The sequence below is a fragment of the Mytilus californianus genome, unplaced genomic scaffold (assembly GCF_021869535.1).
Source record: "Mytilus californianus isolate M0D057914Y unplaced genomic scaffold, xbMytCali1.0.p SCAF_8, whole genome shotgun sequence".
NCBI lineage: Eukaryota > Metazoa > Mollusca > Bivalvia > Mytilida > Mytilidae > Mytilus > Mytilus californianus.
The window spans coordinates 101,774,239-101,837,586 of NW_026262734.1; the positions used below are offsets into that span (position 1 = coordinate 101,774,239).

At 32.8% G+C, this 63,348-nt stretch overlaps 3 protein-coding genes across 4 annotated transcripts; 1 reads left to right on the forward strand and 2 right to left on the reverse strand.

Moving 5' to 3' along the window:
- The first annotated feature begins 24,026 nt into the window (after positions 1 to 24,026).
- Positions 24,027 to 25,893, forward strand: LOC127712936 (uncharacterized). The gene is made up of 2 exons (XM_052219525.1): positions 24,027 to 25,510; positions 25,885 to 25,893. The coding sequence occupies exons 1-2, from the start codon at positions 24,362 to 24,364 to the stop codon at positions 25,891 to 25,893; spliced, it is 1,158 nt and encodes a 385-aa protein (XP_052075485.1). The 5' UTR covers positions 24,027 to 24,361.
- Positions 25,894 to 26,385: 492 nt separating this feature from the next.
- Positions 26,386 to 34,270, reverse strand: LOC127711619 (uncharacterized). Of its 2 annotated transcripts, none has more exons than XM_052217721.1 (3): positions 33,941 to 34,270; positions 28,873 to 29,021; positions 26,386 to 27,880 (listed from the first exon to the last, which is right to left on the reverse strand). In XM_052217721.1, exons 2-3 carry the CDS (start codon positions 28,967 to 28,969, stop codon positions 26,886 to 26,888), a joined length of 1,092 nt encoding a protein of 363 aa, XP_052073681.1. In that variant the 5' UTR covers positions 28,970 to 29,021; positions 33,941 to 34,270; the 3' UTR covers positions 26,386 to 26,885. The 2 variants fall into 2 exon arrangements, 1 of the variants encoding a protein (XP_052073681.1); XR_007986811.1 differs by lacking the exon at positions 33,941 to 34,270 and adding an exon at positions 31,858 to 31,907 and having other exon boundaries at positions 27,568 to 27,880.
- A 16,740-nt stretch (positions 34,271 to 51,010) lies between these two features.
- Positions 51,011 to 54,999, reverse strand: LOC127711613 (E3 ubiquitin-protein ligase TRIM71-like). The gene is made up of 2 exons (XM_052217710.1): positions 54,856 to 54,999; positions 51,011 to 52,807 (listed from the first exon to the last, which is right to left on the reverse strand). The coding sequence occupies exon 2, from the start codon at positions 52,795 to 52,797 to the stop codon at positions 51,148 to 51,150; it is 1,650 nt and encodes a 549-aa protein (XP_052073670.1). The 5' UTR covers positions 52,798 to 52,807; positions 54,856 to 54,999; the 3' UTR covers positions 51,011 to 51,147.
- Between the last annotated feature and the right edge of the window lie 8,349 nt (positions 55,000 to 63,348).

The following is a 63,348-nucleotide window of genomic DNA, read 5'->3' on the forward strand; positions in this document are numbered from 1 at the left end:
TGTAACACTCTGAAACCACTTCTTATACTTGTCACATTCTAAAACCATATAGTTTACTCTTTTTGTATATGTGAATATTTTCTATCCGCAACATCCTATTAAAATTTATCATTTTTAAAATTTACAATGCAAATGGGTTAATTTTAGGTCACAAACATTCTTAGACCCGCCATATTCTTCATGTCCCTGTCCCAAGTCAGAAACCTGTTGTTAGTGGTTGTCGCTGGTTCATGTCTGTCATTTTTGTTTTTCGTAAATTGTTTTGCTATAAATTAGGCCGTTAGATTAAATTGTTTCATATTTTTCATATTGGGGCATTTTATAGCCGAATATACGGTATGTGTTTTTTTCACTGTTGAACCCTGCAGACATTTCAACGTTGAAACAACGTTGATCTGTAACATTGAAAAGACGTTGAATTAACTATTGGTTTTGAAAGGTGAAACAACGTTAAATTTTCAACATTGTATCGACGTTGATTTTTGATTGAATATAGGTTGAAACTTAACATTGAAACAACGTCCCCCTAACATTGCAACAACATTGTTTCATGTTGAAATAAGCAATTCATTGCTTGTTGTTGGTTCATCTGTCATATTTGTTTGTCGTTACAAATTTAGGCCGTTGGTTTTTCTCGTTTGAATTGTTTACAACAAATTGTGTGCGGGTCTTCTATCGCGGACTATACGATGTGGTACGTGTTTACTTATTGTTGAAGGCCGTTTAGTGACATCCGCGTCAATTGGGCTCTGATGGATATTTGTCTCATTGGCAATCATACATGTACCACATCTCCTTATATCTATAATAGTTAGTAACCACAAAAGATATTGAAGCCACATGACTCTACAGAGGACATCAATAAGATTTGATCTTTAAAAAAACCAGCACAACAGATGTCAAGTTATGACAAAAGCTCATATAGCCAAAAGGTGATCTGGTAAATGAATACAAATAATCTCTGAATTCATTTTTAATATTTTCGTGAAAATGAATTGTAGTCTCCAAACTTCTCCAACCATTTCTGGTGCATAATCCTTCTGTAATTCAGCTTCTGTTATTTTTGTGTAGGCATCCATTACTCTTCCTGAAAAAAACAACCACAAATAACATTTAGTAGACATAAGTAAACAATTACGTAGAACGTCAAAGGCAGGGAATAAAATAATGTTATATAAGGCCAGGTTTTTTTTGATTAATTAAATGTACATAAACGCGGATCCGTTTTTACCATTTTTCGCTCCTGTACATGTAGCAATCCCACCTATCTCGAGCACCAGGATCTATTGTACAAATTGCCCAACAATGTTAGATGATGTTTAGACGAGTTGTATATACAGAATGTACACAGCCATGTATCACCATCACTGCTGGTGATCCGATGAATAAATCTGTTGTAGAGTTGTCACTGGTTCAGACGTACTTATATATACATGTACTATATAGATATACCTGTAGTATAGGTTCAAGATGCGGTTACAAAAAGTAATAGTTTATGTATCAATCAAAAGTGACTAAAGCCTTCAAAATTCTAGTTTATTCCATTTATCATTATTAATTTAAAATTTCATGAATTGTATTTTTCTTTTGCAGTATTGTCCACTATGCCAAAACTGAAGAAAAGAAGAAATGTACCTTCACAAAGAAAGCCCAAAAAACGTCTCAAGCAGTCTTGTGCTAACAGTAGTTTCAATCTTGACCATTCATACAACAAGCATGACAAATTGCCTTTACCTTGCCTTCAAGAAGAAATGGATACAATACACATCCAGTCAGTTATTGAAGATGAAAGTGACCATCCATACAACACGCACGGCAACTTGCCATTACATGTAGCTTGCCTTCAAGAAGAAATGGATACAATACACATCCAGCCCGATGTTGAAGATAAAAATGATCATTCATACAACCAGCATGATGTCTCAACAACATCACCTTGCCTTCGAAAAGAAATAGAAACAATTCACATACACTCGGGCATTGCAGATATAAAACGCGAAGAGATAGTTAAATCTGACCCAATCTCTTCTTCAATGCCTTTTGAAAATTTAAAAAATTGTCTTCAGAATAACATAAGTAAATCATACATGCTAAATAAGAACAGTGACAACATTCAAATTGTCCAGGTGTATTCATCTACAAACAATGTATCAGTTAAAATGAATGTAACTATTAATCAAAACTTTATTGCAAAAGTTTTTGTCCATCGTATAGAACTTTCTTCTGATCATCATTTATGGTTCGATTTACCAACAGTTTATGATTCTGTGATAAGAATTCAGTCTTTATTATCAAAACTTGATAGCTACTCTGTATGTGTAGGGAACTATGACAATGACTTGATGGGATGGGTACCAGATGGCAGTGCAGTTCAACATGATAAACCTGCTTCCACAAACTGTCAAGGTTTTAGAGAGAGGGATTTCAGTGCAGTCAGAGGATCTATATCATATTCATCAACAGTCCGCAGCATTAAATGTGCACTTCTTGTTCAAGGTAACCGATGTTTCCTGTGCAGTCAACTGAGGCGTGTATTAATATCTGGGAAGTATAGGCAAGACCAAAGACAGCGTAAAATTCAGGACAGCTCAAGTAAACCTGACTACTTGCACAGTAAGATGCAACACAGCAATATGTCTAGGCAACAGCTGATAGATAAAATTAACCAACAAAAATACAAAATTAACATTCTACAGAGTGAGATTGTACAAACTAGACACCAGTTTCCACTGGAGATCACCAGCGAAGGAGTGACATAAAACTTAGAGTGAGATTGTACAAACTAGACACCAGTTTCCGCTGGAGATCACCAGCGAAGGAGTGACATAAAACTTAGAGTAAGATAGTACAAACTAGACACCAGTTTCCGCTGAAAATCACCAGCGAATGAGTGACATAAAACTTAGAGTGAGATTGTACAAACTAGACACCAGTTTCCACTGGAGATCACCAGCGAAGGAGTGACATAAAACTTAGAGTGAGATTGTACAAACTAGACACCAGTTTCCGCTGGAGATCACCAGCGAAGGAGTGACATAAAACTTAGAGTAAGATAGTACAAACTAGACACCAGTTTCCGCTGGAAATCACCAGCGAATGAGTGACATAAAACTTAGAGTGAGATTGTACAAACTAGACACCAGTTTCCACTGGAGATCACCAGCGAAGGAGTGACATAAAACTTAGAGTGAGATTGTACAAACTAGACACCAGTTTCCGCTGGAGATCACCAGCGAAGGAGTGACATAAAACTTAGAGTAAGATAGTACAAACTAGACACCAGTTTCCGCTGGAAATCACCAGCGAAGGAGTGACATAAAACTTTAGCTTATGACTAGAACTTGGATATTAGTTATCATTGCAACTTGCAATGCTGAGATTTGAGAGAGAGCATTACCTGACAAGAATATTTAAAAATACCTATCAGCGTATTTCTTGGACCGATATCTGTCATTAAAGGTATGCAATGGAATGTGCACACTATGTTTTTAGATGATGTTAGTGAGTTTATCTACGCCAAAAGTTGTCTGAAGCATGTGATACTCAAAGGGACAAAACTGGGTATATAGTAGTGACAATGATTATTGTAGTTAATCTTGTAAGCTCTAAGTTATTACAATGAAGATTGATTATTGTTGGTTGTTAACTTGTTTATTATAGACCATTATACTTAACCTCTATTCATATTTAATGCATATTCAGGAGAAGAACAAATTGAGCCCAAAATTAAGTACAATTCCTCCTGTTAGGAATCTGGTATCATGCCAACAACTGGTTTTAGAATAAATGTGTTTATTAAATTTACCTGCATGACCGGTATACATGTATGAGGTCGATTTCAAGATACATTTAAATATTCTTGATGACCACATATGTATAAAAAAAAACAAGTTCAACTGACGATTTCGGCAAATGTTGGTTGATTTGTAATGCTTATCTTGCTGGTATTGGTAATTTTTTTCATATAACATGTATAGTTTTCAAGATAATGGACAAAATGCAAAATATTTGTAAAAAAGTTATCATTATCATGATTATTTGTAAGTTGTAATCTCTGTCTTGCTTTTTTATTTTTCACTGTAATCAGTCCTGCTTTTATTTATTAGTTTATCCTGACTTTTTTTTTTACATAAATTCAATTAATTGTCATCATGCTTTTTTTTTTACTAAGTTGCTCATCCTTCCTTTTTTCATCCTAGCCCATAGCCCCCCCCCCCCCCTTAAAAATCAAATGGAAGCTCCCTAAATTGCAGCAGCTGGTACAAGTTAGTGTGTCAAAAGAATAGTTAGACAATTTTCATATGCTTTACAAACATTCCATGAACCAACCCAGCTCAGCAATTAAAGTTCACCATGTTAACCTAAAATATCTCTAGATGTCATCACACTGCCTTCAATAGCGAAGGACTAGCACATTCTCTGTATATATATGACTAGCTCTAAATCTGAGTGTATAAGAATGAAGAAGATACCTAACAAGTGAGCTATCATGAAAGCCAAGAGTCCTATTTTAAACCACGAAAACTTAACCTTGATCACTGATCCATGAAATGATGTCGAGGTCAAGTAAAAACTGTCTGACGGGCATGAGGACCTAACAAGGTACGCACATACCAAATATAGTTATCCTATTACCCAAAATAAGAGAGAAATTAAGAATACTAAATATATTCACTTTTTTTTCAAGTAGTCACTAAACCATGAAAATGAGGTCAAGGACAATGGACATGTGAAAGACGGAAACTTCATAACATAAGGCATCTATATACAAAGTATGAAGGTTCCAGGTCTTCTACCTTCCGAAATATTAAGCTTTTAAGAGGTTAGCTAACGCCACCGCCGGATCACTATCCTTATTTCGAGCTTTCTGCGACAAAAGTCGCAGGCTCGTACACCAACAAACGATAACCACTGAATAACAGGTTCCATGGTTCTTTTAATTTTTTTAGTCAATCATATTTTTATACGACCGCAACAAATTTTGCGGTCGTATATTGTTATCACGTCGTCGTCAGCGTTGTCTGAAGACATTTGGTTTCCGGACAATAACTTTAGTATTAGTAAAAAGAAATCTATGAAATTTAAACACAAGGTTTATAACCACAAAAGGAAGGTTGGGGTTGATTTTGGGGGTTATGGTCAGTTTAGGAATTAGGGGCCAAAAAGGGGCCTTAATAAGCATTGTTCTTGTTTCCAGACAATAACTTGTGGAACGGTGTATGGATCTCTCTGAAATTATACCACAAGTTTCCATACCACAAAGCGATGGTTAGGATTGGCTTTGGGTGTTATGGCTCAAACCGTTTAGGAATTGGGGGGCAAAAAAGTGAGAAAAAACAAGGGTGTCCTGGTTAATGTACAATTACTTAAGTACAATGTTGTGTTTGAACTACCTCCCTTACACTGCTTTTAAATCATGTATAAAGAAATGTTCTATTGTCTTGAGGTGATTAGCTATCAATTTATTTTTAGAAGTTACTATTTAAATAATTTTAAAAATGCTGATTAAGGTATATTAATTTTAGCCATGATTATGTATGTCATTTTCTATTTTAAGACTTTTATGATGTATTTAAATGGGTTATTATGGTTGCAAACTCCATTGGAAATTTGAATTGAGATTATGACCATATCTTGAGGGAAAGAATTTTTTTGGGAAAAACCGGGGGGGGGGGGGGGGGGGGGGGGGTTAAAAAAATTGGGGGGGGGGGGCAATTTTTTCTCCTCAAGATTTCAGAAATGAAAAAGAAAATTTCTTGAAACATTTTTATTTTTGAAAAAGGTGGGGGTAAATTTTTTTGGGGGTGGGGTTCAATTCGCAACAACAAAGTGTATTGCACAAAAGCATAAAAATTGAATATAAATTCAAATCATTTAACCAATTCTAAGTTCTTTGACTACAGTTATTCTGTGTCAGAAACCTATTACATGTATGTGTCAAATATTGAATTACAATCCAAAGTCGGACCTGTATCAAGCGCGAATATTGTGTCCATTTTTGCCCCAACTGTTCAGGGTTGGACCTCTGCGGTCGTATCCAGCTGCGCTCGGCGAAGCAATTTATTTTGTCTACAAAGTCGGGGACTATCATCCCCTGGATCTTATTCTAACGATACACGTATTGTTACTTAACAAAGAAAAAGACAATACATTGGCAAAAAAATAATAAGAAAAGAACAACGACAGCCTACAAAACACTACTCAAAAAAATAAAGAAATAACAACAAAACCCTGAGTAGAATCGGGTGTACCGAAAGAGAAGGCAGTTTCTGCACGTATCACTAGTGTCACCCGTCGAGTTGTACGTGTGAAAATGTGGCACCAAGTCTTGTTCGAAGATTGTACAGGTCTACACTGATATGTGGAACATATACAGATATACTCCTAACTGTCCTACTGCCTGTCGATACATTTCTTTTTGGTATTGCTCAAGTCATGTCTTCTTTGACTGTCCATGATGTTAAAATACTAAATCTCTGGGACGTGTTTTAGTTGATTTTAGTCTTTGATGCATGCTTTTTTTTATTATTAATTGTTTTTGGCTTTTAACTAGATGTCAGTAACTGCGAGTACTCTCAAATCGTACTTTCTTGTTTAGTTGACCTGTTGATACTATTTGTAATGCTTTTTTGTTATTAATGTTATTCGGGGTTATATCTGGTCTATATACCAGCTTTGATAAGTGTTTGGTATTACTGTTAATTTTCACTTCTTCGTACTATGAACATCAAAGTTATTTATTTTGTAAAAAATATTTCCTTTTTCTATTTGAACTGTACAGGTATACCTAACAACAAAATTATTTTCATTTACCTGTGTTTAAAGTCATTGCAAATGGCTGATATTTTTAGTCAAGCATATTGTTTTTCTTAAATTGTTTAACATTTCACAGCGGTATAACATGTTACTTTTATCATTCTTTCCTTAGTTTATTTATTTTGTATTTACATTGTATCATAGATCTAATTCATTTGTTCAGTGTATGTTTACTGGTGTTAATACATGTATTTCTTTTGATTGTGGATGGATAGTTGTTCCATTGGCACTAATACCACATCTTCTTATATCTATTCTATAATTGTTATGTAAATATCTGTGGCGTCTGTAAAACTTTTAAAGAACTGACTTCATCTTTACCATAAGAACCATTGACAATGTTTTCTCGGAGTATCAATTTGCTCTATCATCCTCTCGGCTATGTAATTCAATTTATTATGCTAAACTTATTTTTTAAATTGCCCTTCATAATGTTATTTTTAAAAGGTCAAAATACCATATTCTTTTTTCGAACTTTTTTTGTGTCCATGACATAATTTTTCATCTTTTGATAAATACTGTTATATAAGCCTTTTATAAGTGTATGTTAACTAGTTTTTGTTTTAATATGTCTTTTGGTCGAGTTAAGCTATTTCAATTGATATTTTATAGTGTGTCTTTCTATGTTGTAATGCTTCACTATTATTTCAGGTTCTGGTGATGGTTGGTGCCTGTTAAAACTCTTAAACCCGCTGCATTTGTAGGCACCTGTCCTAAGTCAGGAACCTTGTTGTATAGTTGAACGTCGTTTGTTGATGTGGTTCTTAAGTGTTTCTCGTTTTTTATATAAAATAGAAAATAGATTGTTGGTTATCCTGTTTGAATGGTTTTTCATTAGTCATTTTGGGGTCCTTTATAGCTTGTTGTTCGGTGTGAGCCAAGGCTCCGCGTTGAAGGCCGTACTTTGATCTATAATTGATATGTTATATTTAACAAATGGTTGCACAACATAAAAGATAGCCTTACATTTCCTCGACCTTTGGCCTGGAAGGTCAGATAATTTAATTGTATACTCAATACCACACACAAGGTTATCAGAACCTTTACCTTTTACCTCAAACTCCGAAACTTAATTTTTCAGACATTTAGTCGACAAAAACAGTTCTAGGTATAGTGTTATATGAAAGTACGTAAATCTTTTCATAAGAAGTTGATATCAAAGAAAAAACCGATGGCCTGTGGTAACAACATTTTTCCTCAAAGTATATATATGATATAGGTCGCACGGTTTCCTAGATATAATAGCTTACATCCACTTCATTTGAACTTTGGGGGATAGTTGTCTCATTGACTCATACCACATCTCCTTATTTTTATATAAAACTTCCATATTGGATTGATTTTTAAAGCTTTGACATGAAAACAAATGTCGCTGTTTATATCCTTTGATCATCTGAGAAGAAGACACACGAATTTGACTGTCAAGCCGAGAAGTTCAATACTGAATATCAAAGTCTTAAAAGACTTTAAACCGCATGAGGAAGAATTAGTTATTACTGTTACCGAAAAGATATGCTCGACTTAAAAATGACTAGAACGTCACCGAAAATGGCATGAACGACCAAATATCCAAAGCAGTCGAAACACATTGTTGTATATATACTATTATCAAATTTTCCGACAAAACCCAGTTTATAGATTCCCCAATATATATCTAGTGCTAGGCATAGTCAAGAACTTTAAAAGGAGGGAAATAAATACTCTTACAAATTGCACAAAACGGTCGTATTAATTCTCACAGAGCTCTTTCATTCATAGCAACGTCCCAAAATAGTGCAAAATCACATTAATTTTAATTCTAATTTCTAGTGAAAATGACACCTTTTACATTTCATGTTTATTGAGCTTTATAGCGCTGCTGGGGAATTATAATGAAAATTTAAATAATACCAAATGGTTAAACGAGAAAAAAAGTTTTCTGGCACTTCCTGTTGAGCTTTTCTGGTTCAAAATATCCAAAATAAACACAGGTTAGGTCAACTTTTCATCAATTTACTGAAAATCAATGAGTTTTTGGTGAAATAGGAGAATGTAATGCCATAGATAAATGATAATTGTAACTAATTTGTCTCTTCTTGGTTCAAAATTTCTGAAGTTGAAGTCACAATCACTTTTCTCCTACGGATTATCATTTTGACTTTATTTGAATCCAATAGAATGATATAAATCACTTAGCAAGCAAATAAGTCAAATATTTGTTGTATTTTTTATGCCTTACTATAACCACGTTCGTAAATTGCAAAAATATTTGTTTGGTTAGCCTATTCTTAGCAGAAAAATAGAAATTTCTAAATGGTTGAGATATAAAGGGATTGATTGAGTCTTTCTGTCACAATGTTGAGACTTTCTGGTTACTTTTATGTCATAAAAAAATATTATGGTTAAAAAAATGGGGACTGAGGTTTCAAAATTCAACTTAACTACGACTTACAATAGCTACACGTGCAATAATACTAAAATTAATAACTATTTGCATAGCTATGTTAGAGTTTGTTTCAACTAGTAAGAATTTAAAGTGTATTGTAAAAGTTAAGTTATTTCACAAATGAATAAAGAAACTATATATTCGAGTTTACCTTTTACACGGTTGACCTGATTAAGAAAAAGTTTCTGTCCGTGGTAAGTTAAAATCTAAATACAATTTTAAGAATTGCCTATAGAAAAATATATGCTTTACACGTAGAAATAAGAAGTATTGTATATGCTTTAATTATACATTTATAAATTAATAAAATTATTGAAAACCAAACAATCGAACAGGACCCGTTTTTTAGGTAATTTTTTTTAAATACATTTTTTTAAGATGAGTTCAAAAAGGTGGGTAATCATTTGTTTGTGAGTAAAATATGTCCTCTTTTTTTTTATTATAACAGTTATCTCAAAAAAAGTGATACGATTTTAAAACTCCTTTGCAAATATTATAAATGACGTCCAACTTAGTGTGATTACACGTGTAGTATTGAAATATAATAATTATAACTTTTAATAGATTGTTTGTGCAGATCTTCCTTCAGAGCACATCAATAATACTTGGAAACATTCAGCAACATTTATATTAGCAATATACGTCCCTCGCATATTTAGGAAGGGGGCAAACATGAAACTTGAGAGGAAATCCAAGTGATTTAAAGGGAGAAACTTCGGTAAATCATTCGTGGATGTCTACCTCGTTTTAACAAAAAAAAAAACTTAGCAATAACTTAATCATTTTACATGCTTATATTCAGTTCCGATTCATATTTTTTTTAATTTTGTAGTTATTTTTTTTTTTAGATACATTCATAATGAACAGGCAACGGTTTAATTGCGATACTTGTGGCAAATCTTTTTCGACAAAAACCAGGCTGAAATCGCACATTAACATCACGCATTTGGGACATACCACTGGAGTCGTTTGCAATTTTTGTGATCGCATTTTTACAAGAAGGGAGTCAATACTCTAATTTGGCATTAAAATTAGAAAGATCATATCATAGAGAACATTTGTACTAAGTTTCAAATTGATTGGACTTCAACTTCACCAAAAACTACATTGACCAAAAACTTTAACCTGAAGCGGGAACGACGGAAGAATGATCGAACGAACGAACGGATGCATAGACCGGAAAACATAATGGCCATAGGTGGGGCTTAAAAAACTTTTAAGATTAACCATGGGTAGAGGTTCCTGACTTGGGACAGGCACAAAAATGCGGCTAGGTTAAACATGTTTGTGACCTATACATCTAGCCAATGAAGAATTATATACAAACACACATCAATACGCAAAGTTGAAACTCATTTAAAAAAATGTCGGAGTCCAATGTTAGAATAGATTAGAATGTATGTACACCTCCCCAACACATATCTATTTTAAATGAGGATAACTTGTGATGAAACGTATGAATTTATGAAACATTAAGATTATCCATATTTAAGTAGTAATTCAGTGTCTTTTTTTAATATTTTAAAACCGCCTCTGGTCTCGACGTAGCGAAGTGTGGGAGGTGGTTAGTTCGAACTCCGGCAAGGTCAACCCAAATTATAAAAAAAAATGTTATTTGGTGCGTCTATGCTAAGCATGTGCTATCTGTTAGTGAGGAGTAAACACTTCTAGGCTTGGAGTCAGAATAATGTGTCCGAATAAAGTTACAAATCTACTGCATGGACTAATACCTATTGAACTAGCACGTCAAAAACAAAATCGGCGTGTCGATCTAGTACAAAGCAGGGTACATACTCATATTACATTTGCATGTACTCGTCCTGAATATGCATTTAGTTCGACACTGGACGTTAATCATTCATTCGTCCATCAATACTTCAATCTGTGCAGTTTTAGTCCTTTTTTCATACTGATTTCAAACATAGAGATGTAAAAGTAACACTTAACTTATAAGGTATTCATAATCAGTCAGACTTTAATTGCTTCTTAAAAGAATTGTTTATTGTAAATCATTCAACATATATTTCTCGATTACAGCTAATTTCCTAATGCTTGTAGAGTAAAACTTTGACTTGCTTGCTTGCTTTGTTTGTATGAACGTTAGCTCAAGCATTGTAATTAAGATTGACATCTGCAAACAATATAGACAATATAGACATGCTTATTAAACAAGTATATATTATATTTAGATTTGGTTGAAAGTTATCCCAATTACAATTGTCAATATACAAACAAAGCAAGCAAGCTAACCAAAGTCTTACCCTGCATACATTAGGAAATTAGCTGTATCATATGTACAATTTTGACATCTTAATTTATACATAAAACAGCATTGATACAAAAATGTAATCGAAATATGAAAAATAACTGACCCATTGACATTTTACCTTGGTGAAATTGCTGCTCGTTGATATATAATTGTTGACTATGAAAAAGAGACCCATTCCTGCGACACGTCTATGTATTCCTTTATATAGAAAAAAAAACCTAAAACGGTATTAAGCTTTTTCAGAATAAAGGTTAGTGCTAAAGATTCACAGTTTAGCACTGATAATGTAAATATAGCGCTGGAGATGCAAATTGTCCAGTGCTAAAGATTTTTAAAATGCAGTGCTGTAGATATCTAGTGTAGCGCTGATGTAAACCCCAGCGCTGCAAATGTAAAGTATAGCGATGTAGATATATTAAAGAGCTAGCGATTGAGATGTAAGGGTTAAGCGCTGTAGAAATAAATTCCAGCGCCGGATATGTCAATTACAACATTATTGACTTTATAGCTGTGTGCTAAACTTTGTATCTCAAACGCTAGATTATTAATCTTCAGAGCTAAACCTTTAATCTAGACTTTAAAAACTCCAGCCATTTAGAATCTGTATTACACCCAAAGGTGTACCAGCGAATTATAGTCATTTCGTACCCTAACCATTCCGTACCTTGGCAAAAACCATTTCGTACCCTGATAATTTCGTACCTTGACCACTTCGTACCTCATGGAAAATTAACATGTACATACCATTTCGTACCTCATGGAAAATTAGCATGTACATACCCTTCGTACCTTATGGAAAATTTATATGTATACCATTTCGTATCATGGAAGTTTATATGTATACCATTCGTACCTCATGAAAGATTTATGTGTATGCCATTTCGTACCTCATAGAAGATTTATATGTATGCCATTTCGTACCAAGGATTTGTATAGTAAATCCTTGTTCGTAACTCATGGAAGATTTATATGTTTTTGATTTCTTGGAAAAAAAAGTCTCATTGATGTGCGCCATTTCGTACCTTATAGAAGATTTATATAAATGTATATATATCATTGCGTACCTCATGGAAGATTTGTGTGTATACCATTTCGTACCTCATGGAAGATTTGTATGTATATTATTTCGTACCTAGTTGAAGGTTTGTTCGTATACCATTTTGTACTTCGTGGAAGATTTGAATGTGTGCAATTTTGAACCTCGTATTGGCTAGCGCTTTAGTAACAGTTCGCATTTCAGACGATAACATTGATTTTGTTACTTTGTAAACTTGTAATTAAAGACACGCGCCGAACTGGCGTCTCGAGACTGGCACTAATTAAGGATAAATCCTCCTGCAAACAAACAACAGCTGTATGCATTTTATTTATGTTATATTTAAAAAAAAATCATCTGAAAAAGTTTTATATCTAATTTTTTTTCCAATATAAGATACGAAAAGTGAACATGGATATAGTCCATGAGGTACGAAATGGTAGATTCATTTTTGGCCATAGGGTATGAAATGGTTTTTATCGTGGGTACGAAATGGTAAATGTCGGGTACGAAATGGTAATTTTGGGTACGAAATTGCAGAGGTACGAAATGGCCAAGGTACGAAATGACTTGCTACCGTACCAGCTGCTGTCATAACTACAGACAAGGTTAAAATGACAGTTGTTATGTCAACCAATATACGACAAGTTTATGAATTTTGACGGTTGTATGTGATTGAAACTTATCTAATGGAAAGTTTCATTCAACAGAAGATCTCAACATTGTTCCAGAATATCACAATCGATACCAGACAATCTCAACATGACATACTTTATAACATTTTCCGCTTAATGAAATTATATTCGTAAAGAATTCGAAAAAGAAAAAAACTGTAATTTTATGTTGATAAGGTTTTAGAAAATACCAATATACTGATACATGTATATACGTTAGCTTTATTGATGATCGATCTCACTGTCATTTTGTCAAAAACTGACTGTACTGGCCACACTTACCTGCGGGAGAAAAGTCATTCCGATGTCATTTTAATTTATATTGGTCCGTGTTTTACACGAGACAAGCTCTAATTCAATTATCTATGACATGACATTCTCCTATTTCTCCAAAAACTCATTGATTTTCGGTAAATTGATGAGAAGTTGACTTACCCTGTGTTTATTTTGGATATTTTGAACCAGAAAAGATCAACAGGAAGTGCCAGAAAACTTTTTTCTCGCTTAACCATTTGGTTGAGATTATATGGTTTACCAGGCGTGTAACATGCAGTCTTTTTACCAACCTTTAATATTCAAATAATAATAACAGAAGGGCTAAAAAGTTATAGCAGTTTCATAAACAAATAGGCAAGAGCGCCAACAGATAAAGCAACATCAATTAAATCAAGCTTGTTACGTGTACTCGATTCTATTTGTCGGCTTTGTTCTCTTTTATAACCATAATTTGAGACCCGTCCCCTTTCTTCAAAAAAAGGGTGATTAAAATTAGTTGATGATCTGGAATAAGATTGTCTGGGTCTCTTGAAACGGGATGCAAATCCTGAATAAGAACGATTTTCTTTCAAAGACTTAGAAAAACATGATGAACCATCGATAGTTGTATGTATAGAGTTTATTTCTTCCATTCGGTTTGAGTTATGAGTGTTGTTGTGATACTGGTTTTTAGACCTTTCATCACTCAAAAGACGCCATGTATGTCCACCGGGGTCATTTCCACTCAAAGATACACTTAAACCACCATTTTTTGTGGTAAATTTAGCTGTTTTTATACCAATCATAGATAGTAAATTTTCAGAAACTGGAATTGAACGTAATATTCCAAGTTCTTCTGCCTTTCGGAACACCCACAGTCTACGATTGTCCGATGTGAACCATTTGCCTTTGTGCTTAAACACGTTAATTGTTGGTATATTGAATACCGTCGCTGTCCCATTTATAAGTTCGTCTAGTGTTTCGCCAATATATGTATTCCGGTGTTGGGTTTTCTTTCCAAATGTATTTGAAATGGAGTCCTGACTAAAATAGATATCTGAAGGCTTCAAATACATGCTTATTTCTGTTAAACGTTTGAAGAAATTATAGCTTGTACTTTCACTTTCAAAACACGATTTTCAAAATTCCATTCACATCGAAGACCCTAAAATTAAACGAAAGATAAACTAATTATCGGTTTGTCGTTGAATATATAAACTCCCCATAGGTGCTTCTCACATAACATGTGTAATTGTCTATGTACTAGATATCAGTAACTGCGAGTAACTCAGTGAACTTCATTGTATCAATTATTGTTACTTTTGTTTTGTGCTTCGTGCCGATTTATTGAGTTCAGACATTTGCACTTGATGTTACAACGCTGTATTCAGGCTAGGAGGAGGGTTGAGTGCTCACGAACACATTCTGTATGAGCTTATAATCCAATAAGTGTCGTTGGTTCAAGTCTGTCATATCTGGTTTTTTTGTAAAGTGTACTATTATAGGACGTTAGTTTTCTGGTTTGAATTGTTTCACATTTTTCATATCGGTATACATTGTGGGTTGTTTTGTTCTCATTGTTGAAGTCCGTACGGTGACCTATTATTACTTATATCTATGTTATTTGAATATTTGTGGTCAAACGAGAATTATGTTGCGTGTTACAAAAGTCGAGTTGCGAGTTACAAAAATATTATGTTTATCTAATTATATATGTAAATGGTCGTTTATATATAAAAGGTCGTGTCGTCTGATTTTTGAAACAGAATTTTCAGGTTAACTCCGCATTTAATAAACAAAGCATACATGTACCCTTACTTGGTTATATATATACACTGCATGAGAAAGAGTCCCGGTATTTTGATTACAGGATTTGAAAAAGTTATGTGATACTTATTTATAAGAGTCTTTATGTTGCAAAGTCACGCACGCTTAAAGTCATATGAAACGAGTTTCTAGAAATTTTAATTTTACCGAAATTTTTGAACCAATGCATGCATATATGTAATATATATGGAACGCCATGACTGTCTTCTGATGTTGATTGTTTTATATGTTCGGTGCTTTATGCATTATGTTCAGTAGTATTTATATTATGTTCAGTAATTTTGACATTATGTTCAGTAGATTTGACATTATGTTCGGTGCTTTGGTTATTATGTTCAGTAGTTTCATTATTATATGCAGTGGCATTTAAATTATGTTCGGTACTTCCGACGTTATATTCAGTGCATTTTTCATTATGTTCAGTACTTTCGACATTATGTTCAGTAGATTCAATATTATTTGCAGTACATTATGTATTACCTTCAGTGGTGCCGGTTTCTTTATATTCGGTGGATTATTCATTATGTTCAGTAAAAGCATCAGTATTATACTCGGTTCAATGAACTATATGTTCAGTAGTTGTATCATTATGATGATGCAGTAAAAATTGGGAAATCAATAACGGAAATTGTCTGAAAAAAACGAACGCGGACATTTTCGACGGACGTTTTCTTCATGGACACTTTTACGGGAAGGAATGAAAATGGAAGAAATGGAAGCAGTATTAAATTGGTTTGGTTTACGTTGACACGTTGGCAATTTTCACAAGGAAAAAAAATACTCCTGACTTAATTTGTAAGATGTCATGATTGATTGATTGTTGTTTTCTGAACGTATAAGGCAAATATTTCACGCCATATTTATGACGGAGAGAAGAATTTTTAAACAAAAAATAAGAAGTTGCATGCGTTGTCGTTGATACACCATGACCATAGAGAGACACGACGAAAAGACAAACAGCCAAAAAAAATAATATAAAAACATATTCTATAGCTTTTGTATTCCTAGAAGGTAACCCTTTTTGTTGGTTGGTTGTAGCATATTTATCTTGGGTACAACAATAAATTTAATACAAATAAATATCAATATATAAGGAAACAGACATTTATATTAATAATAAACCAAAAAAACTAACATTTTGCATTTAGAATAAAATTGAGAATGGAAATGGGGAATGTGTCAAAGAGACAACAACCCGACCATAGAACAGACAACAGCAGAAGGTCACCAACAGGTCTTCAATGCAGCGAGAAATTCCCGCATTCTTTTTATCAAGTTTTATTACATTCTGAAGCGGACAAGAAGTTAGAAAACGTCCGGTGTTTGCGTTTGATGCTGGAAGCATACCTATGATGTCACCTACTTTAGGCACCAAAGAAGATGTATACATGTCACATCATTCGCGGAATTTTCGTTTAATGAATATTTTACACTGAAATAATGACTAAACTTGAATGACTTGTTTATTTTGCATTTGAATAAAGATAACTGTATTGTATTTGAAGCTTTGCGGACATCCATCCGCAGTTTTACTGTCGCAAATATCTGTTTACCAGCCTCAGCTACGCGTCACCAGGTAAAATATATTAGCGACAGTAAAACTACCGATGGACGTTCGCAAAGATTACAATAGAATACAGTTATCTCTAAATTTTATTTTCGTCCTGAATATGCATGAAATATTTGCCACTGGACATTAAGGAACCAACAATCAATCAATCAATCAATTTTATTCATTTTGAAAAATTGCTCAACTGATTTTTTTAATGACCCACTTGGGCATTACTCCATTATGAATAATATTAAAACAAATGCAATTTAAATGGCTTACAATGTATCACAGTCAAATGTAGATCTTTGAAATATTCTTCATTTGCACATGAAATACAATCATTTTATTGTTTTTAAGCATCATTACAGTACTTCAGGTCAGATATTTGTAACAAACATAAGAAATCATATTCCAAAATTTTTGTTTTACTTGAAATCAATGAGCAAAATATAAGCTCTTTCCAATTCAAATCATGTCCAGCTTTCATATGATCATGATGATATCATTTGTTTGGAAAGAGTTCAATATGGCACCCCCACGTAATAAACTGTAATACATTATTGTGTTCTTTTAGTATGGTGGGGGGGCCATATGGAACTCTTACCCTTTGTTTCATGATTTCTAGCCAAATTCATTCACATGGAATGGTAAAACACGGGTTACATTGGGACTGATGTTCCTAATGATATTTATAGTCATACAAATCAATATATAATGTATGCTTGTTACTGCTTTCTGTCTGACAAAAAGTCAAGATATCTTTCTTCAAACATAATATTCATTATATTAAATGAATTGGACCTTAATGTTGTTTTATTCTTAGACAATTTATAGCAATGCATATATATAGTATAGATGCCTTTCTTTTACATAAAATTGGGAATGGAAATGGGGAATGTGTCAAAGAGACAACAACCCGACCATAGAGCAGAAAACAGCCGAAGTCAACCAATGGGTCTTCAATGCAGCGAGAAACTCCCGCACCCGGAGGCGTCCTTCAGCTGGCCCCTAAACAAATATGTAAACTAGTTCAGTGATAATGGACGTCATACTAAACTCCAAATTATACACAAGAAACTAAAATTAAAAATGATACAAGACTAACAAAGGCCAGAGGCTCCTGACTTGGGACAGGCGCAAAAATGCGGCGGGGTTAAACATGTTTTTTGAGATTCCTATTCTGACATCGGACTCGGACTTCTCTTGAACTGAGCGTACTGTTGTACGTTTTTTTAGAGGGAAGGTTGAGATCTCAAAAAACATGTTTAACCCCGCCGCATTTTTGCGCCTGTCAAAAGAAAATAAACAAAATGACAATAATACATAAATAACAACAGACTACTAGCAGTTACTGACATGCCAGCTCCAGACCTCAATTAAACATGTATATTTAAAACAAGAATCTGTCCATAGTAAACAGATGCCCCACTCACACTACTGGACCGTGAAATTGGTGTCAAAACACTAATTCGGCATTATAATTCTCATATCTTAGGGAACATGTGTGCTAAGTTTCAAGTTGATTGGACCTCAACTTCTTTAAAAACTAACTTGACCAAAAACTTTAACCTGAACTGGAACGGATGGGCGCACAGACCGAAAAAAATTATGCCCATAATTTGGGCATAAAAATGTATGTAGCTCTCTAGATGCCTTTTGATTACTTTTGTCATTTCGTTTGCTGTCTCATTGATTTTGTTTCCCATATCTCCTTTTATTCATATCAATATAATGTGTTAGGATATGACTGAAAAATTACAATATGTCTAGAGGCAGAAAATACACCTTTCTACAGTTAAATTTGACCTAACCAAATTGGACATTTCACACGAAGAATGCATTTTTATTTAATTCTATCATAATGGTCTTCTGAACAAGTAGCATAGAAACTAAACAAAAGCAAATTTAGGAAAAATATCCACATCATTTGAACTCTGGTGGATAGCTTTCTCATTGGCAATCATACCACATCTCCTTAATATTTTAGATAGTACAATATATGTTGACTGGGGATTGCTTTATACTGAATACTGTGGCAAATACTAGATATGCTTTATTACATTTAATTCAGATTGGGAGAAATGTGCAGTCACATTGCTGCAGTTCTGTTTAAAATAGAGTTAGGAGTTAGATATGGTGTGACACAAAAATCAGTTACTAGTGAAGAATGTAAATGGAACAAAGTTTTTAGAAAACAGGTATAATTTATAATATAGGAGTTGGACTTCTTCTTTGAGTATTTTTGATCTACACTAAAAAAAAAACATTCTGTGGTGGAAAGGCTATGTATCACATAATAGATGATACTGATTGGTTGAGTTGTGACCCTGATTTTGTTATTTTTCCAGTAAATAAATAAATACGCACACTATTTTCTGATGTTGATTATTAAAAATTGTATACAATATTCAAACAATTCATAACAACATCATTGTTCTTTACTATGTAACCATCAATAATTCCACACTTTCTTCTCTCACTCAAACCATTTAATGATTATTCAACTTAATCATTTGGTAATGAAAATATTGATAAAATAAAAATTCAGCAATTTTTCTATTTGTAAACACGCATAACTCTAGAAAGGTTGTGTATATGTTTTATAACATTTGGTTGAGACAAACTAAAGTTAGAGAACGGAAACAAAAAATTCAGCAATTTTTATGTTTATATAGGGACATAACTCAAGAATGGTAAAAGTGACACCACCAAATTTCGTACTTAATCTGTATTATGTAGTAATAAGCATTGTGTATAAGTTTAGAGACTGGAAACGAAAAATTCAGCAATTTTTTTTTTTGTAAAGGGGGCATAACCCTAGAACGGTAATCAAACAGCTTGTAAGCACTGAATGGTAAAGATTGCTTTAATTTATCAGTAGGAAGTAAAATTGAATATTGCATTGTATAAAGCATTGGTTGTAGTTGATTTAACTACCATTATGCACAAAGAAAGATAACTCCAATTTTCAAAGAAGACGATGAAATTTTTTTAGGAATGAAGGATAAAGATTGCTTTAATTTATCAGTAGGAAGTAAAATTGAATATTATGCACAAAGAAAGATAACTCCAATTTTCAAAGTAGACTATGAAATATTTTTAGGAATGAAGGATAAAAATTGCTTTAATTTATCAGTGGAAGGCAAAATTAAACATTGCATCGTATAAAGCATTGATTGTAGTTGATTCAACTATAATATTGTACAAAGGAAGATAACTCCAATTTTAAAAATTACTTGATATTTAGAAAAAAAATGAAAAATTTAGCAATTTTTCCATTCGTAATGGGCATAACTCTAGAACAGTAAAAGTGACTGCACCAAAATTCAAACTTGATCTGTATATTGTGTTGATAAGCATTGTGTATAAGTTTCATATTATTTGTTTGAGGCAAACTTAAGTAAGAGAATGGAAACGAAAAAGTTAGCAATTTTTTCATTTGTAAAGGGGCATAACTCTAAAACGGTAAAAGTGACGCCACCAAAATTCAAACTTGACCTGCATTTAGTGGTAATAAGCATTGTGTTTAAGTTTCTTAACATTTGGTTGAGGCAAACTAAAGTTAGAGAACCGAAACAACTTTGGGACGTACGTACAGACGGACAAGGGTAAAACTTAATGCCCCTACGCTACGGTGGGGGCATAAAAAAGGAAAATGTGTCCCCATGGACACAGATGATGCCCCACTTGCATACAACATTATAAAGGGACATAACTCAAAAACAATAAAAAAATGACCCTACCCAAATTTGTACCAGATCTGAGTTTTGTGGTAATAAGTATCATGTATAGGTTTCATAATGTTTGGTTGGGGCAAACTTAAGTTACAGAACGGAAACTAAAAATTTTGCAATTTTTGGATTTATAAAGGGGCATAACTCTATAATGGTTGAAGTGACGCTACCAAAATTCAACTTGATCTGTGTTTTGTGGTGATGAGCATTGTGTATAAGTTTCATAACATTTGGTTGAGGCAACTTAAGTTAGAGAACGGAAACACAGGCACTTGTCTCAGAAAAAAATTTATATAAAGGTATGTAGGGGAAAAAAATTCTGAGTTTTGTGGTAATAAGTATCATGTATAGGTTTCATAATGTTTGGTTGGGGCAAACTTAAGTTAGAGAACGGAAACTAAAAATTTTGTAATTTTTTCATTTATAAAGGGGCATAACTCTAGAATGGTATAGGTGACGCCACCCAAATTCAAACTTGATCTGTGTTTTGTGGTAATTAAAATTATGTATAAGTTTCGTAACATTTGGATGAGGTAAACTTAAGATAGAGAACGGAAACGAAAAATTCAGCAATTTTTCCATTTGTAAAGGGGCATAACTCCAGAAAGGTATGAATGACGCTACCCAAATTCAAACTTCATCTATGGTTTGTGGTTAAAATCATTGTGTATAAGTTTTATAATATTTGGTTGAGACAAATTTAGTAAGAGAACGGAAACCAATTTCGGGACGTACGGACGGACATATGTATAGACAGACATGGGTTAAACTTAATGCCCCATCCGGGCGGGGGCATAAAAATAAAGCACTCAAAAACTTCTACTTTGATAAAATCAAATAAAGTAAAATTTTGGACACTTTGGACCTCAATGTGGAACAATTTGAAAACCAGGCCCAAATATATCAAATCCAAATACATAGTTTGATTTAGCATATTAAAGAATCCCACGAATTAAAAACTTTGAATTATCAATCGCCTTGAAATTGGTCCCAAAAAAAGAAATTTATACCAAGTCTTAACAAGAGGTTGTCAGAGAGACAGCAAACCGGATTTTCCTGCAGAGGTCTAACCCTGAACAGTTTAGCAAGTATGGACACTACATTTAAACTTAAAACAGCTCTGAATTTGGATTGTGATTGAATATTTGACACATCATAGGTTTGTGACACAAAATGAATGTAGTCAAAGAACTGATATATTTGAAATTGGACATTTAAATACCTATTATGGTCCAATATCCAAAATCTAAGTACATATTAGAATCAGCATATCAAAGAAACCCAAGAATTCAATTTTTGATGAAATCAGACAAAAGTTTAATCTAGGACCCTTTGGACCTCAATGTGGACCAATTTGATAAAGGAGCCCACAATCCAAAATCTCTCAATACATGGTTAGATTCAGCATTTCAAAGAACCCCATAAATTCAATTTTTGTCAAATCGAACAAAGTTTAATTTTGGACCCTGATTTGGACCAACTTGAAAACTGGGCCTAAAAATCTAATATTTAAATAGAGTTTAGATTCAGCATTTGAAAGAACCCTATATATATATTTAATTTATGTTGAAATGAAACACAGGTTAATTTTATCCATGATATTTTCTGTGCAAATGGAAATAACTCAAACTGGATAAATAGTTCTCTAAAATAAGATATGATGCAATGTTTCAAATTATAATCAATAATATAATAACAACAACCAGTGATGACTAAGTTCTATAAAATTAGATATGATTTAACACTCAAACATTGTTAGAATCAGCATATCAAAGAACCAAAGAATTCAATATTTGATGAAATTAAACAAAAGTTTAATTTAGGACCCTTTGGACCTCAATGTGGTATTATCTTATTAATAATGAAAAGCTCAACCGTTTATCAGCATATCAAAGAACCCCATGAAATCAAACAAAGTTTAATTTTGGACCCCAATTTGGACCAACTTGAAAACTGGGCCAAAAATCAAAAATCTAAATACATGTTTAGATTCAGCATATCAAAGAACCCCATATATTCAATTTTTGTTAAAATCAAACAAAGTTTAATTTTGGACCCTTTGGACCTTAATGTAGACCAATTTGAAAACTGGACCCAAAATTAAAAATCTAAATACACGGTTAGATTCGGCATAACAAATAAATAAATGTGGTCAAAGATTTTACAAATCTAATGCGCCATACTGAGCAATTAAAGATTACCTCTTGAAATTTTTCAATATTTGAAGAATAATTCTTTTTAATTTCTGAAATCTGAAATGAGAAAAAATTGACCCCCCACAATTTCTTTTTATCCCCCCCCCCCCCCCCCCCCCCCCTTTATCCCCAAAAAATTCTTTCCCTCAAGATATGGTCATAATCTCAATTCAAATTTCCAATGGAGTTTGCAACCATAATTACCCATTTAAATTTACCATAGTGCTAACTTAATCTATTTTATAATAGAATTTAAAATATAGTGTCAAATCTTTCATATGGATTTTTTTATAAAAAAAAAGATGCAACATTTGCAGATTTTTTAACTGGTCTTCCTTTATGAATATGCATTTCTTTAAACATAATTTAAAAACAGTGTAAGGGAAGCAACCAAAACGTTGTAGAGATCTGTTCACCTTTACTCAAGTTATTGTATGGAAACCAAATGTCTTCTGAAATGACACCTATATATTCTTACAACGTCATAACATTTTATGGATAAAAATTACATGCTTTTCTTGACTGGTGATAACTTTACACACTTAACAAATTATCAAATTTTGTGTAAACTTTATTTCATAGAATTTATACAATTCCTATTATATGATATTTTGTATTTTCAATTGGATAGCTTCTATCCTTTTATATGCCTGATACATGTACAAAGTCTTGATTGGATAAGTACTAGTAGGCTATACTACAGGATTAGTCCTTATTATGGTGTTACTTTAAAGTTATGTCACTTCAACTTTACATACAATAAACTTATTAAACGAATGGCTCATTACAAGCATGAAAAAAAAAAGTCATGTCACTTCAACTTAACAATAACATTATCAAACCAATGACTCATTACAAGCATGAAAAAAAAGTCATGTCACTTCAACTTTACAATAAACTTATTAAGCGAATGGCTCATTACAAGCATTGAAAAAAAAAAAAACTTATTCACAAACACTTGCAAATCTTTCAACTGATTATAATGATTAATAAGACAATAAGACAATAATACATGTATAATAAACTATACATAGTTATCAAGTGTAGTCTATATCAGGTGTACAAAGAGAGATAACTTTTATTAGTTCTTAATTAAGGTTGGAGTGTTGTATATTTATATACAGAAACTGTAAAGCATACAAAAAGTTATGTCACTTCAACTTTACAATAAACTTATTAAACAAATGAATCATTACAAGCATGAAAAAAATATATAACTTATTCACAAACACTTGCAAATCTTGTATAAGTTGAAAATACAACACTGGTTTTCTCAAGTTATTTATATACAGAAACTGTAAAGCATACAAAAAAAAAAAGAATTATTTAATAAATACTTGACTCTGTTACTTAACGGTCTTTACTTTAAAATTGAGTTTAAACAGTCCAAAAAACTTTCAACAAGGGAAAGATAACTCAAAAGTCTGTTTAAATTTGGCCCAGTAATTACAGAGAGATTTGTGGTAAAGTTAATGGACGACGACAGATGCCAAGAGATGGGAAAATCTCACTTGGCCTTTTGGGCCGGTAAGCTAAAAATTGATATCTTTGTGTTGTTAGGTTGATGTCAGCTCAATTATGGATATACAGCACCTTATGAACAGTAACAGAAAAAAAAAATTGGAATGTGTTATACCATCAAGCAAAGATCCATTACCAGGCAAAGATGTGTTAGAATCTTTCTCTAAGGTGTGTCCTAATGCTGCATTCTTTTCTCTCATTCCTCCAATGAATGATGAAGTAACTAGAGAAACATCAGTCAAGGTTAAACATACAAAAGAAGAAAAATTACCTAGACCTCTTACAAGTTATTATGATGTCATTAATAAAGAACTAACTGAACAGGAATTAATCAACAAATCAGATCAACTTTTTAGGAACTATCATTGCTCAACTTCTCAATCTGCAAATTTATTCAAAATTACTGAATCTCAAAATATAAGTACCCTTTGGTTTGAACACAGAAAAGGTCGAATAACAGCTTCAAAAGCTCATGAGGTTTTAACATTAAGACCAACTACAAATCCTAATAAATTGATCATGAGACTTGCAGGATACAACTCATATGATCTCAGTAAAAAAGAGGCCATAAAATGGGGGCTGGAAAATGAAGCAACAACCAGAGATGCCTACATCCAATATATGGAAAAAAAACATACAAATTTTGAGTGTAAATTATCTGGGTTGAAGATATCTGAAAAAAATTATGTTCTTGGTGCTTCAGCTGATGGTGTGATTTCATGCAATTGTTGTGGACAAGGAACCCTTGAGATTAAATGTCCCCACAAGCATAAAGACAAAACTTCAATAGAAGCTGCAAAACAAGACCCTACATTTTGTTTGGACACAAACTTACACTTGAAAAATAACCACAAATATTACACTCAGGTTCAGTTTCAGATGTTTGTCTATGACACTGATTATTGTGATTTTGTTGTAATGACAAGTCCTAATGATGTTATTTTGCTTGCTATTGTTAGAATTTGCAGGGATCCTGAGTTTTGTAATCATTTAATAAGTAAGTGCACTTACTTTGTTAAAGAGCTATTAATCCCAGAGCTACTTACCAGGAAATTGCTACATGATTATAAAGTAGCCAACACTTCAGTCAATGACGTCACAAAAGAGAAGTATTGCTTGTGTGAAGAACCAGAATATGGCAAGATGATTTTTTGTGATGGAGACTCATGTGATATTGGATGGTTCCATTATCAATGTGTTAACATTGTAAGGAAACCAAGGGGAAAGTGGCTTTGTCCAAAATGTAAAAAATAATTTGTGGAAGTAGTGTGCCATCAAACATATTTACAAAATAACCTCTTCTTGAAGCATGGATAACACTTGGTGTACCACTTAATACTTGAATACATTTTTTCTAGACAATTTTAGTTTAGGATTCTGGATTTTCATTTATCCATTATAATTGAAAAATTTTTACATCATATTTTCAAAAGAATTTTTTTTCCAGAATTAATTTCACAACGATTTTTTAGTCTTTCAATCTGTTCCAAAATTAACATAATAACAACTTCAAGTGTATTGCGAGGTTCTCATAAGATTTTGGATTTTTTTTTATGAATTTGATATTGTTAATTTTGTAGATAAATTGAACATTTATCTGAAACTGGATAAGGATACATTCTTAACAAAAATAAAAAAAAATCTTTTTGAAATATATTATCATTGGCGGAACTAGAAATTATCATAAAGAGGGGGCACTGACTGCCTTAGAGGGGCCAGCTCCAGTCATGCTTCAGTGATTTCCTATATAATGATCCAAATTTTTTCAAACATGGAGGGGGCACCCTGCCCCACCCTTAATCCGTTTCTGATTATGGGTGCATTGTATGTATCTGCAAAAGGCATATTCCAAAAAAAAAAGTGTAAAGAGTTGTAAGTCTCAAAATCAAGTGAGGGAGTTTCTTAATAGGTTATATGGTCAATTTTTCATAAAAGCTTTACAGTAAATGAAAAACAAGTATACCTAGTAATAACAATACTCCTTCTACTGTTTATTTAAATGTCAGACACCAATATTTTTCAGCACCTTATAAGATTCATTGAAAAATAATAATGCTGAACAAAAAAATCTGCAGACCAATTATCTTTCGGTGATGCCTCAGCAATTTTTGTTACAATAACTTCTTGAATTTGAATACAGATATCAAAAATTGAATTTGTTTTAAAAGTCAATGTTGGCTAGACAAAACAACAAGAAACATGTTGTTATGTACATGATGAGATATAAAAATTAGTAATTTTAAGGCCATGGAAAAAAGATTGTTGGTTTACCTAAAGTCTGTTGGGTCTGTTTTCACCCTCCAGTAATACTTGCTCTTAAACTATAAATGATCCTTGTCTGACCATTTCTCAAAATAATGTTTTATTTATCATTCTTCAAGTTTAAAGTAGGTGACATCACAATATAGATCAGATATGATGTCAACATTTTTCTTGTAGTCTGGTAGATATTTCGAACTACAATAATAGAAAAATAAAGTTTTTCTTGCCTGCTGACCTTTTAAAATTTTCTTGTGTTAGGGGAAACCAATATTAAATTTTCAATGGCCTTACCTATAATCAAGGGAAATGTGTTAATCTGTTATTGAACAATATTAGGGTGCATATTTATAATAGCAGAGCAAATTGTCATGATACTGTCAGAATGTGGCACCATATTCAATGACATCTTTCCAGACAAAATACGGAAATTTTTCAGTCGTTCCATTTCTCTTTCAACATGAATTCTTACATGTGCAATATTTCGGCTTCTTTCCACTTCAAAGGCACTTAGCTGGTCTTTTCCCTTTACAAATGATGGTATAATTAATTCAGCCCCTCTTGATGCTAATTCGTCTTTAATAAGAAAGCCACGGTCTGCTAGGACAACATCACCATGATGTATAAAGTCAAGGTAACCGGATTTAAGAGAAATCAATTTATCTGAAGTCCTCCCCCCAAATGCACGTGAAACAAAAGAAATACTTCCACACGGAACAATACTGACTAAAAACTTAATTGTATTGTGGTGCTTATAGTTACTGTAAGTACAAGATCTGGCTGTAAAATTTGATGGAGTCTCTATATAAACTTCTGTACAGTCAATAACAGAAACACATCTGGGAAAGGCCTCCTTAAAGCAGTCTGGTCTAGAGCGTAAAATATCATCTTTATTTGGCCAATGAATCAACCATTTTAATTTGTGGGCTAATTGAGGGATGACACTGTCAATTAAATTGGTAACTAAACTAAGAGAAACTCCAAAACGAAATGAGATGTCAGTATGTGGAGAATTTAAACGTAATTTCATTAAAACCAAAAGAAGAATGTCTGCTGAACTCAAAATATTGGAAGAAGGTAAAATACAGGTCACAAAGTTCACCAACCAAATAAAACATGTATAAGATGGCAATCCGGTATAAAATTTTGTTGTTTCTTCTGTTTTCTCCAGGGATAGACTAGAAGCCCTCATATAAGGTGGTTTATTATTTAAAACATTTTTTTCTAACTGCAGTTGTTGAAGTTGATCTATTAGGATTTTGTTTTCACTTATGGCATTTTTTAATAATATACTGCAATTTTCATATTCTCCTTTACCTGAAATGTAAAGAGTTATAAATTAACCAAAAATACTATAAACATTTCCATTTGGCAACAAGGACACTTGAAACTTTTCTTAAATTACATAAGCATGATAAGGTTCAAATGACTTTTACTGAAATAATTTACTTTTGTGTGGCTTGTAAACATAATGTAACTTGTACTATAAAATCATTTCCTTGTTTTACTTTTATAAAAATGTCTAAATTATATATCAAATTTGCAGTTTTCCAATTAAGAAAACCAGATTCACTTTGAGCTTTTGGATACTAATAAAGGATGAATTAAACTCCATCTATATAAACATCAAAGTAACTGAAAAGTGTCACAAGGAACAGCATAACCTGATGAAGGTTGGTGTCATATATCAAGAAGTTGTTTTTACAAGTGCATGGTCTATTTTCTGAATAAAATTGACATTTATCCATTGTAAATGAGCTTGTGTCTGTCCCAAGTGAGGAGCCTATAGTTCAGTGGTTATGATTGGTTCATGTATGTCATATTTGCTTTTAGAATTTCCTTTGCGGTAAATTAAGCTTGTGTGTGTGTGTGTGTGTGTGTGTTTGTTTGTTTGTTTGATTAGTTTTCTTATTGGCAATCATACCACATCTCATTATTTTTGTACTAACATTTTAAAGAAATAGTTTGCAGTAGACAGGGATTAAAACATCAAAAAATATTAACAAGTACATGTATAGGTACCATACAGCCTTAACCAATGTGCAAAATTAATACTGATGATATATTAAGCTATCTACATAGAGTCCTAGGAAAAATATAAAATGTATGATAAATTTGTTGCCTTTTCATCTCTGTACAAAAAACATTGTTTATTGCACTACTTGATTATGGATTTTATTGCAAAATATATGCTGTGCAGCATTTAAATTAACTGCTAATAAATTATTAATGGAGAAACTGAAGGCAACAAGTCCAAAAAGATTATTAACCCTATGAACACATAAGAATAGTAAACTAAGTTCTGGTACCATTTTTGTCTTCCATGTCTACATTGCAGTCTAAGTCTTGTAATGGCAGATGATCATTTTCTTTGCCATCAGCTGTCATCAAAAAGTCCAACTGCATTCTGCATTCTCTCTCCTTTTGATCAGCAGTTCTTTTAACAGCTCTTTTATATCTTTTAAAAAATAGTGAAAATGTTACAATAAACTGAAACCAGAACTTACTTTGGATACAAATTTTAAGTATTTCTTTTCAAATTAGTAACTGTAGACTACAACATCACTTACTGTGAATTTAGTACTTAGTGAATTGCTGTCTATAAATGAATGATTTTTTTGAAGTATTTGCAATTAGTATATCATAGATGTATTTTATATTCAATTGTTGATTAATATTCTCAAGTTTCTATTATTTTATTTGGCCTAATAAAAGACTTATAATATATCTAAGGCCAAAAAAAAAAAAAATAATATGTGTGTTTCCTATTACATCTTTGAAAAAAATAGGGTAGGTAGGTAGGTTTTTTTTTTTATTTTACCATTTTTATTACATTGAGTCTATGGGAGGGACATTCTGACTTTAAAAGTGCAAACTGAAAAATGACAAAAAAAAACTTTAGGGTAGGCTATTTTTGAGCTTAAAAAATAGGGAGGGTAGGGTAATAGGAAACACACATCTTTTTTTATTTTTATCACAAAAAGCTGTAAACTATATATATGGTATGTATAATGAAAACTGTGAATTGGAATATTATTTAAAAACTAAAGATGATAGAAACATTTTATTACATTAGGTAGGTTGAGACTGGTAGATGGCATAATATTGCAAGTGATAATATGAAATACTTATGTATAACTCTGGAGATATCAGATGAATTTCTTTCTATTTGTAAATGTCCTATATTTAATGATGATCATAAATAGTTATTGAGAAAAGAAATATACTAATCAACCAAATTTACTACATATACAACATGTACATTATGTAACTTTTATTATGTGTACATGTATCTCTTTAACAGTGTAATATGGTATGCTGATAAATAAAGATATAAAACATTGATTCATACCTAAATCTTGTTTAAAACACTTTCCCATAATTGATATATAAAAAAGAAGATGTGGTATGATTGCCAATGAGACAACTCTCTACAAGAGACCAAATGACACAGAAATTAACAACTATAGGTCACCATACAGCCTTCAACAATGAGCAAAGTTCATACTGCACAGTCAGCTTTAAAAGGCCCCGAAATGACAATGTAAAACAATTCAAAGAGAAAACTAGCGGCCTAATTTATGTACAAAAAATGAACGAAAAACAAATATGTAACACATAAACAAACGACAACCGCTGAATTACAGGCTCCTGACTTGGGACAGGCACATACATACAGAATGTGGCGGGGTTTAACATGCTAGCGGGATCCCAACCCTCCCCTAACCTGGGACAGTGGTGTAACAGTACAACATAAGAACGAACTATAACAAGAGTGCACACGCTGAAATGTATCGCCTTCTTTACTAATCATTGATATTATGTTGATAGTCCTAAATATAAAGCTTTACTACAACTATCACAAACACTTGACATGATCCAAGAAAATGAGGTCAAGGTCATATAAACCAAACAAGAAATACATGTACACCTTACAATCATTCAATACACTAAATATTGTTGACCTTTTGTTTATAGTTTCTAAGATACAGGCTTAACCAAGAAAACTAAACATTGACCAATTAACCATGAAAATGAGGTCAAGGTCAGATGAACCATGCCAGGCAGACATGTACAGCTTGCAATCCTTCCATAGAACAAATATAGTTGACCTATTGCTTATAGTATTAGAAAAACAGACCAAAACACAAAAACTTAACACTGAGCAATGAACCGTGAAAATGAGGTCAAGGTCAAACCTGCAAGACTGACATGTACATCATAAAATATTTCCATACACCAAATATAGATGACCTATTGCATATAGTATTAGAAAAAAATACCAAAAACTCAAAAACTTAACTTTGACAACTGAACCATGAAAATGAGGTCAAGGTCAGAAGACACATGCCAGCTAGACATGTACACCTTACAATCATTCCATACACCAAATATAGTAGACCTATTGCATACAGTATAAGAAAAACAGACCAAAACACAAAAACTTAACTATAATCACTGAACCATGAAAATGAGGTCAAGGTCAGATGACACCTGCCAGTTGGACATGTACACCTTACAGTCCTTCCATACACCGAATATGCTAGACCTATTGCTTCTAGTATCTGAGAAATAGACTTGACCACCAAAACTTAACCGTGTTCACTGATCCATGAAACGAGGTCGAGGTCAAGTGAATTCTGGCTGACGGGCATTAGGACCTTGCAAGGTACGCACATACCAAATATAGTTATCCTATTATTCATAGTAAGAGAGAAATTATCATTACAAAAAATCTTAACTTTTTTTCAAGTAGTCACTGAACCATGAAAATGAGGTCAAGGACAATGGACATGTGACAGATGGAAACTTCATAACATAAGGCATCTATATACAAAGTATGAAGCATACAGGTCTTCCACCTTCTAAAATATAAAGCTTTTAAGAAGTTAGCTAACGCTGCCGCCGCTGTAGCCACTGGATCACTATCCCTATGTCGAGCTTTCTGCAACAAAAGTCGCAGGCTCGACAAAAATCAGTTGAAAGAGGCTTAACTCATCAGATGGATAAAAATACAAATACTACAAATACATGTGGACTTGGCCGGGTACTTGTACATCCAAACAACAAAAAGACACTAAGTACAGATCTGAGAGTACTCGCAGTTACTGACAGCTACTAAAGTAGTTCAAAGCCACTAACAACTAAGAAAAAAAATCATGCATCTAAGATTAAATCTATCACATTGTTATTGCATTAACAGATAAATTCGAAATGATTTTTTTATCCCTGGATTAACCCCATGAATAAATGAATCTAAACATAAGGCACTAGTCCAATTGTTTGTATCATACCTGTCAACACTTTTAGAAGATGAAACTGCATTTACATCACAATTACCATATCCCATGGGGGGGGGGGGGGGGGGGGGCTAGGATGAAATTTGAAAAAGGCAGGACAGGAGTTTTGAGCAAAAAAAAGGCAGGATGAGCAACTTGGCAAAAAAAATGCAGGATGACAATTTATGTAAAAAAAGTCAGGATAAACTAACAAAAAAAATGCAGGACTGAATAGAGTGAAAAATAAAAATGTAGGACAAAGATTACAACTAAAAAAAAATGCAGGACAAAATTTTTCATCCTAGCCCCCCCCCCCCCCCATAAAAATCAAATGGTAGCTCCCTAAGTATTCATATTAAACCGGTTCACATTCCGCTATTTATTTATTTCATTAGAAGTCCAAAACCATTCTGCTCGTTCATTGCAACATGCCATAAGATGAAGAGGTCACATTGTCCCTTCACACCTTAGTTACATTGTAGAATGAGAGAAGGAAATATAACTTGAAGTTACAATTAAAAAATCGATGGCCATTTTTTAAAAATGCTTTATATAAGATCAACGATAAAATTAAAATGTTGTTAATAAATCGTCAATAAGGAGCAAGGTCATATGAATCCTGACACAGAGATACCTACACCTTATACCATCAATACTTTCACATACTGCTTATACATGTAGTATTTGAGACACAGACCAAAGTACGAAAATTTAACATTGACTAACAAACCATGAAAATACATGTATATATTACAGTTGACCTATTGGTTACACACTATGTATAAAACAAATTAACCCAAGAATATATCAGTTATGAAGGAAAGAAGAACAATAAAAAAAAGAACATCTGAATAAAAACAAAAAGAGTATATATTTAACATGTTTAACATTGAAAATATATGTCAATTGTCAAATTTGAAGATACATGTAGCAGTCTTGAATTTAATGGATCAAACGTTATTAGGACATATGATAATCCTTTTATATGTCAGTTGGCGTCTCAAAAAAACAGACATAGAAAAATGTTATTAGCAATTAAATCAAAACCATACCAAATATTATTGTTATACACATATATGCACTTTCACAGTACTTTATCTGTGAATGCCCATTATTTTGTCATTGCACAGTCATGTTTTTCTCTAACTCTTCATATTTTTAATAAGCTTTGGATTTTCAAATATTTTCGCCTCGAGCATCACTGAAGAGACATTGATTGTCTAAATGCGCATCTGGTGCAGAAAAATTGGTACCGTTTATGTTATTAATCTTGCGCCCTTAACCCTGAATGTGACCTACCAATTTAGACTTATCACCGGGTTTGAACAAGAGCAACACAACACGTACCACCAGTATTCGTTCCATGGCCTTTTAGCATCATGAGAATGTGATACTAATTGATATAAGTTTCTTTTTTACATAGTTTACATAGAAACAAGATGGTATTTTATATATAATTCCCTTTTTGCTAGGAAGATATTCACTGCTAGATATGTGGACAATCTGACATAATAAAATTTGTGGAGTAATTGTGGACAAATTACTAATTCCAAACATGAAAACAAATTGGGCAGCACTTCCCCTTGAAAATGTGAATTTCCACCCTTGCTAGTAGATTCCAGGCCAAAACAGGAAGAATCAAGAAAGAAAATGATCGGTGTGGGGGCAGGTTCATTTATAAAACATGAAACCATAAACCATATCATGCCTATGATAGAATATGTTAAAATACAAACCATAGCCTTGTCCTCAAGACCTCATGTCAATTCCAACAAACAATGGCAGTCCTTGTACTACCTACACTATACAGGTCTGTGTAATTTATAAGGAGTGAACTAGTTTTAAAAACCCATAAAAATATTGAATAAATAGATACCTATACTTACTTTTATGTTAACAGGTATGGTAAATTGTAAACTGGTTAAAGTCGTAAACATCATTGTTGTTATATATATATATTTGAGACAAGTGCCCGTCAGAAAAATTGCGACACGTTGTTTATGCATTGAAGTTTAGATGTAAAATGGATATAACAAGAACTGGAATACATATGCAATGTTTTAAAGGGTTAAGATAAAGCATTGCTTTTAATTTTTACCATCAATGAAATGTTCACTGCACACTCTGGCTCCCTCGTCACCAGATATCCAAACTTTTCCTGTTAAAGGGTCCCTTCGGTTTATTGCCTTTATCCAAAGCTGTTTTCTTTCTTCATCTTTTGGAATCCTGTGGAATTTGATTCCTGGCTGTTTGTGACTATCTCGATTTCGGCAACCTAACACTACGCACACTTTACCCATGGTTTGTTAGTAAACAGACGACAGCAGACTTCCGTTTCAGTCACATGGCGCCGAACGGAAATGGCCGATTGACGGCCAGACTTCCCCGGATTTAAAAATAGAACCGAGATGACGTCATCGATAAAACCTCCTATACTTAATTGATAGAGGGGACCGCTTGGGTTCTGCTGCCCCACCCTTTTCATATTATTTAGATTTTAAGATTGTATACCTTTTCATATATAAATTTTTCATATTTCGTAACTCGCAACTCGACCTTCGTAGCTCGCAACTCGACTTCCGAAACTCGCAACTCGAACGGTGGGTTGAGATCTCAAAAAACATGTTTAACCCCGCCGCATTTTTGCGCCTGTCCCAAGTCAGGAGCCTCTGGCCGTTGTTAGTCTTGTATCATTTTTAATTTTAGTTTCCTGTGTATAATTTGGAGTTTAGAATGACGTCCATTATCATTCACTGAACTAGTATGTATACATATACACCTTATCGCTATTCCCGGCTGACCCGAGAATCTGTCCCGCTTGAATTATTGACGTCATACAACAATCACTTTTCCATTGTGGCGTCAGATATTTTGTATTATGACGTCAAAATTTTACGGGAGCCTGTGTGATGTCCAGTAATGGCGGACAAATAGCGATAAGGTGTATTTGTTTAGGTGCCAGCTGAAGGACGCCTCCGGGTGCGGGAGTCTCTCGCTGCATTGAAGACCCATTGGTGGCCTTCGGCTGTTGTCTGCTCTGTAGTCGGGTTGTTGTCTCTTTGACGCATTCCCCATTTCCATTCTCAATTTTATTTCGTTAATCGCAACTGGAATGACTGGGCCTGTTCAACTCGCAACTTGCAACTCGGCGACAAGAAACCCTCTCTCAACAGTATTTTTGCTTAAAAATCATCCGTGACGTCCTACAGGTATAAATTATTTGATTGTAGGTACGTGTAACTGTAAAACTAAAAACGTTACCTGAAAAATCTGAAACCAAGGCTTTGTTTCCAATGACGTCATAAAAATTATATACTATCGTGACCAACATCGGAAATGTTTCCGTACTCTCTTGAAGTTTCGACAACACTAATGCATGAAATTCGCAAGTTGTTTTTAACGGTTATATAATGTTTTTTCAGGGCAATGACATACAGTAGTTCCATCTAACTTATAATTATGTGTATAGAATTGAGATATTATTTCATTTTCAATATAATTTGGCTATAGCATGTAAAATTGGTGATTCTGGTGGCCTTAAAGGATCTTAAAGGGCAACATCAGAAGTTCAATGTAGGATAAAAGTATAGTGGATAAAAAACTTAATTCACATAGTTTTCCCTGGACCTCCACCCCATTGTAAAAACTATTTTGAAACAAAATGATTATAACCGGTAGAGGCATATGCGTTGAACAAATGCTTTAGATGCATTGAATCATGTTGTATCACAAAGGTTCAGTGTTTCCTAATCAATGACTAAATGATTGATTGATTGTTCGTTGATATACTTTCAGTGGCAAATATTGTATGCATTTCCAGGATGAGAACAAGTTAGCAATACCCACAATAGGTAGGTCCTGTACTAGGGGCTGTCACTGACCTAAATATTTGAACTGCCACTGAAAAATGAGGGATATAATTGGATAGCAACAGAAATTTAGCCTTGCAACAGGCCACTTCAAAGAGTTGCTGCAACGGTTCTTAACGTGCAGAGAGTTTTGAACTGTCTTTACAGTCGGAAAGCTGACCCCGGTTTGACCCCATTTCTTAAAGCAACAATGGAAGTCATGTGATTACCATATATGGGCATTTTTTTACCAAAAAAAGTGAAGCCCGTTTTTTGGAATTTGTAGTTTATTGCATGAATTAAAACTAATTTGCTTTTAAGTGAACATTCTTGAGTATATAAGAAGTATATTGATCCATCAATTATGGATTAAACTAATTTTTTCTCTCAAAATGTGTCTTCAAAGTCTAGGTGTTGACCAAAAAAATCGGTCACTGGAAATTAAAATCGTAATTTTCTTTCTTAACTTCTCGGGAAGCTATGCTGAATTTAAATTATGTTATGTAACATAACTTTGACTATGATATGTCAAATTTGTGCCACTTAATACGCTGTAATACGCAAATGTGCCACTTCGATGTGTCGATATTTCTGACGAAGCGGGGCCGATAGTAATTTACGAGTTACGTCCCTTTGTTTGACACTCTCATGATCAAACTATTATTATATTAAACACCATATGCTGTTATTTACATGAGGATATTATTAAAATAATTTTATTGAATATATTTTGATACTAAAGACATGTGTAAAAAAATTAGCGAAACACATTTTATCACTTTTAAGAACTCAGTCTCAGTGAAATACTCAAATAGGCCCTATGTGCCATAATATTATTATTCCAAGAGTTAATTTAATATTTATATTTTGGTAAGTATTTACACTGCTGTAACCAAATTATTTCAACACAGAAATAAATTTCTACTTTAATCATACAAGGGGTAGCCAAAATATTCATGAATAATGGATCAAGACAGGATTAAAATGATCAAATACAGGAGCTCCTTTTCATTACTGATACCTGATCCTACCTTTTTCATTTAAACTAAAACAAGACCATAATGAAAGTATTCTGAATGTAAATTCTGCATTATTTGAAATAAAAGGAAATTAGTTTGCAATTCTTGTATGAACAAACTAAATATAACAATAAATTTTGTCTCACTGATTCTATGCAGATTCTAATTAATGGATTCCAAATTATAAAAAAAAACCACTAAACCAATAAATAAATGGTTCTAATCATGAACTTGAAAATAGATAAGAACAAAAAAGACTGGGTCTAATATTTTTCTTCTATTTAATTTTTTTTTAACAATTATGCATTTTTATATTTATATAAAAGTATTTCAGAGCAGATTCTGAGTGCTAAGTCAACAATATTATGTTTTAGATCACAAGTCATAAGTAGGTCACACTTCATGTCAGTATGAACATGCTTTGAATAAGAGTGATTAAAATGCTAGTCTGAAAGAGATTGTTTTAAGTTCATATTTAGGACAAGACTTTTTCATTTACCTTTGGCAGTTTTGCAGGATTACTTCATCACAAATTTTTTAATAATATTATAAACGATGAATGAGTTTTGGTTAAGGTTGTGTAAAGACAGTATACAATTTCCTTACCTTGTTTTAGTTAAGTCAAACAATTCACTGACTTAAAAAGAATAATTAATCCAGTCAAATATTCACAGCTGAACTCGCCATTGCTTTTTCAAACAAACACACTAAATGTGTGTACATTGTGTAAAGATGCAAGTTGACATCGATGTGTAAGATAAAAAAAAAGCTACAATGTCAAAAAATGTCTTTCGTTTGGAATTTAGTTCGAACGGGGTTTCCTAAGGGGTGATAGAACGTTAGACTTGATTTTTGTTTTAACTTTGAGATACTTATTATTAATTTTTTTATATAGTTTGTATATTCTTTGTTTATTTGGGAAAAAAGAAGAAAAAAATAACAGACAATTTCGCACAATTCTTAAACGACGATCAAAGGCATTACGTTATTTTTAAAAGACGGACAATTTATAACATGTTTAATCATTATTTTCTTCGATAATAAGAACCATGCTTGAAAAATCGAAAGGAATCTATTTCTGACCCTAATGGCAAGTAAGAAACAGAAAAAAGAAAAAATTTCAAATTGGCGCCAAATTATTTTTTCCGCGAAATTAGCGCAATTTCAGAATGGCGGGTTTTAATATCAGTCCCATTGTTGTCTTAAGAAAGTAGCAACAACGGTCGTTTCTAAGGGCTTGCTTTCCGACTGTTACACGAGGCATCAAATCTATCGTCCCCATTTTGATAAGACATGGCTGCGAATTTATACATCCAGCACAACCAAACGGCGACCCACTTTGGCAAGCGTTTTCCTGCCGGTCGGAAGTAGTGACCATATTTCTTTTTCCCATGCAGCGGTCACTCTTGGTCAAACAATGACAGTCAACAATGAGTATTGACTTTGGGAGTACTTGACTGGAACTATAATAATTGATGTGCATATGATGATGATGTATCAAAAATAACACTAGTACTATGGACTAGTACAATGGACTAGTAATGTTGATTTTTTATACACTACACAGTCAGTGTGAAACCTGCATTTTCTATGTGTCTTCTACCAAGAAATGTTATTGTATCAAATCTAGTCAAACAATATCTTTGTGATCAGTTTAAACAAAATTGAGTTACTATTTTTTATGATTCATCTATGTGTTTAAGTATAGATTAAAACTGTTCATAATTTCGAAAGATATTTTGTTGATCTACCATATGATCTGCGAAAGACATATTTATAATTTTAGATGTATGAATCATAAATTGCAAATAGAACAAGGTCGGTTTTGGGCTGTCGAACTTGATGGTCGCATCTGCGATTTTTGCAATTTATGTGAAATTGGCGATGAATTCCATTATTTGTTTAAATGTACCTTTTTCTCAATTGACGATGGGCGCCACATGTGGAGGAGGATCTGCTTACCCTTCCGGAGCACCTGAGATCCCCGCCAGTTTTTGGTGGGGTTCGTGTTGCTTAGTCTTTATTTTTCCATGTTGTGTTTAGTGCAATATTGTTTGTCTGATGTCTTTTTCTTTTTTAGCCATGGCGTTGTCAGCTTATTTTCGATTTATGAGTTTGAATGTCCCTGGTATCTTTCGCCTCTCTTTTGAAAGACAAAGGCTTTTGCTTTGTAATGTGTATATTAAATTAAATTAAATTAATTATTTATTGTATGTCATCTATTATTTATTGTATCCTATTATGGATTTTTTTTCTCGACTTGATCCCTTTGCAGTTCATGCGTCTGTTAGAATACTATTAAATATTGTGAGCTTTTTTGTTCTGATGACTACAGTTTAATTATCAAACTTGCCAAATTTTGTAAAATCGTTCTGTCTGTTATTAATTAGATAAATTATGTCTGATATAAATTATAATTGTCTTCCACTGCAAATTTCATTAAAAATGTACTTTATACAACTGTATATGTAAACATGCCATTCCATTCATCTCATTGTTCTTGTATATATGTTATTGTTGTTATTACTGTTTATATGCACATACCCCTGATGAGGGTCTTGAGAATAAAAGTTTCAAAGTTTCAAGTTTTTATGGGCAATTGCATACAATTCTGATTGTTGCTTTTTTGATATTTGATTGTTTAAAAAGCTTATTTGAATATATTCATTATAAATAAGAAGATGTGGTATGAGTGCCTATGAGACAACTCTCCATGTGTTTATTTCTGACATATGTAAGTCAGACACTTCTTACTTGTTATTTAGAGCTCTCTCTCTCTGATAGATATGCAGCCTAAATTTTAAGTAAGGACCCATTATTATTGTAAATAGTCGGCTGTGCAATTGTAAATGGAGAATGGTCATGACAAAATGAATGTAGTGCCACGGTACATAAAATGATCGATTAAATTTTTATCCTATATCACCTTTTTCTTCAGTTCCCACTAATTCTACGTGTCTTTCAATTATTTTTTAAATTTAACATTTTTCATTAATCGAAGCAAATCTGTGTTGATATACTTCACTAAGATTTAAAATTGCCATCTAATTAAGTTTATCATGACATAGATACCATGATACATTCAAGAGTGTACTTTTTGAAATTTCCGTGTGTGATGCTCTTCATCTTAATATTTGAGTTGGCCTTTAATCTATTTTAATTCGAGCGCCACTGATGAGTCTTATGTCTAACTTTAAGCAAGGTATCTTTAGTGAGTTTTTGACCCCAAAAAAACAATAATGTAGGATAGCAAAAAACCTTTAGCTAGTAATTTTTCTGTATTCTTTATACTTTTTTGTCCGTTTTTCTCTATTCTTTATACTTAATTTTAGATTTTTCTGTATTCTTTATATTTTTATCCTTTTTTCTCAATTCTTTATACTTAATTTTAGATTTTTTTTCTTTTTTTTGCCTATTTTTCTTTAATCTTTATTCATTTTTTGCCGATTTTTCTAGAGATTGACCCATTATTCTCTATATTCTCTATTCTGTAAATCCCATCCAGATCTAAAAGAGATGATATCTGCAGCTGTAGACCATTATCGTCTTGTTGAATTTTATACAATTTTCCTACAGGTTATTATGCCACGTACATGTATATTCTCACAACGGTAATAACAACTAATGTGAAATTCGTTCAGTTCCTGTAAAAAAAGAGAGGAAAAAGAAACCTATGAACATTCACTGTGATAATAAATGGCAGTCAAAGAAAACAATGTTTAGAAAATAGTTGTTGAAGGCCGTACGATGACCTATACTTGTTAAATTCTTCGTTATTAGGTATCTGTTAGATAGTTGTCCCATAGACACTCATACCACATCTGATTTTTATACATTTTGTTGGTTTTAGGGAGACCGATTGTCGAAATTTACACTTCATAGGTTGTAAAATAGCAGAATACAGTCGGTCTAGATTTCTAATAAAATAAACACGTTTTGAGAGAGAAATGTAATTCATGTGTAAAACTTTTATTCTATTTGAAGAAAGTTACCTTTATTTGTGACATTTTTACCTATGGTGTCTGTTTGTTTTGTTCACGCATCATTATCAATATTATTAAATTTGATGCGACTGTCGTACAAGTGAGAGGTTTGGCGCTATAAAACCAGGTTCAATCCACCATTTTCTACATTTGAAAATGCCTGTACCAAGTCAGGAATATGACAGTTGTTGTCCATTCGTTTGATGTGTTTTGTCATTTGATTTTGCCATGTGATTAGGGACTTTCCGATTGAATTTTCCTCTTAGTTCAGTATTTTTGTGATTTTACTTTTTATGTGTTTTAGATTATACACGGACAAACCAATTTAGTGCGGTAAAAAGATAACGCAACGATAGAATTTTAAGAAAAATTACGAGAAGATACCTTTTTTGACATGTATAAAATAAAATTGAGAATGGAAATGGGGAATGGGTCAAAGAGACAACAACCCGACCAAAGAGCAGATAACAGCCGAAAGCCACCAATGGGTCTTCAATGCAGCGAGAAATTCCCGCAATCGGAGGCGTGCTTCAGTTGGCCCCGAAACAAAAATGTATACTAGTTCAGTGATAATGGTATAATGTGCTTTAAAAAAAAAGAACAACAACATTTTATTTTTTTTTTATTTTCTGAAAATACCTTATAACAGCTATCTAGAATCTGAAAATACCTTATAACAGCTATCCAGAATCTGAAAATTTGCACAACCTGTAGCTTTAAAAAGAAGCTCGGTGACTCACAAGTTTTATCATATTTAAAACAAGGCTTGATATAACCTACATTATGTAAGAAACTGTTGTATAATGTTGCAATGGTGTGTCGTTTTTTTCCTGTTGATGGTGAGTACATTGTATTTTTTCTGATAGAAGAACATAACCCTTTTCGTTTCCTTAAGTACCAAGTTTGTCCAGATTATTGAAATAATTGTTTGATGGTATTGTGAAGTAGTCTATCGGTGAAGACTGTATAACAGGAGATGCTTTGCCTTGTTGTCAACGCACCACGGAGCCCAATATTCACAAAACATCGGTTAACTCACGGACTCGTTAACCTTATGTGGCGTTCGCTTATAGACGATTATGGCTCCCGTTTGAGTCAGACAGGGGTAAAACACGAGAGTGAAAAATTCGAATAACTATCGATCATCAACTATCTGGAATATCCTATCATTCCCGGCCACACAGTCGTATACGCTCGTTACAAAGTCCTAATACGAACCGGAAATGGTCCTTACAGGTCGATATATTTTTATTAAGATATATTTTATTTAATTCTTAATTTAAAAACTGAACGTGAAAAATCAGCAAGGCATAAGTTTGATAGTGAAAGTAATGCGTGACCAGAATGTCAAGGTTTTTCTCAATTTTGAAACCGTACGATAACCTATAGTTGCGTACAGGTCTTTGTCATCCTGTTTTTGATAGATTGATGTATCATTGGCAATAATAGCACATTTTGTAAGTTTTTCTTTTTTATATCAAGAACAGAAAATAAGATTCTGTTTACCAATTGATGTACTTCAATGTTAAAATTTAGCACTTTCACCCTTCACGAAACTTACTTATAATTTCTAATTTTAACTGAATAGAATATAGATACATATATATAAACACATGTGTAGATCTGGGTTTACTTGAGTGGCAATTCAAACTAGGTTGGCAATACTTACTAGATATTTAAGGTATTTAGGCCACCGGTAGCCTTACTGGTCGAAAAATAAGTATCTGATTCTCTGTTACAGTAGCTATATTGCAAAATCCCTTTGCCAATACGCGAATCCAGAGGGGATCTGTAGGGGGTTATGGGGTCTTCCCTGAAAATTCATTAAATGGGTACGCAATTTCTTGTTTAAGTAAGGTTTTGTACCCATTGCAACCTACCTTACTATCAGTTATATGGAATGTCGTTCATTTACGTTATTGTAATCAGCATGGTGGTGAAAATAGCAATGTAACTATAACATCTTTTTCGTGACGAGAGGATTGATCAAATATCATTGTCTCTTAACGTTAAGCAACCAACAATCGATCAATCGTTAATTGTCTCTCCAAATGATTAGAAATCTGTGTGCTACTTCTTAAACTTTTAAATGAAACTTTCAAAAGTATTTAGTTTTAGTTCAACTGGCTGGTGCTTAATCAATTTTCTGGCATGGGCATCATCTGCATCCATCAATAACCGGAAGTTCCTTTACAGTTGATGTGCTTTGTAATATGGTATTTTGGACTTTTGGCTAGTAAATGTCTTAGTTGGTCATTGTTATGACAAAGTCTCCAGTTATTAACGTGGATTTTTTGTATTGGGACGATTAACTAGAAAATTTAGAAGGTTTTGATTTTACATCCTTGAGGAAAGAGTTCCAAATATCATCGTTCAATTGAAAATCTTAGTTTCAATGTCAATACGTATTGCAACCAATCAATACTTAGCATAGAAGAATTCACTTACTAAATATTCATGTTACTTCAAAATGAAACATTATATTTCAATGCTGACTGACATAGGACGTGCTTACACAAATATTGAACATATTAGTTTATACGGCGTTTTAAATTTCAAATAGTTTCCATTTCATACCTTTTTGTTTTCAATATATAGTCAAATATGTAATACGACTTTAAGTTGAAAAATACTAAAAGGTATTGTTACTTTTACTTCTTTATTCAAAATTGAAATTGAAAAGTACTCATTAAAAAAGTTGCATTTATGTATATATATCATGTATATAAGTTGCACAAAGATATAAAATTAATTTCAGGTATTTATGTTGTTTCACAAGAATTTCTCTGTGCATGTGTAAACATATACGGACGGGCAATGGTTATTAATAACAAACAGTTTTGTGAAGTCATTATTGAAGCACATTCTATACGGACGTTTAATGCCATTGTCTTTGTTCAGCATTTCTTTACAGTCTTTTCCACCCGATGATATTCTCTGTATGTTGTTGGTTTGATAACCACCGAAATAAACGTTCCTCTGGCGGTCAAGTGTTATGCCAGCTGTTCCAGAAACATCCATATTGTATACAAGTCTTCCGTCTAATTTAACACACCGGAGTTTGCTAGGATATCTTATAATCAATTTTGCATTCCTATCGTTGAATGTTGTATAACATAAAGTAAATATCATCAGATCCTTGTTGAATTGTTTTTAGAACTGTCCCATTAATGTCTAAAATTTTGATAATACCACCTTCCCCCCCAACGTAAATTATGTCACGTCCAGCAGCGATACCAAAACATGTAAATCTAACGTTTACTTTGTCGCCCTTTTCTATCGTTCTTGTGTTTATAAATTGAATAGACTGTTCGTTTGCTAGTGTAGCAACAGCCCTGTCTGTACCAGGTATAACGGCTACACATCTAGGACTAGAGGTAAATGCTACCTCTGTCTCATAATCTTTACAGTCTCTGTAAACATAGAGTTTTGGATCGGATGATGATACATTAGTAATGAGCAGCTTATTATTTTCTGTCACTGATACACATGCAAGATTATATACACCAGTTTTAAGTTTTAATTCTGTATCCTTTTTAAACACAAAAATGCGATGCTTTGGTTCTGTCTTTATCTGAGCCTGCTGTATCTTTCTTGGTTTATATCGAACTTGACACGGTTTCGTATTTTCAGAAAGTGACCACAGAGATTCAATCTTTTCTTCATTTGGATCAAAAGCGATTTCGACTTCTTGTGAATCGGATACTATCTGCTTAATTTTTGCCTCGGTCCTTTGAATAAGTGTCACTTGATGACCCAAGGATATAAATAACTGATTATTCGACCCATGATCTTTCAAGAAATCCATTTCGTTTTTGTTTTCCTTTAATTCGTCCAAGACTTTTGATGTTTCTTCTTTTTGTTTGTTGATTTCCGACTCATGTTTTCGTCGAAGAGTTAACACACGAGCAGTAAGTTCACGTTCCTAATCGTCGATTCGTTTCAATAAATTTGATTTTGCAGCCGTAATCTGCTTAGTTATTGCTGATTCTGCATTTATTAATAATTGTAAGTTTGACTGTCTGTTGTCGTTTAAAGCATTCAATGTTGTAATGATGTGTTATGTCTTCCGTAACATCGTTAAACAGTGTAGAATTTTTAACATCTTTCGAGGCAAGTTCCAATGGAAGTACGTTCTGACAAATCTGGTGTTCATTAGAAGTACATACTCTACAGCATACGATCTCATGATCTGTGCAGTAATAATCCAAAAGCATCTCTGAATGGACGTGGCAATTTTCCTTTGCAGACGTAAGGATATTGGATCCTATGAACAACAAGTCAATAACATGGTGAGATTCGAATGCTTTGAATCCGCAATGTGATTCCGCACAAGTCTCTACAAAGTCTTTCTTCACATTCAGAGCAATACTTTGTTGCTGTTAATGACTTATCAGCTTCATAGCAAGGATCACAGAAACTAGCTGATGCCATAGGAAAACGTCTGAAAACAAATGAGATATCTGCTTTAATTTTACCTCAAATCAAAAGATGTTCCTGATTTTCTATTTTAAAGTAAGTTACTCTGAGCAGTCTTGGCCGTTTAGGTTGATAGAATCCTGGAGGCGATTTTGTATATCGCATTTTGTTCTTGTTAGTATTTTTTTTTTTGACTTTTTAAAAGAAAATGCTGTTCTTTTTATTTATAAATGGCAGAAAAGAATTGTTTTATAAGATCGAAATGGCGAATGACTTACACGACCACAGCTGAACCACCCATGGTTGAAATTGTGCTATGTCCTGTTTATCTAAAATTCAAAGTTGAAGATGTGGAGTATATCCTAATAATTACATTACATGTTTGTTTCATTATAACGCTATTTTGATTGACTAACAGCAATTTCGCGTCATTCTGAGATTAACCTTCATTTCAAAATAAAATGTAATATTCATGATGACACAAGCTTCCACAATAAAGTGCACAGATAAATAAAAGAAAAACTTGATAGAAATTGTTTTTTCATAATCCTAGCAAAAATGTAATTATAAGTATTGAATGCTTCTGTAAGTAATTTTATAGGGTTGTTAAAGCGTTGACCGTGCGCACATTTATAGAAAGAAACGCTTCGGCGCTTCATACAAAATGTACTTCGGTCAACGCTTTTACACCCCAATAAATTTACCAAAAAAAGCATTTAATTCTTCAATGAGACAACAACTCAACTAGACAAACCCTTGAAATACATAAGAGTTTATTATACTCTAAGGGAACTTTATGATCGAAGTCGGGATAATAAAGAAAAATTGCATTTGCGAACTGAATATTCACAGAAAATAACATGAAAGTTAGTGTCTCCTGTTTAAAATATGTACATAGTAAAATCACCAATGTTCATATGTTTGTTTTCGCGCGGAACATGAAGGTGTTAAATTGATAAGAGACATTATTTGATTAGTGAATTGCCCAAACCATTTATTGTAATTATTTGTTTATTCATTTATAAAACAATAAAAGAAGAAACATATTAATTTTTACCTTAATTCTTAACAAAATCATGAAATTTGTTGACAGAATTTTGCTATGATGTGCGGGACCTTTACCTATATACATTTAAAAATCTACCACTTAAAATAATTGCTCTGATACAAGTATATTATGACTTTTGCATTCAAAAACTCCATTTTAATTATAATTTTTTTTTCTTGTGACTGTTTTCCAGTGACTTTTTTCCTGTGACTTTTTGTTCGTTTACCTCAATAATACTGTGCACTACGGTAAAGAACAAATGCAGTACTTTTTCAGAAAAACACAAAAGAGGACAACTAATCCAAATTGAATCATTAAAAAAAACACGCTTATATATCATTATGTATTTGAAACTAGATTCTTGGCACATAGTTCGGCAAAGTGTATGTGTGCTGTCCTTGAAAAGGTTCGATTTATTTTTTCGAAAATTTGGATTTTGCTGATTTTTAATCAAAACTGAGACAGTGACAAAATATCTATTTAGTTATGGTAGTTGCTTATATCTAAAAAGAAAGATAACTTTAGCAACTTTATAAACCAAAACGCTATTTGTATATCATTATATGATACTGTATGACTGGATTGATGAGGTCATTACACAGACATCCAATCTCATTAAAATGACATGTTAGGTTTAGCTACGATAATCTCCATCCTAGAGGAGTGTACGTAGCGTATCACAATATTGGAATTTGATCACATTGACAGAAATCATTGTTAAGTTACATTGTTTGTTAGTGTATTAAAAAAAAAATAATTGTATCTAATTTAGCAGCAAAAATTCACTAAGAAAAAAAGTAATTTGTTATAATATCGGCGTTAACATCAATGAGACAATAAGTCAACGACAAATACAACTAAAAGACATCCGGAGGGTCGCATATACTATGTTCAAAAAGAGACCACAGATATGTTCACAAAATTTCAAGATATAAATCGCCCTCCCTTTTTAACAGTTGTGAATAAATAATACAAGTCTTAGATCTCCCATAAACACCAAATTCTCAAGTTCTCAAAATTATATACATTTAAGATATGACATGAAAAAAAACTACTGGTGAGATTTGTAGCTCGTATTCACTGAAAGGTTTCTAATGTGTCATGGCTCTTATGACTGATACCTTTTGTTTGATCGTGATGACCTTACAACAATCGATATCGGCAGTTCAAACGATTCGCAATCTCCTGACAGTGATTTTTCTATAAAGAAGACAAACAGTAAGAACTTTATCCATTTGAAACCAAATTAAAGTTATAAGAAACCGGAATATTTTGTTGTAATAGCTTAACAGTAACGCAATAAAGAACGGATTGTGAAATTATTTACTTTCGATTTAAACCATATCAACCTAAAATTAGCTCGTCGTCAAAACAAACAATAACACTGCTAAATTAAGAAAACTTACCTGTTGGATTTGATTGAGATCAACAGATTCAAAATAAACCACGACTTTTCTGCTGTTTAACTTGCAATACTGGTTCTTGAAGAAAACACTAGTCTAATTAATACCAATACTTAATGTAGAAATTATATAAGGATGATAAAGTTTGATGTTTGACATTTTTAAACACTACGTGGCGCTGTTATCAGCCTAGTTTAACTTCCTGACGACACCTCTCGGTTAAAAATAAATCAAACAAATTAAAAATTTCATGCTTAACGATTTTTCAATAAATCAAATTATGTTTTGTTAGAATTTGATGACTAAAAAAGCAAAAAAGACATAACTAAAAATTACAATAGATAATTATGTATGCGGCTGCAGTGGTATTTTTTCGGTTTGATGTTTTAAAAGTTTATTGACACAGAAAAGCGTTAAAGCAAAAACATTCAATTAAATGCCTTTCCAATGCTGAAAAAACAATACAATGTTTGTTTATCTATTAAAGAGGAATATTATATATTCACCTTACCATGTTGTTTTTTTTCACTTTTCATTTATACGCAATGATGGGCAATTGCAGCCGTAGGTCGGGGACAGACAAACATCAACATATATCCTATATTTATAAAACAAATAAAAAGCCTACAAACAATCCACTTAGAAAATGAAGGAAACTGAAAATTTAACGGCACGAAATAGTACGAAAAACCTCGAATGAACGTAGCCGGTTTTGGTATGTAAAAACGAAATAATTATACCCCACTACATTTTCAGTCATTGGTTTTATTGTGTGTTAGATCTTTATTTTTCTTTTTGTTGTTTAATCTCATATAACTCATTTCTTGCGTCTAAATGAAGACTAAACGTTTGCAGGCTAGTGTATGGTCTTTTGATTTCACCATGTACAAACATTGTATATTTACATTTGTCATTTCGGGGACTTTTGAAGCTGACTATGCGGTATAGGTTTTGATAATTGTTGAAGGCCGTACGGTGACCTATTGTTGTTAATGTCTGTGTCAATTTGTCTCTTGTGGAGAGTTGTCTCATTAGCAATCATACCAAATGTACTTATTTTTATATTAGGTCGAAAACGTACTGTTGTTGTTTGTCTATCTTCGACTTAATACACCTGTCATAGCCTATATAAAAAGAACAATAAAAATCCAATAAGCTGTCGACTGAGAATGGTAGAAATTAAAATCAAACGACACGAAATTCACCCCCCCCCCCCCCCCCCCCCCCCAAAAAAAAAACGTGAATGAACGAAGGAACTTCAGAAGAGTAGGCAGTTTGAGCATATAAGTTGTCACAAGAAATTTTAATCTGCATGGTCGGGATGACACTTTAACCCGAACTCCTACGTCGTTCGTGTAAAGTATGGTTACCCGAGCCGTGCAGATAAAATATAACATATACCGATTTGCTTGTTCAATAACTATAACATAAAGTATAATGTCAAACTTTTTCAGGCATCGATCACTTTTTCAACCCTTTATCAAATTTAATGAAATTTGGACATAAGCTTTTTTATGACCAAAAGACAGCATCCAGAGCAAAAGATTAATTTCATTTTCCGTATTTACTGATACTGATAAAAATACTTGGTTGTTTTTTATAGCTAACATTCAGATTCAGTCTAGGGTTAAACGGTTTCTAAGTTATCAATAACTTTTCCAAACCTTTATGGAATTCTACGTTTGTTGGATACACCTTTTTCATGATCAAAAGACATTATCCAGAGCAAAATAATTCAACATTTTGATTCTTTTTTGAATTTTACTGAATAAAAGACTAAGTTTTAAATAGTTAGCAAATATTTACAGTATGTTGTTAAAATTTGTCACAAATGAATTACTTGTCGAACCTTTATAGTATCTAATGAACTTTTGGCAGAAGCTTTTTAATAAATTAGAGATAACACCTGAAGCAAAATTTTGAAATAATATTTTTTTCCTTTTTCAGTATTTGTCTGATAGATGGACTGAGTTAAAGTGCAGTAAACATTTACAAACAGTAGGGGGTTAATTCTATTTTACATGATAATCTTTATGGGTTGATATAAGACTTTGACAGGAGTTAATATTCAAGATCAACTTTTTATAATCAGCATTACAGATGCATTTACGCAGACAGCAGCAATCGTGGGTAAGACAGAGGGTTATGCGGAACGGTTTGAGATTCTTTTAAATTTCTAAGGAGATAAGGATAGATTAGTAAGTTACTAAAATATCCTCTTTCGTGAATGACGTATGGGTATATGTTGGATTCTCAGATTTGCTGCGAACTCCAAAGTCTTTAGTTAGACATTCCAAATAATGAATTTTGCATTTAAAGACACTATTGTTTGCTACTTTAACGGTTGGAACAACACCATATTTGTCGTTCAAAAGTGATAGCGCATCGATAAACTCTCGTTGCTTGAAACTTATAGGAGTTTCACTATAAAAAGTTTCATACAAACAGGATATACACACAGACACCAAAAATTAACAAAATCAAAAGCATGTATTGTGAATAATTTATATATTCATTTGATTGGACTAATTGGTTAGTTTTCATTACCGATTTGTCTTTAACTGAAATGTTTACTTGATAGACTATCATACGTTTGCATTTGTTACAGCTTGGAAAATGCATTTAGGAATTTACTTAGGTAAAATGAAAAAAAAATAGAATTTAGAATTGAAACTTTAAGTCAGAAGAGCATTAGTTAAGGAACAAAATAAGCTAAAATGTTGTGGAGATCGTATTCGAGATATTTTTTAAATATCTTTATTAATAGCGGAAAAAGGCCGCTTCGGGCTTTAACCTTATATTTGCATTGCACTATTTGGATCTCAAATAAAAAAAAATCTAGAATCTGCTTGAATTTAAATTCATGGCCTTTTATGATCTATTGTAGTCTTATATGAAAAGACAAATGGGTGTTATGGGGCAAAATATTTTACCCTGTATCGTAGGAAAAACTCAAGGAGTTCGAACATCTGGCAGAAGGTCTTAAACCTGACCTAAGTACATCCTTAAAGTGCAATCTCAACCGAAACATAAGCCGATCAAAGTCGCAAATAAGCTTGTATGTAGTCATGGTGGAAGTTTCTATCACTTTTGTAAAGCTAAATATATGGTTAATACATAGACTTTTTACATGTCCAACTCCAAAGATTACAAAGGTGATACACGTGCAGAAGAACCTGCTAACTATTACGAACCACTTGAGATCACCCCCGGTTTCTAGAATTTCACTATCGGTCAATGATTATACAGATTATCTAAAATTATCCTTATTATACATGTTATATTTTAGAGCTGATATATATACGTCACTATTACAATTTTTTTTACAATATATTAATTTCTCTCATTTGCCATTATGGATTTCAAATATTTTCCATTTCACAAGTTCGGTCTTTAATTTCACACCAGTTCACACTAATTTTAAATGAAAAGTACTGAACGGCATTGCTAATAGTCCTTCTTTATATAAAAAAAATTAGAAACTTCCACAGTAAAAACTAAAAGCTATGCACTTTTGTATATATATAAGTAATATTTTGATATAAAAATCTAATTTGAACTATTTATGTTGTTTCACATGTATATTTACTTGCATTTGTATACATATAAGGCCTTGCCTTCGTTATTAATAACAAACAGTTTTGTGAAGTCATTGTTAAAACACATTCCATACGGACGTTTAATGCCATTGTCTTTGTTCAGCATTTTTACACAGTTGTTTCCATCTGATGATATTCTCTGTATGTTGTTGGTGTCATTACCACCGAAATAAATGTTCCCCTGTCGATCGCGTGTTATCCCTGTTGTTCCTGAAACGTTCATACTATATACTTGTGTTCCATCTAATTTGACACAAAAGAGTTTACCAGAAATTCTAACAATCAAATGATCATGTAAATCACTGTATACCATAAAGTAAATATAATCAGATCCTTGTTGCATTGTTTTAAGTATTGTCCCATTGGTGTCTAATATTTTGATAGTACCGTTTTTACCACCAACATAAATTCTGTCCCGTCCAGCAGTGATACCATAACATGTAAATCCAACGTTAACTTTGTCGCCCTTTGTCATCGTTGTCGTATTTATAAACTGAATAGACTTTTCGTTTGTAAGTGTAACAACAGCTCTGCCTGTACCTGGTATCACACCTACTAATCTAGGTTTAGAGGAAAATGTTATTTCAGTCTCAAAATCTTTACAGTCTCTGTAAACAAAAAGTTTCGAATCGGATGATGAGTAATTAGTCATGAGCAGCATATCATTATCTGTCACTGATACACATAAAAGATTATATACAACGCCAGTTTTAAGTTTTAATTCTATGTCCTTCTCAAACCCAACAATGCGTTTCATTCGTTCTGCCTTCATCTGTGCCTGTTGAAATTTCTTTGGTTTGTATTGAACTTGACATGGTTGAGTAAACTCTAACAGTGACCCTAAAGACTCAATCTTTGCCACTTTCTGTTCATCAAAGGTAATTTCGATTTCTTGTGAAGAGGATACCATCTGCTGAATTTTCGCCTCGGCGCTATGAATATTTGTTACCTGTTGTCGCAAGAATATAAATAAGTGATTATTTGATCCATGATCTCTCAAGAAATCCATTTCTTTTTTATTTTCTATTACGTTGACCAGGACTTGTGATATTTCATGTTTTTTTCTGTTTATTTCCATTTCATGTTTTCGTTGGAGAGATGAAAAACTGACAGTAAGTTCACGCTCCAACTCGTCAATTTGTTTCAACAATTTGGATTTTACTGCTCGGATCCGCTTAGTGACTGTTGATTTAGATTTCTCTAATGATTGTAAGTTTGACTGTCTGTTATCGTTTAAGTCATTCAATGTTGTGATCAGATGGTTTATGTCTTCTAAAACATCGTTAAAAAGTGCACACTTTTTAACATCCCTCGAGGCAAGTTCCAATGGAAGAACGTTCTGACAAACCCTGTGTTCATTAGAAATACAGGCTCTACAGCATACGATCTCATGATCTGTGCAGTAATAATCCCAAAGCATATCTGAATGGACGTGGCAGTTTTTCTTCGCAGATATAAGTTTATTTGATCCGATGGACGACAGGTCGATAACATGGTGAGATTTGAATGCTTTGAATCGGCGATGTGATTCCGCACAGTCTGTACAAAGTCTTTCTTCACAGTCGGAGCAATACTTTGTTGCTGTTAATGACTTATTAGCTGCAGAGCAAGGATCACATAAATTAGCGGACGCCATAGGAAAACTTCTAAAAAAAAATAAGTTTTTATTGTACTCCAAATCATAAAGAATTTTCTAGATTTTCTGTATTTAAGCAAGTTTCTCTGCGCAGTATTAGCAGTTAATATTTGAAAAATCCTTTATGCGATTTTGTACATAGAATTTTGTTCATGTTAGAATGGAAACTTAATTGCTCTTTAAAAGAAAAAAGCCAACTTTTAAATAATCCATAGCAGAAAACAGTTTTTTTATAAGATCGAAATGATAAATGACTTAAACTTCCAAAGCTAAACCATGCATAACCGAAACTGTTCCAGAATCAAGTCGTCTTATTATTTAGGTTAAAGTTGGAGATGTTTGAGTATATTCCAATGCAACAACAATTAAACTAAACTAAAACATCAAAATACAGTTTATTACATTCTAGGGAAACTTTATTATCGTTGTCTCGATATTAAGAAAATTTAGAAACAAAATATTTTTCCAAAAAAGATAATAAAAGTGTCGCCTGTTTAAAAAAACCGGTACATAGTACAAATACCAATGCATATGAGGTGATGGTTGTTTTTATCCGGAAAAGAAAAGGAGGAAATCGAGGGGAGACATTATTTGACAAGTGAGATTGACCAAAAACTAAAAATTTGATCGTTTTCCATTTAATAGTAATTGTAATGAATACACAGATGATATCCCCGCTTGTATAAAGCGTTATAAAGGGACATAACTCAAGAACGGAAAAAAATGACGCCACAAATATTCAAATTGGATCTGTGTGTTGTGGTAATAAGTATTGTGTAAAATATTCATAACTTTTGGTTGAGGCAAACTTAAGTTAGAGAACAGAAACGAAAAATTTTACATGTTTTTCCATTTGTAAATGGGTATAAATCTAGAAAAGTCAAAGAGACGCCACCCAAATTCAAACTGGATCTGTGTTTTCTGGTTATAATCATTGTGTATAACATTCCTAACATTTGGTGAGGCAAAATAAAGTAAGAGAAAGGAAACAAATTTTAAAATGTATGGACGTACGGACGGGAATACAAAGCAGAGGCGGATTCAGGCGGGGGCGTTGGTCCCCCCCCCCCCCTAAAATTTGCAAAGCATGGGTTGTCCTCAGCTTAATAAAGAATATTTCGATAATTTTACCTCAAAAATATTTACGCCTCGCTCCGCTCGTCGAAACTTTAAGTTTGCGCCACCCACTAACCTAAAATCCTGGATCCACCCCTGCACACGGACAAGGGTAAACTTAATCCCCGCTTAAAATAGTAACGGTGGTCAAGTTTCGAAATCGAATCGTGCAAAATGATATTTGAATATTATATGACACTGGATTGATGAGCTCATTTTTTCATGGAAAAAAAACAAATAAATCCATTGTTTTCTCATATTGTTTGCTTGGGTTTATTTTTGATATTTTGTTGGGTTTCTTTTTTTATATTTTTGAAGCGATTATCTGTCCTACAAAAAAGGAATGTCAATTCCATAATAAAATCTCATCAAATTTACCAGGATAATAATTTTAAGCTCTTAAACATTATATTTGTTTGGCTTTCTAAATATTTTGATCTGAGCGCCATTGATGAGTCTTATGTAGACGAAACGCGCGTCTGACGTATCAAATTATAAGCCTGGTACCTTTGATAACTAATTATACCCCAGACGCGCTTGTCGTCTACATTAGACTCATCAGTGGTGCGGGGATCAAAATAGCTGGAAGGCCAAATCAATGCAACACACCAAACATTTCTTATAACTTAATACAATCAACCTTTATTTGATAAAAGTAAAACATCTACAAGCAAGCGATATCGACCGTTTAAACTATTCGCACTTTTACTTTTTACTTGCTAATCAATTACATAAAGAAGAATCAGAGAAAGAAAAATATCCATTTTAAAAACAAATTAATTTGTTTACAAAACAGAATATTTAAAAGTTACATGTGTACTAGCTTAACAGAAACACAATAAAGAATGGATAGTTGAATTATTTACTTTCGGTTTTAACCTATCTACCTAGGCTAGTTTAGCTCTTCGTAAAAAAAACCACTGCAAAACTAAGAAAACATACCTGATTGATTTAAGTAAGTTCTACAGATTCAGAATAAAACCACGACTGTTCTACTGTTTAACTTGCAACACTGGTTCTTGAAGACAACACTACGTTAACACCTGTGTGATGAATGACGTTTTTAAACACTACGTGGCGCTGTTATCCGCCTAGTTATACTTCCTGGTTAAAAATAAATCACACAAATTGAAAAATTCATACAAAACATATTTTTCAATATTAAAACAAAGTTTTTATTGCTAGAGTTTTATATAAAAAAAAATACCAAATAAAACAGTAGATAAAAATGACGGTTACAGGGGATATTTTTTCCATTTTATGTTTAATGGATTTATTGACACAGACAGCTGTCACAGCAAACAATCATCTTAACATCTATATAATGCAGGAAAAAGCATTAACATGATCTTTTTAATTTAATCGGTAGATTTCATTTTCACTTTACGAGATATTTTTTTATTTATCATTAATACGAAACGATGGACAATTACAGACCTCAGTAACAGACGAAGGTCGAAGACAGACAAACAACAAAATAGCGAAATGTGAAAAAAATAACAATTAAAAAAAATCACATTAACGTTCACTCAGAAAATTAAGAATACTGAAAATTTAACGACACGAAATAATACTGAAGACCTGAATGAACGTAGGCGGTTTTGATATGTTAAAACGAAATGTTTAAACCACAACATTTTCAGTCAAGTGGTTTTATTGTATGTCAGGTCTTCTTTTTTCTTTTCTCTTTCTTTTTGTTGCTGTTTAACAACTTTTTAACATGTGTTGATGGGAGTCCTTTGAAAATATCTATTAATTTATTCACAACCGTTGCAGACTAGGAACGATGTAAAACTTAACATATTGTACACATATACCTGTCTGATGATGGAGAATTATCAATTACCATTTGGATGTCTTTTTGTTAGTTATAGCGTTTGGTAACTAAAGCTGGTGGATTCTTCTGCTTTCATTTTGTTCTTATATATCTCAAACCGTGCTGCTAAATGAAAACTACATGTTTGCATGCTACTTCATGTTCTTTTGATTTTAACATGTGTCATTTTGTCTGTTCTAGAGAGTTGTCTCATTGGCAATTATACTAAATCTTCATATTTTTATCTTAGGTCGAAAACGTACTGTTGTTGTTTGTCTATATTCGACTTAATACCTCGGTAATAGCAAATAAAAAAACTTTAAATCCAATAAGCAGTCCACTTAGAATAATGATAAAAATTAAAAACTAACCACACAAAATTCCCCCCAAAAATGTGAATGAACGAATGAACTCTAGAAGAGTAGGCAGTTTAAGCAGGTTAGGGGTCATCTGAGATAAAGATATTTATTCTGAAAGGTCAGGCTGACCATCTAACCTGAACCCCTATGTCGTTCGTACCAAGTATTGTTACCCGAGCCGTGCAGATTAAATAAACCATACCAATTTGCTTGTTCAATAACTATAATATACAGTCTAATGTCAACCTTTTTCATGCATCAATCACTTTGTCAATCCTTCATTAAATTTAATGAAATTTGGACATAGTTTTTTATGACCAAAAGACAGTATCCAGAGCAAAATTTTGAAAATATTTATTTCCATTTTCCGTATTTACCGATACTGATAAAGTTACTACGTTGCTTTTTTATAGTTAACAATCAGATCAGTCTTAGATTAAACGATTTCTCAGTCAATAATGACTTTTCCCAACCTTTATGGAATTTTACCTTAGTTGGAAAAACCTTTTCATGATTAAAAAACATTATTCAGAACAAAATCATTCAAAAGTTTGCTTCATTTTCCGCATTATACTGATTGAAAAACATAGTTTTTTACAGCTGCAGTTAGCAAGTAGATGTAGTATGTGGTTAAAAGGAGTAGGGGCTATAATGGTATAAAATGGCCCAAGATTTACAAAATAATAAAAATTTAAACCGAGCAGATTTTACTCCATAAATAATTAAAATATGAGTCAATGATTTAAAAAACAGATTTTATCTAACAGAAAAAAGGTTTAATGACGTCACAATGGTAGGTGTAAATGACGTCATAATCGGGTAATTAGGAAAAATGCAGAAATTGGGATGGTTTTCCTACATTTTGACCACCGTACCATGCTTGCACCAATTTCAAATTTTAAAATTTTGACAAGATCATACATATCAAATTTCAGATAAAATATCTTTTTAGTGCAAGGTTGGTGCGATAGTTTATTTTATATTTTTCATAGCCAATCAGTCAATAAAAAGCTGAAATTTGCTTATAAAATGAGACCCATTCTTATGACAAAGTTTAATTTATACATTCTTCTGCCTATATGAGTTTTACTTTTTCGCTTATGAATTAGTAACATGTACTTCTATTATTATTTTCGTAAGTATTTTAAGTTTAACTTTTAAAAAACCCAAAAGCAATAAACTACATAATATGGTAAGGGAGTCAACGATAACTTTGAGGAAAAGTTTTTTTTTAAATATGAAATTTTAGATAGACATACATTATAAAAAAAACTTATCATTTCTTAACAAAAACAAAATATACCAAGCTAAAATTTACATAATTGATGAGAAAAATTAAGTTTATTTTGAAAATGATGCCACCCTCATTCAAATTTGAAATGTCTTTGGCGGTAATAAGCATTGAGTAAAAGTTTCATAACATTTGGTTGTGGCAAAGAAATGTAAGAGAACGAAAACCCTAAAATCGTTGATTTTTCCACTTATAAAGGGACAGTACGCCAGAACAGTGAAAGTGATACCACCCAACTTTTCACTTGATCTGTATACTTCTAAAAATAAAAATGTACATTTAATAATTCAACCTGTACTTGAACAAACACAGGGTTCAAACGTATTGGGTGCACACGAGTCTAGGAGGCGAAAGTGGGGATGAGAACGTATACGGTACAAATGTGTTTTCGGAGCGAACGGGCCCGATACCATCTGTTATGTCCCCTCCCCACGACAGGCAGTCTCACTAATTAGCGACAAGAAGAGTTTTACCGACAAGAAGCAACAAGAAGAAAAAATAAGAAAAGGGTATACAAATTAAGCGACAAGACAGTTTATACTATCAAAACAAGAAATTAAAGAAAAAGTCAGTTAATTACAGCTGATTATTTATTGTTTAATAAATCTAAGTTTCAAATTTTGTTTTATATAGTATCACTACAGTTTTGTTATGAGTTTACAGTGGCCGATCCGCCTTTTCATAAAAGGGGGGGGGGGGGGGCGCTCCAGTCATGCTTCAGTGATTCCCTATATAATCAACCAAATTTTTCCCACAAAAGGGGGGGGGGGCGGGCCCCCTGGATCCGCCTATGGTTTATAGTGAAAAAATAATAATATATTCTAATATAAGAATTCACTCCTTCAGACTTTTGAGTCTGAAATAAAGAAAGATTAGATTATCTTATAATTTGGTTTGAATTTTGAAAATATCAACCTTACCGACCCTCTGCATAAGTACTGTAATGAAACTATCCTTATATCAAAAAAAAAACCTTTAATGCATGTTTCTATATTTATTAATTTTAGAAAATTAATATTAAGATTTATTAGTACTAAATCAGTCTTCTTGTCGCTAAATTATTATTCTTGTAGCGAATTGTGAGACCCCACGGCGAGGGCATTAAAAGGGTTCTAACCAGCACTGGAGACAAAATCTTTTTATATCATCAATAATCGGTATAATTGAGAGAAAAAATATAAGGTGTACACGTATTAACTCATGATCAAATGTAAGAACCAGCCATTTCACCGTAAGGGCAATGGTACTTTTTTTTTACTCCACAGATGGACTCTAGAAGTGCATTTTGTTACCACGTTCTCTTGAAGACTGATTACTTTTGTTTGTCTGTAGTTTTGTTTGTTGATATTTCAGCATTGACATTCTTTGTTACTTTTTACAATGTGCCACTCGAACAATCTTTTTGTTGCAACATATCAAAAGCTAAATCTTGTAAAATAGAAAAAAATGTTGTTGCTATGGGTAATGATTTGTTGCTAGGGTGAAGTTACAACGATTTTCCAGAAAATGTATGTTACATTGTGTTACATTTAAAAAGTGTATAAGTGTAAAATTCACTTCATGCATATGTTTAACAGGTTTGATTCAAGTATAGATTTTAGCTGTATGTTTAGCATATTTATTGAGTTTATCTCCACCATTATACTGATTGCTAGGCAACAGAAAATACAAGATAGACCCAAAATTCTACCATTTTCAGAAGGTCTGTGGTATAGAGTTACGACATGACAAATTAAATGAAATTTGGGGGTGGGGCCAAAAATGGCCCTTATCGCCCCTTGTCCTTTGTACCAAATCCATTACTTGTCAAACATTCATATTAATGAAAATTTGGCAGAACTTTTTTATTGATTTAAAGATAACGTCTGAAACAAAATTTTGAAATAAGTATTTTCTTTCCTTTTTCAGTATTTTTTTATAGAGAGTCTCAAATTTTTGGCAGTAAACAAATCCAGACAGTCGGGGATTAATTATAATTGACATGATTATAAGACTTTGACAGAAGCTAACATTCAAGATCAAGTAACAACATCTGAAGAAAAAAGTTTGATAAAAAAGTCTGTATTTTACTGATAAATCATAACCAGGCCATACTTTGTATAATCAGCATTACACATTTACACAGACAGCAGGAATCGTGGGCGAGACAGAGGGTTATGCGGGACCCTTTGCGATATTTTTTTAATATCAAAGGAGAAAAGGATAGATTCCGTGAATGATGTATGGGTATATTTCGTATTCTCATCTTTGCTGCAAACTCCGAAGTCTAAATTTCGTAAGACATTTTAAATGATGAATTTTGCATTTAAACACACTATTGTTTGCTGCTTGAACTGCTGGAACAACATCATATTTGTCGGGAAATGAGGATAAGGCATCTACCCTCTCGTTGCTTGTTATTTATCGGAGTTTCACAATAATAAGATTCAAACACATAGAATTTGCACAAAGACAAGACAAAAATTAAACAAATAAATTGTGGACAAATTATATATTCATTTGATTGGACTACCTGGTGAATTTCTTTGCCGATTTGTCTTTAACTGGTAAATGTTTGCCTGATAGACTATCATACATTTGCACTTATTACAGCTTGGAAAATACATTTAAGGATGAACTAAAAAATCTAGAATTTAAAATTGATACCTAAAGTCAGAAAAGCATTAGTTAAGGAATAAAATAATCAAAAAATATTGATAGGTTGTGTAGCTCCTTTTCGAGATATATATATATTTTTTAAGCACCTGCGATCAACCCCGGTTTCTGATGGCGTTCGTTTTGCTCAGTCTTTAGTTTTCTATGTTGTGTTTTGTATATTCTTGTTTGTCTTTTGTCGTTTTTGTTTTTTGTCATGAAATTGTCAGTTAGTTTTCGTTTTCGTTTTCTGCTTATGAGTTTGGTTATCCCTTTGGTATTAAATGGGTCTCAAATCGGAAAAAAAAAAGAAATCTAGAATCAGCTTAATTTTTTGTAAATAGCCTTTTATGAGCTATTGAAGTCTTATATGTAAAGGAAAATGGGTGTAATGGGGCAAAATATTTACCCTGTATCGGAGGATAAAAAACAAGGAGTCCGAACATCTGACAGAAATTCCTAAACCTGAACTAAGTACATCATTAAAGTGCAATCAAAGCCCAAACATTGATCGATCAAAGTAGCAAATAAGCCTGTACGCAGTCATGGTGGAAATTTCTATCAAACGATGACCACAACAAAGGGTCAGAAGGTAATACATTCAGTCAATCGTTCGTAAAAAAAAAGTGTCGAATAAGTAGATAATACGCAGTAAAAGCGTATTCAGCAAACAAAAATGTCAGATACTACATGTGCTGCAATACTAAAAGAAATGTTTGAATAATCACAAGGTTTGTATTTACATCAGAGGTTAATTTATGGGGAGGGGCCAGAGGACCCAGGCCCCCACCTTATGGAGCTACATATATGGTTACTGCATACAAATTTTATATGTTCCACTCCAAACATTGCCTAGTTTTTTTTACCCCGAGCCCTCTTTTTCAAAACCCAGGATCTGGATCTGAAAGAGGGACGAAAAATACATAAGGATAATCAAACTCATAAGTCGAAAACGAAAACGAACTTTCAATTCCCTGACAAAAAACGACAACGACCAAAAAGACGAACAAGAGTATACAAAACATAGAAAACTTAAGACTGAGCAAAACGAACCCATCAGAAACCAGGGTTGATATCAGATGCTTCGGAGGGGTAAGTAGGTCCCTTTTTAAATGTTAGCGCCCCGTCGTGTTGCTCATGTACAGACAAATGCCATCCATTGATGAATCAACATGGTTAGAGTGTATTGTTTTTGTCTTTATTTTCCCTTTCTTTTAATTCAAGAACAGGGATTTTACTACTTTACTTACTCCAGGCATTGTTACATATATTTAAGTAGGGAAGTTGATAAAATCCATTGTACTTTGGTTTCTCATCTATACGGACTAGTTTGAATATAGTGTATAGTGATGTAAAGGAATTGTTAAGTGTTATCGGATTTTTTATATAGAATCTAGAAAAAATGAATTAGGCAAGAAATTGAAAGACAAACTGGCCCAAACGTAGAACGCCCGTAAATCTAATTTGTTCTGGCTATGTCAGGGGGTTATGTTTTTTATTACATTAATTATGGGTTTTTTTCCCACTTCCTGTTTTTTAAGTTATTTTGAAAGTTGTGCTTGTTGTTTGGCTTTTTCTCTACTACTGCAGGTTGTGCTTATATGTATGTGTAGGAATTGGGGTTGGTGTTTGTGTGTGTGTTATTTGCTTTATTTACACAATTATATATATAGATATATTTTTTTTATCTTTTTTTTGTATAAGATATATCTTTTTCACTTTGTCTATTTTGCTCTATACCAAAATCTTACTCTATTTTTTTTCTTATTTGTATTTTCTTTGCAGATTGATATAATTTATTAGAGTTGTTCACTAGGTACTGTTTAAACTAAATTTAGTATCGCGCTTCTAATATCGACTTTAGATTTATATTTTAATGTCTAGCAACGGATTTAAACGGTCAGATCAAGATAATCCGTGACATGCATTTGTAGAAGTCTTTGTCAGTTTGAGTTCGTGAGTTTTGTTAATGATTATAATAATTTGTAGACGACATACACAAATGAATAATATAACCTGTTATAAGTGCCAAAACGAATAGAGTTTCACTATCGCTATATTATTTTTCAGATTACTGAATTATTATTAGATTTTAGTGCTGATTAATGAAGGGCACGATTACAAAATTTCATACAAAATATCAGTTGCTTTCATTTGGCATTATTGATTTCAAATATTTTCCATGTCATGCTTTTGGTCTTCAACATTTCACACAAAGTATAAATGACAAATGCTAATTGTCCTTCTTTAAATCAAATAATAATTAAAATTACACACACAAAAGCTATGCACTTTTGTATATATATAAGTAACATATTGATATACAAATCCAATTTCAGGTATCTATGATGTTTCACAAGTGTATTTAACTGCATTTGTATACATATACGGACGACGTGTAACTGTTATCAATAACAAAGAGTTTTGAAAAGTCATTATTAAAACAGATTCAAAACGGATTGTTAATGCCATTATCTTTGTTCAGCATTGTTTCACAGACGTTTCCATCTGATGACATTCTCTGTATGTTGTTGGATTAATAACCACAGAAATAAATGTTCTTCTGTCTATCAAGTGTTACACCTGCTATTCCTGAAACTTCCTTACTGTATACTGGTGTTCCATCTAATTTGACACAATGGAGTTTGTCTTTACATCTAAAAATCAATTGATCATGTAAATCATTGCATACCAATAAGTAAATATCATTAGATCCTTCTTGAATTGTTTGTAAAATTGTTCCATTAGTGTCTAATGTTTTGATAATACCACCTACACCACCAACGTAAACTCTCTCACGCTTAGCAGTGATACCAAGACATATAAATCCAACGTTAACTTTGTCGCCTTTTGTCATCGTTGTGGTATTTATAAATTGTAAAGACTGATGGTGAGGTAGTGTAACAATAGCTCTGTCGGTACCAGGTATTACAGCCACACAATCAGGTCGGGAAGAAAATGTTATCTCTGTCTCATAATCGTTACAGTCTCTGTAGACATATAGTTTCGGTTCTGAGTACGAATTATTAGTGAGGAGTAGCTTATTATCATTTGTGATTGATACAGCTCGAAAAACATATTCCAACCCAGTTTTCCGTTTTACTTGCGAATCCTTTTCAAACTCAGAAATGAGTTTAATTGATTCTGCCTTGATCTGAGCCTGCTGAAATTTTCGTGGTTTGTATCGAACTTGACACGGTTTAGTATTTTCTGACAGTGACCCCAACGATTCAACATTTTTTTTCTCTCTTTGGATCAAAGGTGATTTCGATTTCTTGTGAATCGGATACCATCTGTTGGATTTTAGCCTCGGTTCTTTGAATGTTTGCCACTTG

Coding starts and splice junctions, on each gene's coding strand:
- LOC127711613 (XM_052217710.1), bottom strand. CDS start 52,797: ATGGCGTCCGCTAATTTATGTGATCCTTGCTCTGCAGCTAATAAGTCA.
- LOC127712936 (XM_052219525.1), top strand. CDS start 24,362: ATGGATATACAGCACCTTATGAACAGTAACAGAAAAAAAAAATTGGAA.
- LOC127711619 (XM_052217721.1), bottom strand. CDS start 28,969: ATGCAGTTGGACTTTTTGATGACAGCTGATGGCAAAGAAAATGATCAT. Junction 27,881..28,872: donor AGACATGGAAGACAAAAATG/GTACCAGAACTT, acceptor TTTACATTTCAG/GTAAAGGAGAATATGAAAAT.